At 47.7% G+C, this 68,131-nt stretch overlaps 2 protein-coding genes across 3 annotated transcripts; both read right to left on the bottom strand.

Annotated features, from left to right (window-relative positions):
- Nucleotides 1-17,135: 17,135 nt before the first annotated feature.
- Nucleotides 17,136-27,967, bottom strand: LOC144157890 (uncharacterized). 2 transcript variants are annotated; one of them, XM_077688606.1, is made up of 4 exons: nucleotides 27,574-27,967; nucleotides 25,050-25,243; nucleotides 19,690-20,694; nucleotides 17,136-17,599 (listed from the first exon to the last, which is right to left on the bottom strand). In XM_077688606.1, the coding sequence occupies exons 1-4, from the start codon at nucleotides 27,767-27,769 to the stop codon at nucleotides 17,288-17,290; spliced, it is 1,707 nt and encodes a 568-aa protein (XP_077544732.1). In that variant the 5' UTR covers nucleotides 27,770-27,967; the 3' UTR covers nucleotides 17,136-17,287. The 2 variants fall into 2 exon arrangements, with proteins under 2 accessions (XP_077544732.1, XP_077544733.1); XM_077688607.1 differs by lacking the exon at nucleotides 19,690-20,694.
- Nucleotides 27,968-34,331: 6,364 nt separating this feature from the next.
- On the bottom strand, nucleotides 34,332-60,832 carry LOC144159021 (calcium-activated chloride channel regulator 1-like). Its single transcript, XM_077690255.1, has 14 exons — nucleotides 60,551-60,832; nucleotides 56,819-56,978; nucleotides 55,547-55,844; nucleotides 54,931-55,037; nucleotides 53,499-53,672; nucleotides 50,205-50,326; nucleotides 48,852-48,966; nucleotides 46,104-46,331; nucleotides 43,865-44,164; nucleotides 41,781-42,002; nucleotides 39,798-40,077; nucleotides 39,103-39,267; nucleotides 37,434-37,745; nucleotides 34,332-35,801 (listed from the first exon to the last, which is right to left on the bottom strand). Exons 2-14 carry the CDS (start codon nucleotides 56,972-56,974, stop codon nucleotides 35,347-35,349), a joined length of 2,934 nt encoding a protein of 977 aa, XP_077546381.1. The 5' UTR covers nucleotides 56,975-56,978; nucleotides 60,551-60,832; the 3' UTR covers nucleotides 34,332-35,346.
- Nucleotides 60,833-68,131: the final 7,299 nt, after the last annotated feature.

Genomic DNA, 68,131 nt, shown 5'->3' with positions numbered 1-68,131 from the left:
GGTTCCCGTGATGTCACTTGGGACCACGAAAACGCACGATTGAGCGGGAAAATCAAAATTTTAACCTAAATTGTTTAATTTCTCAGTGAATAAAGCACCGTTTGTATCCGGACAAGCGCTGGGGGCACTATAAAACACGAAATCTTTCGAATAAAACCAACTTGCATTTTCTCTTCATGGCTCCTTTAAAGGAGCCATGAAGGCAAAATACAAGTTGGGTTTACTAGAAAGACTGCTTAGTCCCGATAACAATGAAACCAATATCATTGCAATCTTCGAACAAATAACGGAGATATAAGAAAACGTGTGAAGCAGTCGTGACCCCCTAGCCAATTTCCCGCAACTTTTCTGTAACGTCACGGAACCTTGTTTGTGCGATTGGCGGCCGCCTAACTGACCTGTCGCGACGACACATGACTGGACGTCTGTAATGGGGCCTCTAGTTCCATATGACCGCATCACTTGAATGCTAACGTGCAGTTAACACACTGAAAATTGTATTTTATCGTTGGCCCGTATGACGTCATTCTTGCTCATAACACGTCACTGTGGCGCAAAATTTGAAAGTTTTTAAATACTTCTTGCCTTTTTTCTTTAAAAAAACATCTTTTGTGGCTGTAATGGAGCTGAGTGAGATACTGAATCCTAGTTCTTTCAAATTACATGAAGTTGTATTTTCTCTTCATGGCTTCTTTAAAGCATAAGTGTATGTGTGGTATCCATTATGCATGCCGAACATTAGGAAGCACGGAGAGGCGGAATAATCGAGTTTAACAGATTTATTTGCTGTCGCTAGCGAGAATGACATACACCGATGCTTTAAATGCGCATCTGATTTCCAGCCAGCCGTTGAGTACATGTACTCATAACATGGGCGCACCACCGCTTCCTCGACGTTGTACTTTTCCCATCAACACGCAAACTATCCCTTTTTTCTGCATCGACGCTGCGAAATACAATGGCAGGGAAAGGTAATCTTGCAGCGCGACGCCGCTGTCTCGCTCGTCTTTCATGGAGGCAGGCGCATGCCGTTCAGAGAAAACGCTCTGTGGAACAACGCGGTGAAGTGGCGCTGTACAAATTCAAAAATTGTTTTCTCTGCAATAACAAAAGCTGTTCCGACTAAACCTTCTGAAGTAAACTCGATGATTTGTGCTAGTAAAGGTCTTGTATTTGATATTTTTTATATGAGCCTAACAATGCGGAATTTAGGGGTGAATATGGGATCTTTGATTTTTTTTTTCAAACTTTGAAATGTTTTTCGCGCATTTTTCTTGTTTAAGTGCCCATATATTTTTTACGAATTGCTCGCAAGGGTGAACTTCAGAACAAAATGCTTCATTGGCTGAGAGAGCGTAATTGTATTTGCTAAAATAATTTGAAAATGCGCGACATCTCGTATTGTTTGATTGGCGTAACAAGAGCAAGAAAAGCAAAAATCTCCTTAAAATGAGTCACATAGGGCAGTCCAGGGCCTCAAAATGATATCCACAAAGAAAAAAAATGGTGGAGATTGAAGAAATTATTTTTTATGAATTTTTTGAGAGTCCTAAGTTTGCTTTAAACCATGGAGATGAAAGGGCGGCCACAAAAAGAAATATTTTTTTTTGGAGAAAAATACTTTGAGGGAGCATTGTAAGGCATACAAGGAAGAGCCACAATACTTACTGAAGAAAACCGTGATGGTCTACTTTACGGCTGGGACGTCTGGCATGGGATCACCTAACTCTTTTCTATGACGTAGTCTCAAGTAGGCGTATGCAGTAGGCTCTGTGCAAATTGTCGAGAGGAGAAGAGGCAATGGCCTCATTGAAGAGGTGCGTGGAAAAGGACACTCACTGGACTGTTATCCTCCAATGAATTATAGATTGGCCATGAACAGTGCCGCAATCAAAACGCGATTCAACGGTACTAAATGTTCGGCAGGATAGGAGGAGGTGACTGCTCCTTTCCTCTTCCGTCATCGTCTCGCCAGAACTCGCATAATTTACAGAAAGCCTCTATAGAATGGCGGGAGCGTTCGTGCGGTAAGCCATATTTAAACAGCGGTCATAGAGTTGTTGCTGTTGATATCGCCGATTTAACAGGTGCAAAAGGCACACCGCGAACACGCACGGAGTTGAGAGTCGTAGCAGTAGCGCCTTGTTCCTTCGGTTCGGATTCCTGTCAGCTGTATACGTTTCTCTCCTCAGTTGTGGCGGGAATCCCCTCCGCTTTTGAAAGCTCATGGCGTCTAGCGCGCAGGATGACAAGGTGGTCTCCCTAATGGGCCCTCACGCGTCTCGCCACCCGTCAGCTGGGCATAATGTTTTAAGTGCAGAGCACTGTAGGACCGCGCATTGTCGTCGTAGCTCGCGTGCTGCAGACCCAAGTAGATTCCACTCGGCGTTCCGTTGTCGCGGTGTAACCCAGTGGCTTAGAAAGCCAAGCGCTTTATATAGTTGTAAGCGTTCGAAACTAGTGAACCGCCGGCGATATTAATATATCTCCCCTTTGCTTAGAGCAAAAGAAACTCTAGGTACATTTGAGGCAAAATATAAGTAATTAACCGGCAGCGCCCGCCTTCGTTTCGTTAGGAACGCTCGTTGGGTTGGTTTTTACGATAGTAATCGAAAAAAAGTGGCAGTGCAAGGTCGGTACGTGCGGGAGAAAAAGCAAGCGCAAATAGAAGAGAGCTCCCGCTGGCGCAGTTTCAGGCAGGGGGCGCGCGAGCACCGCGAAGGCGGGAAATTTGAAATGCGTTGGGTGGTAGCAGTGAGCGGATAACGGCGCTACAGCCCATTATAGCGAATCACTGCTGTTCACTTCCGATAGCTTCCACATTGAGTGGAAAGGCTTTAATTTTTTAAAGAGCATATAGCTAGAACAACGTAAGCTTGCTCTGCGCAAGTTGTTTTCGTTATTTTTCTGCTCCTTGCTTCCGGAAACGAAAAAGCGCTAAATTCAGCGTATCTCAACTTTTTTTTGGCTGTTGGCGGAATGTATCACAGCGTCTTTTCTGATAAAGAACGAAAAGATATCGTTACCATTACCATTCAAACAGGGCGTTGCTTTTGGTGTTGAAGCAGAGTATTTTGAAACGAGTATTTTGAGCTTAAGTACTTAGTAATGAGGGGACTAATTATCTTCTCCGCCATTCAAACAACCTCAATGTGGGTTTATATTCCATCTAAGTAATAAAAGTTACTTACTTTCTACATCGAAACCTTTAAAGATTTTATCCAGGTTTTTACATTAATTCTGCTTCACAAAATGTAGAGAACGCTGGTACTCATCTCGCCAGTAACAACATTGCAGTATTTTTAAAGGACGAGTTTAGGCGCAGGAATTTCAAGCTCAGTGACGATATAAATTTTCCGAGGATAGATATAAGGTCAAAATTGGGAGTGTACACCTACCTCACTGGGCAACAAATGTTACATGATGTCAACTCTTGCGGAATTTTTTTATAATTAAGATTGCCTATCGGTACCTCTGCGTGCTCTAGGTGCGAGACGCTCTCCTTCGAGGTCAGTATAAGGACTGCGTCCAATGTCTGACCAGTCAACTACACTTATATGCCAGATCTTGTTATCCCACCGCCATCGCCGTTTTTAACTTATCGTTAGGTGTTTATGCGGCCTTAATGCGCGGAGGTCAATATCGCGGGTCGGTTCTGGTACCTAGAAGAAGGAAGTAATAAACTTACCGCATGGCCCTCGACTCTGGAGCTGTGCCTTATAAAAAGTAAAAGCAGAGGAAAAAGGATTCATTTTAGTTCAGCGCGACTTGAGCACCGGCGATTAATTACGGTATAAATTATATTTCTACTTCAATTTTTCCGAACGTCCTCAGATCGGTGCAGCCAAACAACGCATGTAAAAGCATTTTACAAAGTGCGACCGAACATTTCGACAAGTTTCCTGGTAAGGTTACAGAGATTAATGCCTTCTTATTTTTATTACGGCACGTCTACCCCTTGAAAGTATTATTCCTGGTTTTAAATCTATGTAAATTACTGAAGCTCCCATTAAATGTATTACGTGTAATACTTGGTTTCTGAATAGTTGGTTTCTGAAGGGTAACTTTGCAGCATATTGTGTTCCGACAAAGCCTGCTCCTAATGAACCCTCCACTAATTGCCTGTTTCGCTACATTTTAAATTCGGTAGCAGTGCGCTTACAAGCATCATTAAACTCCGTGTCCGTTATCTCGCTGCGCCGCCTGATTCCGGCAGTCGAATCAACCGTTAGCGAGCTAGGACGACAAGGCGAGCCCATAAAGTGCTCTGCACTTAAAAATGAAGTCTACATCCCGAACTCTCATCAGCTGGATTCAAAAATGTAATATTGGTTCAGCAGACTCACCTTCGAGCAGAACACGCGTCGCGTTCCAGGAATATTCTAAAAAGAAGGAAGGAGGGAAAGGCTTATGTTTGTACAGTGCTTCTTGTTAAGCCACTCTTAATCATATTCTGTCTTAATATCCCAAGCCTGCCTGGAGAGTACACAATGAATAAATCTATTTTGCCCATTTTAATTCTCACTGTATAGACGTACAGCTGCTCCGCAAAGTGTTTCTTGCCCATTTCACACACGGTGGAAATTTTAAGACTAAATAATTTTAGCGCTAAAAAAATTTCTCTTCTACAACAAGGGGTGATTGCTGAAAAGGCTTAGCATGTTTCTGACGGATGCGTTGGTTTATACCCAATTTAGAAAGGCAAGACACGCTCTGATGCAAATGAAACGATTCCACTCGGCAGGCACCAACATGTCTGCTGAGATACCTCGGCGAAACACAGAACCACGGGTTCAACGTGTTCATCTGATTTCTTGGTGAAAAGACCCATATACAGGTGAAGATTCGGAACGGCGATGCTCAGGCACATGTCGACACGAGCGCAGCATGCAATCCACGACGTTTGTTCGCTTGAAGGAAAAGTTAAAACAGAGAAGGCGAACACAGCTATGGTCCACACAATCAAATGCTGCCGTGTCTAAATGTGCTTCCGGGTGTAAAGACATGCGTCTCAATAAAAGCATACAGTTGAATTTAATTCTGATGCAGCTACTGCAAATTATTTGGGCGCTACTTACAGCCACGTGCTTAGCAGAGAGAGAGAGAGAGAGAGAGAGAGAGAGAGAGAGAGAGAGAAAACGTTTATTGAAACAACAGGGACGGGGTAGGGGAGAAAAAGAGTTAGGAGCTGTGGGCGGCCATCCTATTCCAGTAGGCCGCGCGCCGCGGCTGCCATCCTCGCCCGAGAGATCATGGCCTCCTGGTCTTCGAGCTGGCAGCTCTGCAACGAGCACTCCCACTGCTCAAGGGTAGGGGATCTGGGTGGTGGAGGGTTGGTGGGGCACGTCCAGACGAAATGAGCTGTGGTGTTACGCTCATCGCATTGGGGGCTGTGGTGTTAGGCTCATCGCATTAAGTGGGTAGTTAGTAGGGGATATGTGGTGGAGATGGAGGTGATTGTAATAAGTGTTGGTTTGAAGTCGGCTCCAAATGCGGGCGTCAGCGGTAGAAAGGGAAGGGTGGGGAGGGGGATAGGTGTGTCGGGTTGCTCTGTAGTGGTAGAGGATGTCAGTGTAGGTTTGTGAGAGGGGCGTAAGGGAGTTTGTAATACTGGCTGCATTGTTGGCCTCTTCTGGGAATACCCGGTAAAGGAGAGCTCTGGCGGTGGCGTGTGCCACCTCGTTCCCAGGGAGGGAAGTCTGGCTGGGTGTCCACACTATGTGGGCATGAGGGAGGTTGGGGCATTGAGAAAGAATGGCCAGGGGAAGAGCCGAGACTCGCCCGAGTGCAAAACGACGGCAGGCAGCTTATGAGTCAGACAGTATTGTTATGCTGGGACTCATGGCTTGGGTCATTGCGAGGGAAATGGCTGCTTCTTCGGCCGTGGTAGTTGACGTTGTGCAGACAGTTTCCGAGGTGAGTAAGGCATTGTCAAAGCGGGCAACAGTAGCGACGTGAGCTGGTAGTTGAGGATAGGGAGAAGCGTCCGTATAGAGGGTGGTCGGGTCGCTGCCGTATTTTCTGATGAGGATGCGTGTACGATGCTGACGACGGCCATCGTTGTATGTAGGGTGCATATGACGCGGAATGGGGAGGACATGGATGTCGCGTCGCATTGATGGAGGTATGCGTTGTGGCGAGTCCGGAGTTTGTACCACTTTCCGGCCTAACGTTTTGAGCAGATGACGACCGGCGGGTGTGAGTTGTAGGCGCTGTAGTTGGTTTTGGAGATGGGCCTCAATAATTTCCGAGGGGGTGTTATGTAGATCCAGTTTCAATAAGCGGTCGGTAGAAGTGAAGGTAGGCAGGCTGAGGGCTGTCTTATAATATTTGCTTATTAGGACATCAATCTTGGCATGTTCTTGCGGTTTTAAGGTAAGATAGGGTGCCCCGTAGGTGATGCGGCTGATCAGCATTGCTTGAATGATGCGGCAGTTATCTGTTTCCTTGAGTCTGTGTCGGCGAGAGCATATTCGTTGAATTGGGTGTGTAAGTTGGGAGACTGTCTGTATAAGTTTGGGAAGGTACGCGGCCCCGGAGCCGTCGTGGTGGTAGTGGACTTCTAGGATGCGGAGGGTCTTGACGGTGGGGATTGCTTGCCCGTTGAGAGTGAGTGATGGGTCGGGGGTAGGGTTTGGTGGGTGGCCCCGGGTTCGTGCTCGGAGGACGAGTAAGGCGGATTTCGATGGGGCGCAGCAGAGACCACATGTTTGGAGATATTGGAGCGTAGTGTCGACTGCCTGTTGAAGACTGTCTTGCTGTTGTCCGGGAGAGCCTGTGTTGGACCATATGGTAAGGTCGTCTGCATATAAGGCGTGCGACACGTGGGGGATTTGTTCAAGTACTGTCGGGAGTCCCATGAGCGCCATATTGAAAAGCAGGGGTGAGACAACCGAGCCTTGGTGAGTGCCCTTTGCCGGTGTGTGAAAGGTCTCTGTCTGGTGAGGGCCAATGTGGAGAGTGGCAGTTGGATCTGTCAAAAAGGCTCTCACGTAGTTATATGTGGCAGATCCGCAGCCCGTGGTTTAAAGTTGGCGGAGAATGGCTGTGTGAGTGACGTTATCGAAGGCGCCTTGTATAGAGCAAGGACGGAACTGGGATGCACTTTGCTGAGGCAGTCGAGAACCCGTTCTTTGAGTTGGAGGTGGATGTCTTGCGCCGAGAGGTGAGTAGAGAACCCGAACATGGTGTGAGGTAACCGGTTGGTGTCTTCAAGGAAGTCCGTTAGACGGCAAGTCACTAGATGTTCAAAAAGTTTGCCCACACAGGACATGAGGGAGATAGGTCGTAAGTTGTCAAAAGTGGTGGGTTTGTGAGGCTTGGGAAGTAAAGTGATATCTGCGTGGCGCCACTGGGGCGGTGCTGTGCCGTTAGTCCAGTGGTGGTTGTATCAGGCAAGGAGGGATTCTAAGTGATCGTCGTTAAGGTTACGAAGTAGCTAGTACGTTATTAAATCGTGTCCGGGTGCTGTTGTGCGGGTCAGCCAGGTGGGTGCTTGCGTGAGCTCGTCCATGGTAAAAGGGCCATCGAGCTGAGGATTGGGAGTGCCAGCGTAGTCCGGGCGCGAGGGAGTTGTCTGAGATGATGCAGGTCCGAATAGCTTGGGCCGGATTTGAGAGAGTAGTTGATCAGGCGGTTGAGAATCAACAAAAAAAACCGGCGCGATGTTTCACTCTGTTCAGAAACGGCCGCTGAGGTACGAGCGCTATTGTGGGATTGCGGGAGATGGAGTTGTTATTCTTAACAAAGATGCATTTAGCCGGACAGTCCAAGCGCGATGGGGGAAGGTGGGAAGGCTATAGTTACGAGCGAAATGATGACAACAGCAGCGTGTCAGCACATAATACGGGGGACCAAATATACGTGCGCCATAGCACGCAGTTGACCAGACTTCACCAATCATACAAAGTCACCAGAATGTTCCCTGCGTGTGCCTTTTCCTCTCTCATGAAAAATTTAACGTGCAAGTACGCGTCAGCGCACGAAAAAGTAGTCACATGCAGTGCTCCTAAAGAAGGCACTGCGAAACCCTGAATCCTTACCCACGGCCATTTTGCTCTGAAGTTTCCGGCGCGGTTGGCTAAGGAAGTCGCTGGGTGGCAGGCGACGGAGAATCTTCTGAGCGGGCGAGATGCAGGACTGAGAAAACAAATGATGATGATGATGTTCCTTGGTGAAATTGACATTCCTCTTCTTTTTCGTGGTGATGGTGAAGGCTATGCACACGATGTTTAACATCGTGTGCATAGCCTTCACATCTCCGGAAATCGCAATAAGTGAACCACTCGAGGAGAACAGCCGGAAAGACAAGGCGGCAGCTGCTATATCGCTGCCGTGCGAATACTACTGAGAGCACCAGCCACGAACGACATGGCAAGATCGAAGCCGGTCTTTATTCCACGCAGCTCAAATCCTGATGATGATGATCCCTTGATTGTTGGTGATGATGATGATGACGACATATCATCTCTTCCCCCCTTAACAGGTAAAGCGTTCAGGAGAAAAGCGGTAGGGGTGAGGGGGCCGTCGGAGCCTTGTCGATTTTCGCAAAGTTGGCGGGTGGCCAGCTCCCGCCTCGGCTGCTTCCGGGCTGTCCTGCACTGAGGTCGTAGTACCGGGGGATGAAGTCGAGTCCACCTGCGATGAGGACGGGGTACTGCCGGCGGCGGGTTCCTGCTTGTTAACGTCTTCCGAGCGACAGTCTTGTTCTTCAGCCCGACTCCTCAGCTGGTCCAGATTCCGTCACTGGAGTCCCTGTCCCGATTCAACCGTAAGCATCCGGGAGCCCTGGTGACTGCGCACAACTCCGGGAATCCACCGTTGACCCGACCCAGAACTTCGCATCCAGACGGGGTCACCGGCATTAAATTTAGTCTTTATCGCTCTCGGTTGGATGTCTGCCCTATCCTTGTCCGGCGTGATGCAGTCTCCATTTTGGTTCTGATCTGATATCCCAGTAATAGCTCCGCCGGGGACTTGCCATCCTTGATAGGCGTTCGGCGATATCGAAACAGAAACCTAGATATCCATCTTTTCAGGTCTATTCCAGTGTTTTTCTTTAGCCCTTCTTTGAGGGTGCGCACCGCTCTTTCAGCTAATCCGTTGGACTGTGGATGATACGGGGCGGTTGTGAGATGTTGCACGCTGTTTCGGGCCATAAACTCGCGAAAGACAGCGCTCACAAATTGCGGTCCATTATCTGAAACGATAGTTTTTGGATAATTTTGTTTGGATAGTTTTGGACGGCCAAAGCGTGCAAACATTGACCTTAGGGCATCAACCGTTGATTGCGCTGTGGCAACTTTCATAGGAACTGCTTCCATCCATGTTGTTTTGGCGTCCACCACAAGCAATACCATCTGGCCGTGCTATGAGCTTCGAAGTAAGCTTCCAGGCGAACCCGGTACGTAGGCCACGTACCTTCTTCGTCAGTGAATTCCGGTGGCCGCCCGGCACTCATTCTTGCGTGGGACTACTCGCCTAGCGCAAGCGCGATCCTCGTCGCCACTGCTATATCGCTTCCGAGCGAATAATACTTAGAGCACCAGCCACGAACAACATGGCAAGATGGAAGTCGGTTTTATTCCACGCAGCACAAATCCTGATGATGATGATCCCTTGAATGTTGGTGATGATGATGATGATGATATATCAGCAGCGACGAAATGGTATCCTCTGCTAAAAGAGGGGCTTCAATTTTCCCTATGGCCACAACGTAAGTTTGGCACCCGTCAATCTATACATATCACCTACGACTACTTGCTGACTTGAGACATGAGACATCCGCGTGAAACTTCCGATATTCCAGACTGCGACAGACCCCAGACTAGAAAGGATGAGGCAGAGATGAAAGAGAACGGCCAGGATTTATTAGCACTTTCTTGCTAACCATTCTGACATCTGTACTTTGAAGGCGAAGAAGCAAAAGAGAAACACGAATAATGGAAAAAATAAGGAGGACCAGCAGGGAGAACCACAGAGAAAGATGCGGAGGAGCTGGCGATAAATGAAAGGCCTCTTTAAAACACGAGAAAAACGATCTAAACCGAGAGCCTTACGACGCTAGCATTCCGTACTTCCAGAGTGGCTGCAATGCGCGACCGCGGCAGCGCCCAGAACTACCGTCATTATACCACAGCCTAAAAGGCGCCCAGCAACAGAAACTGTCGGGTATGCGCCATATTCTCTTCGGTATACGCCGAAAGTTTCGCTTTGAGGTCTTGCGTCATCAACCAGAACCTGCAGCTTGATGTACAATGAATTATACGTTGCATCGCGCATCGCGCATCGTTAAGCATAACGCTATCAAACGTTCAGCACAAACCTACGTCTATCAATGTAAGGGTCTTAGTTTTAGCAGAGTCTTTCAATGTTTTACTGGTCACGAAACTTCGGCGCTCGTTTCATATAGGGACCGCGCGCGCCGCTACAGGCGCCACCGCCGCACGAAGGTCATCCAGCCGCCGCGCGTGCGGCGTATTGGCCAGCTCTTGGCGTGCAAACGCTCGCTACTTTTGGTGTCTGCGGGATGATTAAGTGTGTTTTTTTTTTCGTAGTAGTTAGCGATGAATTGTAGTCATTGTGGCGTAGTAGTCATTGTGTATATCATCTGCCTTCAATGGGGTTTTATTTTTCGAAGTAAATTACCGTTGACTTCGGCCGCGAATGGCAACGGCTTCTGTGTGCTCTGGTACCGGCGCTGCGCCGTCGTGTTTACGGATTTTTAAATCTATATTGCTTGTTTTCGTAAAGCAAAGCTGTAATTACCACATATACGGTAGCTGTGTAGTCACGGAATGCTGCGGGCCTATCGATAATACAATAAAAAAACTGAAAGAAACCAAGTACGCGTGGTTCAGACTACGCTTAATGAATCCGTTGATTGCTCTGGAATGACCCGCCGCGGTGGCTCAGTGGCTAAGGCGTTGCGCTGCTGAGCACGAGGTTGCGGGTTCGATTCCCGGCCGCGGCGGCCGCTTTTCTGATGGAGGCGAAAAGCAAAAACGCCCGTGTGTACGAGATTTCGGCGCACGATAAAGATCCCCAGGTGGTCAAAATTAATCCGGAGCCCTCCACTACGGCGCGCCTCATCGCCTGCGTTGCGTCGGCGCGTTAAACCCCACAATCAATCAATCGATTGCTCTGGAATGCACGGAACGCTAAAAGAGATATCCCAATAGTATTGTCGTTTCGATGAGTTGTCACATACTTGAGAACATCTAAAAACGCTGCAGAAACGCGAAGAATCAAAACACGAAGAGATATATGTTTCACCATGTGTCTTTCTGCATCCACGCTTTGCAATACTCGAAAAAACAGGAAGCGAAAAAAGAAAAAGACAATTGATTTTATCACAAGCAACAAAAAATTTCAATGTTACGAAGGGAGACAAAAGAGCGTGGTCCAGCGTACAAAAATTTATTTTTTCGCGCTGCGATGTGCAGCACACAGAAAAAACAGAATATTTCCGCGTAGCCAAGAACGAAGCAAAGCTTTTCAGAACGCAGTGAGCTAGCGCTCTCCTGCTAAAAGACTAGAATGAAACACAAATGTCGAAGAAGCAGTCCGCAGTGTGAGCCCTCATTCCCACAGCCGTTTTTCACCCCGTCACGTCACCGTCCCGTCACCGTCTTCCGTCATGGGCTCCGTTTTTCGACCGATTTCTCGCTGAAAACGGTGTGACGGTGACGGGAGGCCGAGCTCTACGTTTCCGTCACGTCAACGTGACGGGACCATGCCCCGCGCTAAACCAGCTAATCAGAAAACAAATTTTTACGGCTAAATTTAGCGAAAAGTGAGCCCAAACCACTTTCTTTACTTTTTAAATTAAAAATGCTCAATTCTAGACCAAACTGATCACTAGGCAGACGACCGTGTAATCTGACGGAAAGCTCCCGTGTAGATCCAGTCCGAACACTTCTCCGTTCTGTCAACGTCGTTTTTTTTTTTGTTTTTTTTTTTTGACGTGACGGTGCCGTGACGGAGAAGGTGACGGCTGTGTGAATGACGGCTGACGTGCACAGATGAACGTCGATAAAGTGAGTTGCGCGGCGTTTGCAATGTATGCATTACTCTCGGAACGTTATTAATTTCAGATCCATGGAAATGGGATCGAGAACATTGTCGAAGAAACAAAAAATCAAGTTAGCGACAAGGTGGCACCCTTTCCATATCAAACAATATTGCCTGACGGGGCGTACGACAAACAGAGCAAATGGGCGCTCCGGTTGAAACGCCAGATAAGAAACCGGAATCGGCCACGCGCGGTTACAAAACAAACAAAACGAACCCTAAGGGATAATTCGCGGAAATATGAAAAGTAAAAGCACAAGGACGTCCCAAAGCTTTTTTACACGTGAGCCTGAGCGCAAGGTAATACAAGTTTGCAAACAGGTAATGGTGCACCGCTACAACCTGACTGATATGACAAAAATCCGGCTTTAAGTTAGCCTTGTACAATTCTAGGTCCACGATGCACTCAAAATGGTACATTGCTTTTTCCATTCTCACACACAGTGCATTTCCACACACTGCCGCACACTTATACGCCTCGAGCGCGGCCTGTAGGGGCGCCACTGAAATCCCCCTAGCGGCTCGTTTTGAAAGCAGCCGCGGGAGTCGCCGGCCCGCTCCCCACTGTCACCGTTGCTTTCGGGGCCCGTTCACGACGGAGATTTGCCGTTTGTAGGCGCTGGAAATACATATTTATGTGGAGCAGTCACTCTGCTCGCAAAGATTGTGTATTTACGAGAGTGTAAATGTGTGTGACGCGATCTTAGTCTGGTACATTCGGTCTGTACAAGCGCCAGGTGTGCGTCACAGGTCGGCGTCGCGAAACAGGGATATGCATATGGAGATGATTGTGATTCCAGTGCTCTCAAATTTACTAACAGTGTCTCCGTAAGCATAATTTCCCCAGATGGTCATGACATGGCTATACATTACGATGTAAATCAGTTTTGTGCGCTTATGTAACCTAGTGGAGCGCTCATACCTGACAGCACGCCAGTTATGCTTGCCAATATCATACCTCAGATATTGATCACTACCCTGGACATAAATTTCCCGAACATTCTACGAATTAAGTACGATGGATAATCCAAAATTATACCCGGGATCAGCGCACCACAAAAAAGAAAAATAATGCTGGGGCGCCTTGTCGTGAGCTGAGCGCCCGCAAACATTCATATATGTTACATATATCCTCCGCGAGCAGGCCAGAGAAGGGCTTCTACAGTAATGCCCATTCGCGACTAAACGTTTATTCGAAGCATAGTCATATGACGCAGGGAGCCTGCAGAATCTAGCACAAACGGAAATCAGGCCTTATCGGATATCCCACTCCTCTAACGACACCTTTTATCAGTTTTGAACTTGTATACCTCAAAAAATGCGTTCGCCGAGGGATCAGCTGTTAGTTGAAGTCTAAAAACTAGAGTGACGTGAACGAGTAGCTTGTGTGTGTGATTACTAAAACGTTCTTACCTTGATTTCGCTCCGCAATCGTACATAACAATACGTAAGCATCCCCTTCCCCCTCCCCATGTCTCGCGAAATAGAAGTGCATTTCGCACACTAGTTGGTCTCGTAAGTCCTACCCGGGTTACGTTTATACGAATGTCTTTAGCATTTCAGAAGCTCCACTGAGTTTTTTTTTTTTTTTCATTTCTGTACGAGCTATTTTGCTTCTTCCGGGCTTGCAGACAATTCATTTTTCAGTGGTTAATTCACTTTTCTTGGTTCTTGCTATAAGGCATGAGTGCACATCTTTCACGACGCAGAGCCTTGGAATATACTTAACATTTTCGCGTGGCTTATATTCTTATAAAAGGCACAAGTTTTAGGTATGGGTAATAGCGTCCCCGATATATATATATTTTTCTACGACGCATATATTAGTAATGAGGCCGCATTCGTTGTCCGCGCAACAAAACAAAACACACCTCTCATTGTGCCAGTATCAGGTTTAAACGAGGCGACAATAAAATTCACTTGTGCCGGACGCATTCGGAGGTGACAGCGGTGGTATGCTGCTGCCGTCGCCGACAGCCTGTGCCGGACGCATTCGGAGGTGACAGCGGTGGTATGCTGCTGCCGTCGCCGACAGCCGTAACAGAGGCCGAGAAGGACGCAGAGCCGCGTTCCCGGATAGCTACTGTTGGTGTTTGAGCACACTACCAAGACGCAGCGGCTTTTGAAGTGACCTAAGCGTACTGTTTACTTGTAGACGTCACCATAACAAGTTTTTTAGCACTTGGAAGGGCAAAAAGAAGCGAAAGAGAACCAAAAGACTGCATGAACCCCTATGGGCCGCGCAGCGCTAATCCCGTTAACTCCGCGGAGAAGCGGCGGCAGGCGGCGCAGCGATCGCAAAGCTCGAGGCGTATAATCGAAGCTGAAATCTCCCTTTGCTTGCCTTGGAATGGGCCGCCTCCAATTCTTACGCAGCTGCCCGTCGCTCGGTCAACAGGACAAGAAAACATTTTCTGTGGTATCGTTGTACAAGGAACGACATCCCGGGACGCAACACGTGTTCGGCATCATCGTTGCACTACTTAAGTCGCATCACAAGAGCGCGATATGCACGTTACATTTTTTTTCCCGCACAAAACAAACGCAACTCGCCGCGGCTCCGCCGTTTGAGCCAGCGCAACGCCGCCCGAGGAGTGACCTCAGTGAGAGGGTGGCGCCACCGCGCGGCGGCCAAACGCAGCATATGAAGCTCTCCCATTGAGTTACGGAGCAGTTTCGTGACCAGTAAAGCATTGAAGGACTCTGGTTTTAGTAAGAGAGAAGGTAGGTAAAAGACAAATAGAAAGTTACAGCCGTTCCACTCTACGTGAAAACTGTCGGAAATGCAGAGCACTGATTCGCCATAATGGGCTGTAGCGCCGTTATCCGCTCACTGCTACCACCCGACGCATTTCAAATTTCCCGCCTTCGCAGTGCTGGCGCGCCCCCTGCCTGAAACTGCGCCAGCAGGAGTGTTCTTTTTGGGCTTGTTTTCCCTCCCGCATCGCCGCCCGACGTTCACGAATGGCTGGGGCTTCTCGCTGGCGAAATTCGGCGTCGGCGGCTCACTTGCGGCGCTTGCGCTCAGCATCCGCAGCACGCCGCCGCGCCGGCTTCTCTTCCAGCGCAGACATTGCCGATGAAGTCGATGGTGAAACGTGAAACGTGCCGTGAACCCCCTGCCGCGGCTATGACGCAACGTGGAGCGGCTATGACGCAACACAATCCACTTTAATCCAATCCAATCCAATCCAATCCAATGCCAGACCGACGGGGAGCGATGCGGACTACGACTACGGACGTCAACGCGGGTGACATCGTGAGTTACTGAAATGCTCTGCATTTAAAAGGGATGATGAGGACGATTACGCAAATGACATAGCCGGCCAGCTCGCTCGAGTTCGTACAACGGACCAGCAGCTGGTGGATGCCGGGAGCTACAACCTCCGACGCCGAGACGTCGAGTAGCACCCAGGGGAGCGTGTTTCGGTTTGGGCTTCCATCCTACGACGCGGACTCAGTGAGAAGCTTCTGCGACGGTATTTCGGACCCTACCAGATTCTACGACGTGTCGGCCAACTTACCTACGATACCTACGAGGCGATCCCCGATGGTGATTCCGGAACATCACGACGACGCACGCGGCCCGAAGTCGTCCATGTGGTTCGCTTGGAACCTTACTATGCAAGATGACGGTCTTTTTTTGTTGTTTGATCGGACTGTCTCTTATTTTAGCATCGGATCGATGCACTCTTAGAGGGGGGGGGGGGGGGGGGGTAATGCCGCGGACTATGTATGGGTTTGCTTATTTATTGTTTGTTTTTAATGCCGGGCCACGCCCGGCTGTGTTATCTCCGTTCCAAGGAAAGAGCGTCTTCCATTCTTTATTTTTATGCCGCACGGGCTACCACATTCAGATAAGCAGACTGTTTCGCCCTAACGTCGCTAGCCCAGAATTATCTTCTGTGATCTCCAATGTTCTGGATGTGAATCGACGGTTCCAGAAACACTCAGCAGACGCTGCGGCATTCGATTCGACGACACTCGCCTCGGCAAGTCATTTTGTTGACCTGTGCTTCGCCGCCTCGGTAGAAAGTTTTGCGGCACGATCAGCGCAACCGGAGCCAATGCCACCATACCAATGCCGTTCGCGGCCAAGCGCGCCACGCATGCGCAATGGCGCTCCCGCTTGCTATCGGAGCGTAGCGGACCGTGAAATACGGTCAGCTAAAACTCTCCTGTATTCTTTTCAGTTGTTAGGGAGCACAAGTTCGCTCCAATAAACTTGTTTCTCCTTCAAGACAACTGCGTCGTCCTTGGCTTCGTGGCAATATTAACAGCGCTAAAAAATAGTTCGAAATCACATTGCGTTGAAATCCTGTATAAACCGCCGGTATAGTTCCAATGTCCAAGCCTCTGCAGAGTAACGGTGTTTGTGAAATGGTCCATGTTGAAACTGGGTTTTACATTAGGAAGCAACTCTTTGTCCACGAGACTGGCTGTAGTGGAGGGCTGCGGTTACTTTAGACACACTGGTGGTCTTTAAAGTGTGCAGAAATCTCTACGAACGATTGTTTTTGTTTCCCGACGGCATAAGAAAAACGGCCGCTTCTACTGGGAGATGCACTAACAGTATGTGAACCGCCTTTCCCACACACTTATGTGGAATAAAGTTTACGTTTCGGATACACACTTTTCTCTTTTACTATAATTTACAGGATTTCTGTGGGCATGGAGCTAAAGCGTGGCCTCCGAGTAGGGTCGCCTTACACTGGATTAAGGTATGCAGCACACCTAGCTGTTCATCGCATTTGACGTATCAGCGGTTCTGTGCTATACAGATTGTTGTGATTATGTTTCGCATTTGTGGCCAATTAGCAACCGGAAAACGAAGTCTTCCATAAGTCTGCTTTTCTACTCACAGTTTTTGCGTTCTGTAAGCACTTCCCCAATGAGGACGCCCCCCAGTCAGATAGAGCGCTCATGTTTTGTTGCAGATAAGTAGTCTGCCATCAATCCGTGGAAGCGAAGGAGTCGCACTGTGGGTGGAAAGTCAAGGTATTTTTATGGTCTCCACATTCAATTGAAAGAGCTGAAGAAGCTTTGACGGGCTGGCCAATTAGCGCCGTGCGTGACACGCCATCGGGGATAGCAAGCTCAGTTTGTCAAAACGCTCACACGCGCCGCGGTCGTAACGTCAGAGTAAAGGTGTCTGCCAAAGTCACGACCGTAGTTCCTACGGCACAGTAGAGCTTCTGCTGGCGGCCGAAGCCAGTCAGGGCGCTGGTCCACCCGGCGACGAAGGAGGCTCGAAGTTGTGCTTGATGTCGAACATCGCTTCTTGCATGCGCACTTTTGCGACACCCTGGTCGTAATCGCTCATCCCGGCCAGTTGTAACATCAGCAGCTGGTAGAACAGAACCTCGCCCTCATCTGCCAGAGGCACGGGACACGGCGCTATGGCGCCCGGGCTCAGCTCAGGTTCAAGTCCGCTGTCGGGTGAGTGATGTCCCGGTCCTGGGGAGACAGCAGGCCCTCCGTTCCCTTCAGACGACTCGGCTGGGCTCGCGGCACCTGGTGGCATTGGCTGGAACAAGAACCACAAGTTAGGCAGAACTTAACGTGCAGGTTTGAGCTCGTTGGTGCTCCATGATCAAAAAACAACTTTAAGCTTTAATCTGCAAAAACCTTTCACAAAAACGTGAAAAATAAATACAGGGGTTAGCGCTTGTACCTGTCTTTTACTTCTACATGCTTACTTTTTCACACGTGAAGCTGTTGAATTAAGCCTCTAATTAGTGGTGGCGCACGTTCCTAGGAAGACCCTAAAGTCATCATGGCATGTCTTTCGATGAGCATTATGAAAAACAGCTTTGCAAAAGATATTTGTGCGCTACATCCTGTTAAAAATGTAGACAACAGCCAAATACTTGGAATATTTTGCTTTCGAGATTTGGTAACGTCACATTTTCTATTCCAGCATCAACCCTCGTTCTGCCCATGTAGTACACAATGCTTGTTTATTCCCCCGCAAGGCTGCGTCCTGCAACTTGCCAGCAATATTTCACGGTCAGGGAAGTGGAACGAAGGAACTGGGTTCCCTTGGGTCAATGCTAGCTGCATAACATTCTGAACGGGATTAAGAGATAATCATTCATGAAAAGCAACGTAAAAGCTAAACGACAGAAGCATCAGTGTACGAGCGTTTGCCCAGAGAGACTGCTCAGGCGCGTACAATGAAAGGGCGTTTTGAGTTTGCACCAAAAAGACGACTTCGTGCTTTTTAGCAGATGGTCCTGCTCAGAAAACTTTAAAATGGACAAAGAACAAAGCGTTGCGCACGGTTTGACATTTTGTTGCAAGAAGCTTTCCTGATCAATTAGTATGGTCTCTAAACAATTTTAATGTTGCTTTCGGCAGAAAAAATATATTCTGTGTAACAAGGACCATCAGGTAACGTCGCATGTCGGAAAAACTCGGTTAGCAGATATGCTAAGTACGGACAGACAGAGAGTGCACATTTCTGGAAGATTCGCAATTTGTAACTAGGACCGCGATAATTTGATGAGCAGGTAAGAACTGTATAAGTGGGTTGGGTACTCTACTGACGGGTGAATAAACATTCATTATGCGTGGGTGACTGGAAATTATTGTGCTTCCTGGACTTTACGGTATTCCCTCTTTATTCCCTTGCTTGCACACTGCCCATGTAATTATACACTTGGCAGTCGGCCCAAGACTGTCACACTTTCTGAATTACAGTTTGTCTCAACAAAGTTTTTTTTTTCACCGTTGATGTCGACTAGCGGTAGGTACACGGGTAACTTTTCTTATCCGGAGAGAGCTTCTTCCTACTTGACAGGGAATGTGGCAGTCGGAGGAGAGCATTTTACAACCTCGATTCAGTGCTTTCCACTACGGTCGAAAACAGCAAAGAATGCATTTTGGTTCCTCCCCCAATAAAACTGACAGTCTTCCAATCCGTCACCCTGAAATGAAACCTCTCCGTGGACAACAAAACTGAACGCTTGCTCTACCTTTTGTCACAAAAAATTGACTTGCTGTCAGGTTACGCGATTACTACAAACTGACTTTGTACATGATGACGGAGGTTTTCAGACGGTGTGCCAACGTTATTTCACTCAGCGTTATATTGCTGAAAAGATTGATGACAGCTCCATCCGCCTACCTAAAAAGGAGCACCCGAATACGTCACCCTTAACGGAAAAATCAATGTTTGCGAATACGATGACCCCAATGAAAACTTTCTGTGGGATCAATAACAGTGCCATAATGTGGTGATCCGGCCTCGTACACAACTAGCTCCACGAACGGGGATAAGCGGGGATAAGTGAGGCTGGATTGCTCAAGAGCCCATCAGCAGCGTTGTAAATGTCGGGGATTGGTTCCCCGTGAAGACAAAGCAATAGCGCAACATATAGGGAGTATTCACTGGTTCGTCAGGGCTATTTATCTCTCGGCGTCATTGCCGCGTATTAAATCGAAACTCCATATTTTCAAACTCCACACACCGAAAACCGCTTCTGCAACTGAAACGGGGACATTAATTCAGTGCCTGAAATTCATGTTCTTGAATGAAGCTTTGGTGGGGTTCCCGCCACGTTTAAAACGGTGGTCGCAGAAGGACATACCGCACACGCGTCGTGCAGTCGTTACCTGTGCGCTCGTTGTTGGCCCGTTGCCCGCTGATGGGCCAGCATAGGCTGTAGGCATCAGCGGAGCACCAGGTTGCAACAAGTCTTGATTGGGCTGTTGCTCCCCAAGGCCCCTTGGCATCCCGGAAAGGCCAGGTTGCAGCAGGCCTGGATTGGGACCATGCTCTGCATAGTCAGTCGGCATACCGGAAGGCCGAGGTTGCAACACGCCTGGATTGGGCCGTTGCTCCGCATGCGCCGTTGGCATTCCGGAAGGCCCATGTTGCAGCAGTCCGGGATTCGGCCGCTGCTCCTCACGGGCCGTTGACATTCCGGCACGCGCACGTTGCAACAAGCCTGGATTGGGCCTTGCGGACATATCGGAAGGCTCAGGTTGCAGCAGGGCTGTATTGGGACCACGGTTGGCATGGGCCGTTGACATCCCGTAAGGCCCAGGATGGAGCAGGCCTGGATCAGGCCTTTGCTCCGCAAGGCTTCTTGATATACCGGAAATGCCAGATTGAAGCAGGCCTGGATTTTGCCCCCGCTCTGCATGGCCTGTTGGCATTTCGCCAGGGCCAGGTTGCAACAAGCCTTGATTGGGCCCTTGATCTGAATGGACCATTGGCATTCCGTACGGCCACGGTTGCACCACGCCTGGATTTGGCCCACGCTCTGCATGGACCGTGGACATTCCTGCGGGCTCATGTTCCAACAACTCAATTTTAGGCCGCTGCTCCGCAAGGGACATTGTCATTCCGGAAGGCCCAGGTTGCAGAAGGCCTAGAGTTGGTCCATGATCCGCAATAGCCGTTGTGCCAGACGGCCCAGGTTGCAGCAAGCCCGTACTGGGCCGTTCCTGTGGTGGGATATCCTGTGCTGCCATTTTGGTACTCTGGTGGGCATGACTGGCCGGCTCCCCGTCGTCATCCGAGCTGTCATCCACCAAAGGAGGCAGGATCACGCTGCCCGGGCCTTCGCCGTCTGGAAACGCTGGGTACACTTCCGGTGGCTCGCACTTGATTGCCTGCGCAAATTAAACGGGTACGTACAGTGAGGTCTGCTGTTAAAAAGAAGCCGCCGCGAGGAGAACTGGCGAAAATCATAAATTGCTAGCACTTGCACGCTAATTAGCGAGGCGAGAGCAGCCGCGCGTCGTCTGCTAGGGGGCGCCGCTGTGCCGTTAAGCTTGTTAGAGCTAGGAGATTGCGCACTTGAAGGCTTGTAGCGCCCTTTTGTCAGCGCTCTTATCCGGCGCCAAGGTGCTGGCTATTAAAGACGACGACAATAAAGAGACGAGCTGCGCGTGCTGGGTGCATGAGCACGCACTGGCAGTTCGATTCCAAAAGCCTGCAACGCTGGTACTCTCTCTCTTGCGCTGCACTGCTACCCCGCGGTTTCCGACAGTGGTGACCCGGACGTGATTGCCGCTACATTCTGACAATGGTTGAACGCTTCAACCGTGTGCCCGAAGCCGTACCGATTCCGGACATCACGGCAGAAACGGTCGCAAAAGCCTTCGTTTCGGCATGGGTTTGCCGTTTCGGATGCCCCGGCATTGTTACCACGGATCGAGGCAGGCAGTTTGAATGTACTCTGTTTACTTCCCTCAGCCGCTTGCTTGGCACAAAACACTGCCATACCACGGCGTACCATCCATGTGCCAACGGCATCGTTGAGCGGCTCCATCGCCAGCTAAAAAGTGCTCTCACTGCGCGTCTGGATCGACAACACTGGGTCGATCACCTTCCCGTAGTGCTTATTGGCCTGCGTGCCGTCCTTCGTCGCGACCTCGGCTGTTCAACTGCTGAACTTGTCTACGGCGCACCCCTGCGGCTTCCTGGGGACTTGTTCGTCCCTTCGGCCTCCTCGCCCCAGCCGCTTGAGTACCTTCAACGCCTACAGGACTGCATGCAGCACCTGCGACCGGTCCCGCCTCGGTCTTCTGACCACCGCATCTTTGTGCATCCCGACTTGGCGTCTTCGACACACGTTTTCCTCAGGCGAGACGCTGTAAAGGCGCCTCTTACTCCCTCCTACGACGGGCCGTACCGTGTCCTTAACAAGACCCAGAAGCCCGCCACCATACTGTTGAATGGCCGAGAAGAAGTCGTATCGTTGGACCGCCTCAAACCGGCCTACCTCGAGACGCCACCCAACGAACTCCGCTCAGACATCACAGGCATAAACACTCAACTCCTCGCCCCCAAATCCAACGCTCATCTGCCTCGCCGTTACGTGAGGTTCGACATTCCGTCTGGGCAGGGGGCCCTGTAGCGCCCTTTTGTCAGCGCCCTTATCCGGCGCCAAGGTGCTGGCTATTAAAGACGACGACAATAAAGAGACGAAGACGAGCTGCGCGTGCTGGGTGCATGAGCACGCACGGGCAGTTCGATTCCAAAAGCCTGCCACGCTGGTACTCCCTCTCTTGCGCTGCACTGCTACCCCGCGGTTCCCGACAGGCTCATTCCATCCTTTTTAGTACGATATTTCCCAGCTCTCAGAAGCTGAACGGCATGGCGGTGCGGCGTAGCAGACGACCTGCGCGTTGCTACATTCGCACCGTGTGGCCAGTGCGCCCATTTGCTTACTATTATTGCCTCTCGGCGCCGGCGCTGCACAGAGCGCCGCGACCACCCGCTCAGCGTCTCCGTTTAACATTAGACCACAGTGTACATCATGTATGTGCACTCTATGAAAATGCCCAACAGCTTTTCTGAGCACGACAAGCTGGACCCACTGTTACAATTTACATTTGCAGGAACCATCCCGCTGAAGTTGCTCTTGGTGCCGCAAGGAGAGCAGTTGTAAAGGACTTCGGTTAATTAACCACAGCAGGGGCATTTAAGCATGGCAGCTGCCGTAATTCACGAACCCATGTTACTCGGACACTTGTTTGAATTGTGGCAGCCGATAGCAACTATTTTATGGAGAGATAATGGTCACAGCTTGCGTTTTATGCAGAACTCTCTCATCATCTAGGACTCGAGTACCATGCCTCAAGTGATCTCTGTTTTATTGGCTGTTGCTACTTTTTGTCACAGTTTCTGTGCAAGGGTGCCAGATGAAAAGCGACATTCCCTTCCCAGATAGACAAGCCCGACACTTGTACCCACACAGCGCCATCTAGTGGGTCGTTCGGAACACTCCTCGCATTCTTTTGGGTTACGGCTGAAACAATTCTCCTCCCCGGCCTCAGTCGCCTAGCGCTAAAATCACGGGTTTAACGCTAATGGCCTGGAGTCGATGTGTTCGTCGTGTTTTCGAAACTCATATTTTTTGCACTGCAAAATGTTCTCTAAGCTCAATTCTACGCATTTTCATCATTAATAAAGGTGGTTCAATAAATTTTAGCTTGGTTTAAACGTGGTGAACGGCATATCAACGCGTTTAATTACCCTTTTGCAAAGGCTATACTTGTGGAACTGGGATTAATATCAAGGACTAAACGCGCAGGCTGAGGCCTACACAGTGCCACTTGGCGAAACATCACACGAACGACAGTGATGGCGACAGGGACGAACCAGAGATTATTCCGGCAAGTGGGACGATTCAGTTCGTTATAATAAAAGGGGCGAGGGCTGGATACAGAAGAAATGCCGCTACCAAGAATCGCAATTTACAGCCTCCACAATACCGCCCGGGGCACGGCCACACTGCGTCACGGTATATGAAAGTCCTCTTGCAAGCAATGTAACTAGTCTCTCTGATTGGAAAGAACGTTTGACCTTCAAACAGAACGAACATACTCTACTGTGTGTAAGAGTATTCAGAGACATGTACTGATGCCTGCATTAGTAATTTAAACAATACTAATTGAACAAGTACAATTAGAGCGAGTAGCAAGTAAAGTTAAATGTCTCCTTTGCTTGGCGATGCGGTTGAGGTGGTGAGTCATAGTAGCCTAAAAACAAAAAAAAAACCTTACGAAAGTAAAGGATGATTTTTTGCGTAAAACAAGTTTTTAAGAAAGTTGGTTAAACCCAACGACACGGAGAAAACGCGGCAGTACAAGCGACGGGATAGTACTCGTCCTTTTGTTCCTCTGCGTCGTTGTGCTTGCTTGATTGCTTGATTGATTGATTGATTGATTAATTGATTGATTGATTGATTGATTGATTGATTGATTGATTGATTGATTGATTGATTGATTGATTGATTGATTGTGGGGTTCAAGGCTTTGGCGCTACACAGACGATGAGGCGAGCTGTAGTGGAGCGCTCCGGATTAATTTTTGCGACCTGGGGATCTTTAACGTGCGCCGAAATCTCGAAGACACGTGCGTTGTCGCTCTTCGCCTCCATCAGAAAATGATAGAGCTCTTATCGCACTCCATTTTTTTAGAACGATGATGAACATTGTTGAGATGACACTTGCGGATCCCACAATTGGATATTCCTGCTTTCGCAATCACTACCTCATAAGCAGTGCCTAGGAATCACCGTAAAGTTCAAGAATTATTGCCGTTTGCTGAAGGAGATTCGTGGGGCAACAAACCTCACGGCAATATCAATTAGAATTATCGGCAATGCGTGCTGCAGGGTCCCTAAGGTCTCCCCCAGTCACTTCAAAGGATACGATTCGGTCGTCGCTGGACTGAGACGAATGGCCACCAACATCGCCCAGTGAAGGGAAGCTCAATTTAATAAGGTTATTTGAGGGGCGAAGCCCCTTAGGGTTTCGGGCTATTGGCGTCTCATGTCGTCGTCGTAACTGTCGTCTCATGTAGTCCCGGTACTAAAACCCCGGGACACTCGTTTACGCTTCGCGCTAGAACGCTTCGCGCTTCAAAGACACGAGACTTTTACAGTAAAGCTGTATACCTCGACCTCCCAATGGTTTCATCTCCGTTGGCAGAAACGCGAAGGCGCCAAGAATACACTCATACACTGCATGGTAAAACTTGGAGCGCGAATCAAGAAGGACGACAGAAGGATGTCAAACAAGAGCGCTTGTGTTTGCCGTCTTTCTGTCGTGCTTGTTGATTCACGCTCTAAGATTTACCAAATACGCTCCAACTTGCCCAACAATGTGTTCTACTGAACCCCCCGCAGGTTTCACGTCAGTGGAGAAGGCCCAGGATTTTTTTGTCTCTGCCTCGTGTTTTGGGCAAGAGCAGCTGCCACGACTCGCGGCTATCCGGACTAGGAAAACCACCCACAACAGCACTCTCCGCTCCAATAAACGTTTCTGTCCTCCTCCTCCTCCTCCTTCTCTACCACTGTCCCTCCTCCTCTCCCTCCACCCGTCTCTCTCTCTCTCTCTCCCTCCACCCGTCTCTCTCTCTCTCTCTCTCTCTCTCTCTCTCTCTCTCTTTCTCTCTCTCTCTCTCTCTTAGGGGACGGACGAGGGTAGGCAAAGCTGAGCCGTCCTGACACACACCAGATTGGGCACGTTGGGCCGGAGGTCGCGGGGGTCGCTGGATGCTGTGCAGTGGCGAAGGAACTCCAAGGAGGCAAAGTGTTCCCAGCGGGGCACGTAGCCCCGGAAGTTGTGCTTCCGTTTGGATTCTTCCCTCTTCTTCTCCTTCACGTAGTAATCACGCAGCGTCTTGATCTTGTCCCTCACGTTCCCCACTGGATCACAAAGGAAATTCCGCAGAACGATATACTTTACACCGAAACAAACATTCTTAATATTTGCCTATTGCAGTTTTTATCTGGCTATAATAAATGTTGATTCCATTTTGTCAGTTTTATAAACCAGCCCACACATGTTATTCCCCTAAAAATGAATGAGGCATTGTATCGATTTAGTTTGCCTGTTCCTACTGCAGTGACCTTCGCATGATTTAATTCTGATTTTGGATAGAGCCGTGCTCACGGCTCTATCCAGGGGAAACCAATAGCAATCATGAATCATCATCAGGGAGAGGAAGCTAAAGGCTGACGAAGGCTTCGCATTTAAAAAAAGTGTGGGGGGGGGGGGGGGGGGAACAGAGCCGATGATTTGTCGGCGCCGAACCTATTTTTAAGCAAAACTCCGCGAATGGTTCATTTGGATCCCCGTACTGCGTATAAGGCCGTCCGTTATTCTAAAACTACTGAATCCTTATTTCAACAGCCAGTCAATTTTATTCACTGCATTAATACGACTAAACTAAACAATAATTGATAAATTCACCTAATGTGAAGCTCGGGTCATTCCTTGTGTAGGTAGATATTGCTTACAATTTCATTCGCACGCAAGAATGTAAATTGCACAAAATCTGCAGTGCGCGACTTTTATCCTGCGAACGATAATGCGTGAGCTTGTTGACAAGGCATCCTCAGGAGGGTTTACGAAGGCTACGCCGCTGTCCCAAAAGACAGGAACACGACCAATCACCGTAGTAGACATAGCCAAGTGATAATGCTCGGCCGAAACCGGCCTCAAAAGGACAAATCCAGGAGAAGTGCATATGTAACGGCCAAAACTAACTTAAAACGCGCGACAACAACTTTACGAAGAAAGAACATTTTGTTACCCCCGCATCTCAGCCAGCCGTTCGCTGAGTTAGGTATTCGACAGCCAAAACTCACGTAGACGTGACAACAGAAACTCATAATAGAAACTGTGAACTGAACTGAACTGAACTGTGAACTGAACCAAATACTAGCTATTACGCACGAAACTACGGCAACGTCGAAGAGTATTCAACAACAGTAGCCGAGACTGACATAAATCAGGCAAAGCCAATAATTAACGCTAACAAAAACTCTATAAAGTGACTTAAACAAAAAAAAAAAACACCGAAAATTTATTTAGAAAGCACTAAACGGTCATAAATATATCACACAGGTTATAAGAACTGTATTTGAAAAATAAGAAAAAGGAACGGTGACTCGAAGAATTCGAACGCGGCTCCGCAGCATTGAAGCACAGCCTCTATAGAGGCTGAACTCCACGAGACTAGCCAGCCCAGTGGGCAGAAGCACGTGGATACGTGTTCCAACGTGGGACTAAATGGCGCAATGTGTCACTTGGCTGGGAACTCCAAATAGTGAATCGGCGAACAATTCATGCGACTCGAGCACGTAAGGACCCGTTATGCCAAAAGCCCTGCCAAAAGAACAGGACCACCGAACGAGAGGCGTCTAGAGTATAGGGAGTCCCCATTGCTTTGCCGTATTCAAGAACAAAATACACAAAAATGAATTAGTGCCCCTAGGAATTTTTAGGTACCCTCATCGCATCAACACCCATTATCCGGGACATCGCTGACGGGAAAGGCCCTCGGTCCTCAACATTTGTACTTAAGCTTAAGCTTAAGCGCATTCTTTATAAACAGCGCTTCCTTCATCTACGAACAATTCTAAAAAATTCAAGCATCTCCACGAAGTGAATCATGACGAGTGGGCGAAGCACTGGGGATCGTTCACCGTAAATTCAACGTGAGATTGCTTACTGCTGTTAAAACGATTTCCAATCCAATCCAATCCCATCCACCACAATTCAATTTAATCCAATCTGATCCGATCCATTTCAATCCAATCCAATCCAAACCCAACCCAATGCTCCTCGCACATGCGCAGCACGGCTCTCCAGGAACACGCACACACACACCCACACACACACACACACCCACACACCCACACACACTCTCTCTCTCTCTCTCTCTCTCTCTCTCTCTCTAACCTTTTGTGAACCTTTTTTTTTTTGTTCTTGTTAAACTTTTGTGAACCTTTTGTACCAGACGCTTCGATTTACACGGTGCTGTGCGTCTCTCTCTCCCTCTCCCCCCTCTCTCTCTCTAACCTTTCGTGAACCTTTTGTTTTTTTCTTGTTAACCTTTCGTGAACTTTTTGCCCAGAGTTTTCAATTTACACGGTGCTGTGCCGTGAGCACGGACGCCGGACGCGGGACAAGCCTCGGCCTAAATAAAAAACAGATGGAAAAAAACAGATGGCGGAGTGCATGCACGTACCGGTGAACCTGTCTCCCATTTGGCTGGCGATTGCGCGGAGGGCGCACTGGCGCTGGTCCTTCTTGTAGTAGTCCGGGAGGCGGTTGTCCCACAGAAGGCTGAACTGCCTGTACAGCTCGATGAGTCGGCTCTCTTCCGCGCTGCTCCAGGCGAGCTTGCGCTTCTTGGAGCCCGGCGGGTCGCTGCTGCCGTCCATGGAGCCGAGGATGGTCGACGGTCGGAGGAGAAACGCTGAGGTGCGTTGGGCGAAATGAGAGCTTCGGTGGGCGACGCGGCGACCACGAGAAGAACAGCGTTTCAAGGCTTGTGGAGAATGGAACGCTGCGTTCCTCAGCTGTCTGGGGCCGGCAGACTGCGTTGGCACGCGACACCAGGCGCAGCCAACCGATCACAAGCCCTGCAGGCCCACGTGCGCGCGCGTTGGACAAGATGCTGACCGACCGTTATTTTTTGCTTTTTTAACACGAAAGTGTTTTATACCGGGGTCCACCAAGATGTGACTGACGTCATATCCGTAACGAAAATGAAATCGCCAGGAAAACTTTCATTCGCACGGCTGCGCCGGGATTTGAACCACGAACTCTTTCGCCGCAACGAGAGGTACGAAACGCGCTCCCGACTGCGCTATGATCAGACGCGTAAACGAGACGACAAACGCGCCTTATATCATTCCCTTCAAATGGTGCTGCCGTCCAGGAGAAACGAAGCGAAGCAGTGCATCATGACGCTAATGAGCGTCGACAGTTGGCGCCTCGATGCCACCGCCTATGTGCACGGGGGACGCGCAGCGTAACCTGCGGAGAAGCCTGTAAGGCAACGACCACGGAGTAAGATAGACGCTACTTGCGCATTTCGCGCTTGTGGCGCGGTCCGCTGCTCTATCCGCAGCTGACGATTCGCTGACAACCCGTTTGGTTTCGTTCGCGGGGACGCTTTGCGAGCGCCTGTGATTTTAGTCGGATTTACGCAAAGCTCCGGCTCGTGCAATCCAGTGTTTATCGCTGATGCGTCTAACGGCGCCACACCGACGAAATATAAATAACGATGTGCAAGTTCACATCGACGCACAAGCAACATTATACTGCTCCTGTGACGGAACATTTCACTTTCGTGTTTTACCGGTTCGTTTGAAAGAGGGATCAACCAATTTTTTCTTGATGTTGCTGAATTCGCTCTTGGGAGAGAGAGAGAGAGAGAGAGAGAGAGAGAGAGAGATCACTTTATTTTCCAAGGAATTTGGCTAGGAACGCGTGGTGGCTGCCGGCCGAAGGCTAGCGGCGACGGTGGCAGCTCGGTCAACCAGAAGTAGCTGCACCCCAGGTTGCGAGCTGCCCAGCGCGTCCTCCCACTGCTCGACGCTGAAGGTGGGAGGGAGTGGGTTAATTGTACAGGCCCACATGGCGTGGGTTAGTGTGTCCAGGTACTCAGGGAGTCACAGAGGGGACAGTTGCGTGAAGGGAACTCAGAGGGATTGATCCTGTGGATTAGGGAACGACTGGCGAGGGAGTTTGTCTGAAGGAGTCACCACAGGCGCTCCTGATCGTTGGTAAGGAATGTGTGGGCAGGGGGATAGCGGCAGCGGGAGAGGCGGTAATGCTCCGTGACCGCTGGGTACGAGAGCAGTCGATCGCGGGCCGACCGAGCACCGTGGTAGAGAGCAGGAGCGAGCCCAGCGCGGCTGGTTTGTTCTGGTGCTGCTTTGTGGGCCGCCTCGTTTCTTCCCACCCCAGTGCGGGCGGGGGTCTAGACGAAAAAGCACCAACTCGGAGTTGCAACGATGAAGGAAAAGAGAGAGAGGGAGACGGCAAAAATAAGTTCAGCTGGACATGGTAGCTGGTGCCGTTGGGCCATAATAGTTGCGCGGAGTATAGAGCGCGAGACGTCATCAGCACGCCCGAAACAACGGGATATTTTTGCTTTGTTCTTCTTTGGTATTGCCTAGATATTTTTGTTGTTGACCAACGCTGCGAGCGCTGCGTCTGCTACGGAGGGAATGGACGCGCTTGGTTCGCGCTCAATTTTTGACAATCAAACAATACCGCAATAAAAACGATTAAAGAGACTTACCCCTCCAGCGGAAGGAGCATGTCTACTCTGCCTGGCCGTTCTGCAAATTTTGCAAAGCACGCGTATACGGTTGATGTGGGCAATGCCTCACAGCCCCTTGACCGAAGAACGATTACGACGACGACGACGTTCCCGCGCATCTTGCGCGAGGTCTGGGTCATGGCCGCTATGCCCATTCTGTAAATAGATCGCTTCACCCCATCCCATCGTTCTTCTCATCTGTGTCCTGCCGCAACATAACAATATTGTCACGTGGATATTTGTAAAGCCGCGATCCCCTGCTTGCGGTGTGTGCGATCTCCCCTGCTTGCGGTGTGGGTAATCGCCGTGCAGAGTTCAATCCCCAGTGAGTCCTACGTGCCATGCTACGTTCCTGTCAGGTGTTCGAAGACGACGACGTAAATGCGTGGGTCCACCGCTCGCGGCCCAGACTGATTCAGCAGTATCTGTTTTTACTTCAGTATGTTATAGTTTTTTTCCCCCTCAAAATTGTCAACATCACTTCCCTCACACTCCACAGCTCTATTTTACGCTTAGTTTGAATTCTTGACCAGTTTCCCCAATCTGACTTGGCCAATCCCCCAGAGTGGGTACGCGCCACTGATTTTTGGTTCCAACCAACCAACCAGCCATCTTCGCTGAGCTTCGCCGTGCTGTCTGTACTCTACGGTGTAGCGTTACGCCTAATAGTACGTACATTGCCATCGTGCTGTCTACACCTCCGTCTACTAAGACACAACAATATTGTGTCAAATTATGCTTCCTACCGCTGATCTGCTGTCCCCAAATGTAATATTATCTGCATTCCTCTTCTTCAATTCCTAGGTTGCCGTTTCTAATCGGCAATGCGTATTTCGCGCACGCTTCCCTTCAACTTCCATGCGCTGTTGCATTGTGTAAAGCGCAGTGACGGTTGTGGAGGAGTAGAACTGGATAGCGCCATGTGTCTTGTGGTATTATCACAGACACACCTGTGAATCGAAAAATTGGTACGAAATAAAAACCCATTATGTTGCAGTGCGGGCCATGTGACTGCAAGTAACGGCCAGTTTCTGTCTGCTCTACATTCTAAGAAAAAAGTGTGTGGTAGTTTCTCCCTTAAGGGTGAAACTGGAATGTATCATATATTTCTGCCTTAGAGGTAGAAACATTCACCCTGTAAGAGGGAGGAACGCGTTTTTCTCCCTAGTAGTGGATGAAGATTGATTGACGCAGCTGCACCGAGATTTGAACCACGAACTGTTTCTCCGCAACGGGAGGTACGAAACTCGCTCCCGACTGCGCTATGATCAGACGCGCGAATAGGACGACGAACGCCCCTTATAAACCTTGAGCGCTGCCTGTAGGGGCGCCCCTGAAATCCGCATAGCGTCCCGTTTCGAAAACAGCCGTGGGTGTCTCCGGCCCGCTACCCACTGTCGCCACTGCTTTTGCGGCACGTTCACAGCACGTTCACAGTTTGTATGCGTTGGAAATACATATTTATGTGGAGAAGTCACTCTATCCGCAAATGCGGTGTATTGACGAGAGTAAATGTTTCTGACGCGATCTTAGTGGGGTACATTCGGTCTGTATGAGGGCAAGGTGTGTGGCAGGCGGGCGTCGCGAAACCGGCATATGTATGGAGCTGGTTGTTTTCCCACTGCCCTAAAATATACTGACAGTGATCTTCGTAAGCAGCGTTTCCTCAGATGGTCATGTTACAGCTGTACACTACGATGTAAATCGCTTACATAAGCGAAGCGCACCTTCGACAAGCGAGTGTGGCATGAATTTATCAAACATTCTACGAAAGTAGTACGGTGGCTAATGCAAAATAATACTCGGGGATCAGAACAGGACACAAATTTAATGCGGGGTAGTCTTTTCATGAGGAGAAAACATGCGCCAGCAAACATTCGCCAGCAAACATTCATCTTCTACATATATCCTCCGCAAGCAGAGCGTAGATGGGCTTATAGAGTAATCCACGTCCGCGACTAAACGGTTCTTCAGAACACCGTCATATGATGCAGGAAGCCTGCAGAATCTAGCACAAACCTAAATCAGAATGCCTTATCAGGTACTACACTCTTCCAACGACGCCTTTCATTGCTTGTGAACTGCTATACTTCAAATAATGCGTCCGCTGAGTGATGAGCGGTTCGTTGACGTAGAAAAACAAAAGAAAAGTTAACGCGAAGCTTGTGTGTGGGATTACGAAAATGTTAATTCCTTGATTTCGCTCCGCTGCTCCTTTCACTGCAGCGGACCACGTGTTCACCAAACGATTCGCTGACAACACGTTTAGTTTCGTACGCACAGACGGTTTGCGAGCGCCTGTGGTTTCAGTCGGATTTACGTAATGCTCTGGCGCCTGCAATCCAGTGTCTAATGTTGATGCGTATAACGTGTCCATACCGACAAAATATAAATAGCGATGTGTAAGTTCATATCGACGCAGAATACACATTCAACTGCTCATGGGAAGGCACATTTCGATTTCTTGTTTTTTCGGTGGTCTGTGGAACAGGGACCAACCAAATTTTTTTAACTACTTGAGCAGCTCTAAATCCAAGTAACGAAGTACGTTCGTTCGTCAATACCGTGTTTTTGCGCGTACAACCCTCACCAAAAATTCGAAAATTTCAGTTGCAAAATAGGGGTGCGGATATTACGCGGGGTTTTTCCTTTAGTGCAGCTTCATGGCAATGCCGTTGTGCCGTTAAGCTCCTACGCAGTAGCACTGACTAGCTTTTCATGGCAGCGATTGCGCAACAACATACAAGGACACGGAAGAAAAAACAAAGATCAGCGCAGTTGAACAACTGAATTTTATTAGTGACTTGTCACTTTAGCCATGCAGTCAGTGTATTCTACGTGCTAAATATACGCTCTTTCTGTCTATATAGTATGTGATGTGTTGCTTGAGCAGTAGCTTTTGCGCTTACTTTCCAGTATCAAATTTGCGGGCAATACGCGTGGATTATTTTTCTTTTCCAGCGGGCTAAAAGTGGGGGTGTGGATTATGTGCAGGGGCGGGGCATACGCGCGAAAATACGATATTGCACGGTTCTCTGCGGCGATGCACAATGCAGTCTTCGCTTTACCGAGTATGGAGCACAAGCACAGGGCTGACAGCGTTGTCGCGGCGATTAAGTACTGCATACCTACAGAAAATTCACCGCTTTATCAGTCCCCAGCACCTCATGTGGTACTAGGCGTAATGAACAATGCACTAGAGTCTTCATACGTCGAAAATACCCCTGTAAACAGCTTGTGGACTGAGCCCAGCTAACTGGGCCAATTTACGATTTCACCGCGCCACTTACAAGCGCACTGTATTGCACGCCACAAAAAATCCTACGTACTGGCCGCATTTCATTATTGTTTCAGCATGGTTTATTCAGGTTAATGGTGTTTAGAGAACCAGATACCGAGCCCCGGATTTCATCGAGTGGCCGTGCACTGATCGCCTCCAACGAGCCCCAATCATGACTGACTGATCACCATCTCCCCCTCCCCTTCCCCTGTTCCCCTACCCCAACTGAAACTATGTGGCCTATCCCATCTCAATAAATGTTATTCAATTGAATTCAATTGCTTGTGATCTACACGTCGCAGTTTCCTACGCCATCGGAATTCATGCACGGAAGACTTTGAAGAGGTCGCACTAAGCGAGTTAGGTCTTCCAGATCCTGCGCCTGGCTGAGACAGCATTCAACTGTGATGATGAGACTTATTCTGTAATTTACTTCTGGTGATTAGCTGCATATAACTGTTTTTTTAAGAACGTTTATTTTGCCACAGGGCATATATATGGGGGTATGAGTTGATGGTGATGAGATGAAAATGTTCGCTTCGCGGATGAAGTGAGGGAGTGAACGATGATGGCGCCCATGTATCCATGCGGCGTATGCGGAGGCGTCGTCTGCGCGGAGGCCCGTCGCCGCAAGGTGCCGCAGTCTCGTCGGCCTCAAGGCGAGGCAGGACCACAGCAAGGGGTGAAGGTGGGCGATTGAAACGGGTGGATTCTTACCGAATGGCTGTTCGCCAAGATTCTACTCTTCCCAAACAATCGGGTAATGCCTTTCTCTGTAATCCCCTTGCTAGCTTCATGTTTTGGGCTTAATACTATCGACGATAAGCCTGCGTAGGTTAAAAATTCTGCCATAAAGAGGACCCGTGACACACCTTAGCCAATCTTCGAACCCGGCCATGGGTGTGAAAGAACGCCATTCGGAAAATCCCCTATTGGGAAAATCAAAGAATTCCCTTTTGCCACTCCCCTCTCCCTCACTGCAAATCTGTCCCCGTTTCCTCTGAACTCTTCACTCACGGGGAGCTCTACTTCCCTCTTTTTTCTCGGTGGCTATCTTGTCTTCCGTACACAATTTACTTTTGTTTCAGCGAACCCCAGCTTCAGAGAGATAGTGCGGCACTATTGAGAGGATAGGCAGAAACTTCCTGCCCCGCACCCAGAACTCACGCGGGAGCAGCAAGTACTGTATCGACAGATTCCGTCAGGATCTTTCCCTCACCCTCGCTCACCGAATAACGTTTCCAAATCAGTACGACAAGACCTGCCCGTTATGCAAGCAGCTCGGTACTCTTCGCCACATGATAGGGGAGTGCGACGTCAGCCCAAGACACCCACCCCCCATCCGCAACTCCTCCACTAAGAACCCCACCCTCACCCCTAGCGAGCGATGGGAAATCTTGCTGTCCAGCCCCGCCTTGGAGGATCAGCTACGGCTGGTTACCAGGGGCCAGGTGGCGAAGGCAGCATATGGAATCCTGTGAAGAGGGATCCACTCTCATCCAGCGCGTTTAGCGCTGACATGCTCTGCAATTAAAGTTGTTCCTCCTCCTCCTTCACAACACGTGACGTCAGTTTCGACCAACCCAGCATGGCTATTTCAAATAGGTCGAAGAGAGGGACTGGCCTGTGCGTTGATTGTAAGTGCTCGATCAGACCTCACTGATCCTACGGTCTCAATACTGCGCCGCTATACTCGAAACTTTCACCAAATATTTCCGGGCCCATTTGAAGAAACATAGAAAATAGGGGTAAGCGGTGATGAGTATATATTTCGTCTCTAAATGTTTCACAGAAAACTTGGTGTAGATTATCAGCTAGTGCATGGATGGATTTACAGAAGAGCAATGAACGCTATCAATGCTTACGTTTCGCATTTAAAAGTCAGCGTTCCAGTCAATTAGTGACTTGTAGGCTAGGACGTCGTATAGAAACAATCTGACAATAACACCGAATCTATGACGGCCGTTTTATTATTACAAGTCAGTAATTTGCTGTTCCGAAGGCACCTAAAACAAGGTGGGCAGGCATGATGTCATCATGATTAAGATGCCACATCCTACGTGGTGCATTTATATTTCACTGTACCAGTGACCCGGCGAATAAGGGGTCCGTTTTTACAACGCATGGAATTACCGACTGGCGTCATGACGTTTCCACGGCAATGCAGCTGGGCTGCGCAAGCTTGAGAGGTGCACTAGTCGTTGAATGCAGTCAGTAGAACAACCCTCCGAGCTGGTACTGCTTTGGCAAAGTGGCCACTTCTGTAGCCATTTGATGCGTGTCAACGGCACATGTTAACCCCGTATTCTTTCGTAGTATTACCACTTGAATCGTCATGTCAAGATCAACATCCCGAGTGCGACAGTCAAGCGCTTAATGCCATGTAAATGAGCATTTCTCACAGACTAGAAGGCACCGGCTTTTGTGGGATGTGGCAAGTTTTCACTCTGCTTTCGACGACGCCTGGTGGCCCAAACACCGGCGGCGACGAGAATGGCCAGAACGGCTAAAGCAGCCAAGACACTCCCGACCACAACCCACACGGGCGTTTCCTCGGTCGTCGACAAAGGGGAAAACTCTGGAGGGCGTCTGAACGTTGCACGTGCTACGTTAAAAGCCGACGACTCGAGGCCTTCCTCGTTCACAACCTTAGCGGCAAAGTAGAAATCGAGGTGCGAATTGTTTTGGGCGTACGACAGGAGGTCATGGGGAAGGGCTATCCGCACTTGCTGCCTCGAGCCGACTGGTCCGGCCTGGATGCTTGTGTCATTGTGGCCGTCGGCGGAAATTTCCAAGCCTGATGTAAAATTCTTGACGAGATTCACCAGGCTTGTGGAGGCCCTCAGAGAGATTCGTGAGGCTGCATGCACAAAGAAACAAGCTGCATTTTAGTCCGAGTCTTAAAGGAGCCATGAAGACAAAATACAAGTTGGGTTTATTAGAAAGACTGCTTAGTCCCGATAACAATGATACCAATATCATCGCAATCTTCGAACAAATAACGGAGATATTAAAGAAAACGTGTGAAGCAGTCGCGACCCCTTAGCCAATTTCCCTCAACTTTTCTATGACGTCACGGAACCTTGTTTGTGCGATTGGCGGCCGCCTAACTGACCTGTCGCGACGACACATGACTGGACGTCCGTAATGGGGGCTCTAGTTCCATTTGACCGCATCACTTGAATGCTAACGTGCAGTTAACGCACTGAAAATTATGGTTTATTGTTGGCCCGTATGACGTCATTCTTGCTCATAACACGTCACTGTGGCGCAAAATTTGAAAATTTTTAAATACTTCTTGCTTTTTTTTTGTTAAAAAACATCTTTTGTGGCTCTAATGGAGCTGAATGAGTTACTGAATCCTAGTTCTTTCAAATTAAACGAAGTTGTATTTTCTCTTCATGGCTCCTTTAAGCGAGCAGTACTGAGCGAGGATCTTCAGCCAGTCTACTTGTGCACGGCAGGTAGAAGAGAAAAGGCTGATTTAAAGAAGCGAAACGAGAGCATACTACCATTGCTTTCAGGCTGCTAGTAAAAAGCGACCATTAGGTGCCGACTTGACCTCAGTGGGGTGTCATAGTTCCCTATTGCTACACGCAACATATTCATGACCAAACGAATTTCAGAACAACAAAACCAATCTCAGTGTGGGATGAACGCGATGCGCAAGTAGGCTGATGTATTGCTTTTCTAGTTTGGGCAGGCATGTCTGAACGGAGTAACCGAACTCTATACTTATTATAGCTAGCGTAGTGGCTCCGGGGGTTATCTGTTGCATCCAGCTCCCGCACGTTAACGAGAAAATGCTAAAGTGAAAATAATTTTTGTGTGTTTCGAGCTCAATCGTGTCGTGACTAGTTTGTTTCTCGAACACGACGTCGCCGTGGCCGTTTGAATTATCGGCTACAGCCCCGTTGGTACCGCTGTCATAGTTTTCTTGAAAATATCTCTAAAAATAATTTGCTTTTGGCGTTTTTTTAAACATCCTTAAGCTTTGTCGTTTTAAAAGTTTCGAACACAATATTGTAATGTGCACAAATCAGTTGCCGTGGATACATTAGCTGTAAGTGGTGAAGCGGACATTATGCGAACATACGATTCCCAACGTTGTCTCGCTGCTCTAGCGTTTAAGGTTTTACGGGGCGGCCACCCAAGAGTATCCAGGAACACGAAGGTCCCTGAATACTTGACAAGTTCGCATGCGCCAGTGAGAGATTCTATCCAGGTTCGTCAGGCCGTTGCCAATAGCTTGCTTCCTAGCTGCCCCATTTGCGGACGTGCTCTCTCCTCCTCGCTCGCTCGTGGATAATGATGCTAAACTTATACTATGTAATATAAGTTTAACTTGTTAAACCATGCTAAAGATCACTAATGGCAAGTGTCTTTAGGTGATTAGTTATAGGTTTTTGCCTCCTCAGAGGAAATGTACACGGGATCTCTCCTAATTTGAATTGCCGGGAATTCCTAAAAAGCTTTACTGTCCTGAACGTACCATTGCCCGAGTTCATGTGAGCTCCCGGGCAGCTCCAAGTCAGCAGCACGGTGTGCTTTCCGCCCTCGTCGACGAAGGCATCCTCCACTTCGAGGTCCTGGATTGAGCCCGGAGGAATGCTGGACTCGGTGATCTCGTTGACCAATCGGAACGAGCCCCCTTCGGCAATCCGGCTAAACTGGGGCGCCTTCTCAGATTCAAGGACGATCGGCTCGGCGACGCTTATGTCCTCGTCGACGTAGAGGAACTGGTTCAAAGGTATGCCATTAATGTGTTCTGTTGGTGGTGCAAGTGTAGTGCTTCCGGTGCCATCTAGTAAGAGAAAGGATGGGGAGGCAACAAAGAATTAATTGTTAACTACGACACAGGAAAGTAAAGCGAAAACAGGCCGTTAACTGGAACAACTAATTTCTTTAAAATATTCTTCCACCAGCCATTGAACAAAATAACAATTTGGTGTCAGCACTTTTTGGTCCATTTCTTGGAGGACAACTCGGCAGCAAGTGTCTTAATGGAGGTCGTATTACGTTAAAATCTTGTATTGTAGAATATAAAGCATTCCTTATAAAATAAACTCTGTTTCAGAAACCTGTATATCCTTGATTGATTATAGGGTTTAACGCGCCGACGCAACCCAGGCGATGAGGCGCGCCGTAGTGGAGGGCTCCGGATTAATTTTGACCACCTGGGGATCTTTAACGTGCGCCGAAATCTCGTACACACGGGCGTTTTTGCTTTTCGCCTCCATCAGAGAAGCGGCTGCCGCGGCCGGGAATCTAACCCGCGACCTCGTGCTCAGCAGTGCAACGCCTTAGCCACTGAGCCACCGCGGCGGGTACTACCATTGAATCCTCTGAACTGCCATCAGAAATCTCATGTTGGCTCCATTCAAGTGATAGGCGAGACTGTCGAGACCAAAAAAAAAAAAAAAACACGTAAAACCAGTGCCAATTCAGGGGACCATATTGACAAAGTATTATGAAAATTACCAAGCCTACCAATTTCTTTCTGCGGGATTACATGCATATTTCGGTATCATCGCTATCATCAGGGAACGATCACCCAATGATCTTGTCAATCTCAGCGTCAGCTGTCCAGTGTTTATAAAGGCGAGAGCCTTACGTCAAACCAAATGTGGAAAATGAACGCCAAAAGGGGCCATGTCCGGCGTCAACACGAATGGTACAAAAGTCACGTGACCCAAGTGGTGGGAACTGCGCAGTGGAGGAACGCGGTGCTTCCCTGGAACCGATTGTCGGCTTTCGTATTCTTACACGTAAGGTGTGTTACGATTTTTGAGTGATGTGAGTGGATTTTGAGTGGAGTTTGCGTTACTGTAATATTGTTATTGGAACATATACCACTTAGGAGTTTCTGTTTTATCAGCCTATCTTTGATCCCCCTCTGTGCGTAAGTGCGGCTGTAGGCATGTATATAAACGGGAGTCTATCCAACAGGTCTATTGATGAACTCCACTTCCAGCGCACCACAAATGCTGCAATCCTGGCGCAGACCGCACTGGTTCCGTAGCCGAATCGGGACATCAAGAGCTGAAAATCGCACGGATAATGTCCCAGAAACTTTGATCTTGAGTATAATCTCTGTTTAACCAAGCGTTCAGCTTAAGCGTATATGCAGACCGTCCAATTATTAAAGATTTCACACGCACCGACACCTGGCGGCATGGCTGGAAGACCTCCCGATGCCTTCCTTCCCTTTATTATGACCGACCGGTTGCTGCTGACCACGTGAACTGTGACCGAATAGCGGCCAGCGCCTTGGAATTGTGTGAAGTAGGAGCTGTAGATACCGTCGTTGGCCGTCACGTCAGCGCCTGCGGTCGCAACAAAGAAGGGGAGGACCATATGAGGAGACATACCGCTCAGCATTAAGAGCCTCGCACAATAGTTCTCACTGCATAAAAGCAAAGTGAGCTTTATGAATAGAACAATTCTTGCAAGTTCTGAAGTTTCAAAAGTTGATACAAAATCAAACACATCTTCGCAAAATCCAGAAAAATTTCTTTACCGACGGCGGTCGACTCCACGAGATTAATGCTTTCCAGTTCTCCCAACATGCCAATTCTGCCTGTTTCACTGCACCCTACACCCTACTATGCCAATGCTCCCACACCCCAAATTTGCCTCCTGTCCCAACCCTTTCCAATTAACAGTGGGAGGGGCAGCAGGTGAGCTCCCGCCTGGACGATTAGTTTCAGCTGAACTCACAGACGCAGACGCAGGCTTCCGCCCACGCGAGCGAACGATCTTCCGTTTTACTCTACATAGACGCTTATTCGTACTCGTGATGTATCAAACGTACGGTGGCTTCTTAACAGTGACTATAGCGAACCCTGTGACGTACCGATGCCGTCGTCGAAGAGTCCAACTTCCACCTCGTGGGGCCGCCGGGGCCCGATGACAGTAGCCGTGACTCGGGCGTGAATCACTGCGTTTGGACCTTTGCTGACCTCGGCGTAGAAGGCGGCTTCTTTGGCGTGAACCACTTCAGTACGCTTCAGGAATGCCCGCAGCAGCACTGGTTCCTTTGACGGGTCGCTGGCCAGAGATGTGGCCCTCACGTGCACGTCGACGTTGACACCGCCGATGATGTTGTGAGACAGGACGAGCTTCCATGTGCCGGGCTGGAGGATATTCAGGACAAAGCGGCCGATTTAAAGTAGGAGGAGGAGACAGCCTTTATTACATTAGGAAGACGCTAGGTCAAGTGGGGGAAGTGGGAGTAGAGGGTGGGATATTCGAGGCTTGGGACATCTTGAAAATAAACCGTTCAAGTTGAAGCTGGTTGGCTCCTTACGAAGGCGGAAGAGGCCACGTGGGGTGAGGAGAGCAGGCTCACGGCTCTAAACTGCTCGCGCTAGACCGCTTTCTAGAGAGTAGTGCGCAATTAAAGTCAGCGTGGAGGGTTCCAGTGTTCGAGGGTCGATGTATGAGAAGGAGGCATTTGGAGGAGGCTTGAAGTTTCTGTAACGCGTAAATTTTGGACAGTGCCAAATTAGGTGCTGGAGATGTCCCTTCTGCGCCTCCCTCACACCCGATTTAAAGTGGCAGAAAAAGTTATAACAAGGTAACGACAAACGGGGATGAAGAGGCCACCTTGCACCACTTACAAACTATTTCCCGGCGGAATACGTGCCTGCATCTCGTGTTCCCAATTCAGTAATGCGGAACATGCATCTACTGCCTCGAACCACCCATCTTGCTCTACACAAGATGGGAATGCACAACACACAAACGTCCCATTGCTCCACTCCAATTGTTCCCCCACCATTGAGCAGTGGAAGGGCACGCTAACTCATGTATGGAGGACCAAACGACTCTGGTCTGTGAGACCGGGACAGCGACAAGAGATATCTGGACTGGGGTGTCCCAGTCACGAAAAGAAAAGCTTAGACCATCACCTCAATTGCTCAATACAGTTTGTTGCTCCTCCCACAACATGAATGCCGGCACTGTGCCGTCTTATAATACTCTATGCTGCCTAAATTTGTATTCAACCATCTTGCCTCTGAAACCCCTTACGTTTCGCTCCTACCATTGCATATCATGCCAAGGGAACAAATTTACGGGCGATCATTCCGATCTATGCCGTCGACCAGCGCTAGCAATGCGATTCCAGTTCTTTGACAATTTAGTATTGACAGACAGTACTTTCATGCGTTGCTTGCGAATTTTAAAAATTCCATAGCTCAGCATTACCTCTTCACGGCTTGTCGCAGCGTTTAATACGGTCACCCTCCGTGGAAAGAAGCTCTACCGACTAGGAGGTTCAGTTGATGAATATTCGCAATTTTACAGCGAATCATTATACTTCTAACCAGCCAAAGAAATTTTCGTGTCCACGTCAGCAGAAAACTCCCCGGCTACTTTTGGCTACACAAAAAAGCACTCGAGGCAGAGCCTCTGGTTTCACTCTTTTTAGAGCCACGTGTGTGAATTCAAGTGATCGTTGCGGGCATTGTTTACAGCTTCGCCGTCCAACTACCTTCCCAGCATGGATTAGAGCCAATTTTTGTAGCACCGGATGATAGATAGATCAACACATTCGCGCATAGCACATGCATGCAAAGATGTTGCCCACTTGCCGATTCAAGCTGTTCAAATTATGTTCCACCAAACGTTAGGGTTTTTCCTGTATTTTGGATGTCTGTGATTCCAAGCTTAGGAAACAATTTGTTGCGGGCTGCCGATTGGTTTCTGACTAAGGACGTTTCCCTGTCCTGCACTGAAGATAAGTCCCCCGTACAACCGAAGCTCTGCGGTGCCCAGTGTCCAGACCTCAGACACTGCTCTTTTCTTTACATTTCGTGTAGTAGTATGTTCATACCATGGCGATGCCCGGGACTTTAAGTGTGATGTAACTATCCGTGGCGCTGGGGCCCGCTTGCAGGCACTGCTGGCAGGCCTTGCCGCCGGGGTAAAACAGTTCCACTTGCAGTTTGGATGCCTCGCGGCCCAATACCATGATCGTGGTGCCTTTACCCAAGTCTCCGTCAATGAGAATCTCAAAATCTTGCTTGGCCACAATCTTTGCAGTTTTTTCGAAGATCTGAAACCAAGAAGTTGCATCAATTAACACGCAAGCTGCGAACTCCTGCAAATTCATTTCAGCAGCACTACCGCCAGATGCACTGCGAAGTAACCCAAGTGAACCTGACGTGGCACAGGTATGGCACCAACTGAAACCTGAAGCTCACCCGTGCAGTAGTTTCTGCCTTATATTGTTCACATGAACTGTGAGCAGTGGAAGTTAGTGAGTAGAGTAGAATTGTGAGCACTGTGAGAAGTGCAAAATTGCTTGAAGGTGGGGTACGGAGTTTTTAGAGAAAATCCCTGACAAGGAACAGAAAATAGGCACGTACTAATAGTTTTTAAGTATAAGGTTTTAATGACACACAGGAAAATAACACTGGCCGGAGTGAAAGAGATGAGAGAGTGAGAAATCCAATAATAAAAATGACGGAGTTCAACATCGAATGTGTCCGTACGAGGTCACTTGATATCCGGAACCATTTATTTCCGGGATATTTTCGGTTACCTTAAGATCCTTCACCTCCCTATGGTTTCGTAACCCGAAAAAACCTTGTCAGCACATGTATATATAAATAAACGCAGCCTAGATTATTCAGCAGTCCTCTTTTATGGCGTTTTTGATGGCTAAGATGATGCTCCGACGATCCTTAAGTATTAAGACTTTTTTGGTGTGTCATCAGGGTGACGGGGAGGGGAGGTTCAGTCGAAGCGTAATAGATTCTTCAGGCAGGCTTCAAAGTGTGCTAAAACTTCAATTCCTGTACAGCGTACTTATAGCTCATTGACATTGTACACATAAACAGTGATTGCGACACGTTTTGCGGACTTTTTTTCTGTCTTCGTCACGCCTCTGCTAGCTGCAGAGCCTTGTTCCCGTATGCTTTCATGTCACTGGTGGGGCAAGCCTTAAAAGGCAGCACTGCATTCACAACTCTAAACAGGGTTACAAGAATCTTCTGGCGCCAAATGATGTGGTTCTTTGCCAGCTTCCAGAGTACGAAGGACAGTGTCGACGGATGTGTGGGAGGTTCTCCGTAGGCCTTTTTTCTGCCTCTACGTGAACACACAAACTTCGTGCCGCAATCTTTTATGTTGCATTTTGTTGCAGTAAGGAGCAATCAACTATACGGGCAGAAAGTGAAGTGTACCGTTCATCAACTCAGGAGTCGAAAACCGTCCCTAATGTGGCCTACACCGACTTCGACAAGCGGTAGCCGCTGGTCGATAGGAAACCGGAAGGAGGGTGGCGAAAATTTTACTGTGCGCTATAGTTGAATAGAAAATAAACTCCATCAAGAAAAAGAGTCAGCCACATCGTGTCCGATTGGAATTTCTCACGCAAAATAAATTGTAGAAATTGATACATTTCAGTTTAACTAGGAGATCTCGTAAACCTCCGGAATAGTATCCGTAGATGAAGACTTGTGCACCGCGTTGAGTAAAAAAAACTGTGGTTGATTCCTCTGCCATAGGAATCGGTAAAACACGAAAGTGAAATGTGCAGCGAAATCAGCAGCTGAGCACGATTTGCTCGTCGGCGGCTGTCTTGTGGGTGTGCTTGGCGAGCGACATTCTGCTGGCGGGTCACTTCGGCAAAGCTGTACTGGCGTCATTCCCGTGACGGATATGACGTCAGTGAAATCTTGGTGTATCCCGAAATAAAACACTTTCATGTTAAAAACAGCTACAGAGAGCCGTTGTGAGCATATATCATCACGGAAACCTCTAATCGTAATATTGACCATTGTCGTGTCGGCTTGCTGTGGGACCTCTAGACTGAACACAGGAACCGACAGTGTAAGCAGCATTTTCTTTGCCCGCAATGTAGGCCGGAAACGCTCCTGTTTAGCCAAGAGTAGTAATCACGAGGCGGCTTACCACGACAGGTTTGTTAGCGACATCGAGCGAGGAGACGGTGGAGTCCAGGAAGGCCGACTCTAGGGCTGCCGCGACGTTGCGCTGATCGTCCCTTAGCGAGAAGGGCTTGCCACCGGTACTGAAGGCAAGCTGTTCCAATTTATCCTCGGCCTCGGTGCCGAAGGCAATCGTGTTCACCACGATACCAGCGGCGACCAGTTTGTCCTTGACATCGGCGATGTAGGGTCTCTGATTTTCCTCACCGTCGGTCATGAGAATGATGACAGAGCCCTCGGCGCGTTGCCCACCTTCCAGGAACATCTGCGAAATTCGGTGTACAGCAAGGAGAGAGTGGTGTTTCTTTTTTCCTTTTTCTGAGTAAGGCCTGGCTTAGTCGCAGTAGGCACTGCTACCGCATGGGAGTACATTTTGTTCCCGTAAATACATTTTGCTAATAATGTATAATTTATAACATTTTTCAGCATTGCACTAAAGAGCCAAATGTAAAGATGGCTATCAATTACACTTTCTAAACTTTTAGAAAAGGACGGGACTGGAGATGCCAGTTGAAAAAAAAAAAAAACAAGAAACCACTTGGAAAAAAAAAGTTTCTTTTCGTTCTTTTTCTCGGCCATTATAGCTTTAAAAAATAACAGAGCGTCTCCGGAGAAATCCGTTGTGGTACGACCAACCTGAAGAGACGGAAACTCCTTCTGAAATCAGTGCCTTGGCGTGAAATCGTGCGCAGATTTTGAGAGCGGAAGCTCTGCTGGGACTTTTGTGATGCAGCACCTAACAATTATATTCTTTTGCGAGTTAACGGAAACGTTCATCGGGCACTTAAGTCTCATAAGTGATTTGAAGGCGAAAACCACCACTGATTATCGAAGACTTCTTCACTGCTGCATCGTGTCTGCGGTGCCGTCACGTTCACCTGCCATGCGTCACACATCCGGGTAACTCTTGTTGCATGCTGGTACGGTACAAAATTGTTTCTGCAGTTACCGCACTTGGCCGCGGGTCTTGGCAACCCGGGTTCAAATCCCATTCGAACCCAGATAGGTTTCTATGTATATTTGATTTCCTCTTTTTTTTTTCTTTTTACAGCGAACGTAATTTGGTTTCATTCGTGTAGTCACCAGCCACACGGCAACTTTTCGAGCTTGATGACACATTTTTATAGATCTGCGCGGAATCGTCTTCTTTCAATTTTTCGTACTTTTCTATAAAAAAAAGAAGCATGAAGAAGAAACTCTCTTTTTTTCACGCCCCTCAAAATTTCATGACAACTGACATCTCCACACGAGACTCTACGCAGCAGCTTTCTTCCCTTATGGCAAACCCATTTTTTGTTCCATAGCCCTACCTTGTGCCTCTTTCCGCTCACTTCAACAAACCATTTATGCCTCGTTTCTAGTGATAAGAACTTCACCTTCTGCGATGCCAATGCTGAATAACAATTTCTTTGGACTAATACTCAACAAAAAAGTCGCCATACTGCGCAATATTAATTTTCTTCATTTGCGTTCATGCAACTGCTGAGTACGCGCTAAGCCCGTTATTTGTTCGGTTTAGAAATTAGAGAAAATAGCCGGGGATTCATAGTTGTCCTAAGTAGCTTGTAATTGTCTGATCTGACTGTGGGCATTTTTATGCGGCGTTCAAGAAGAATCGTACGCAGTACAGCACTCGACTCCATGGATAAATAGGTATCTCTCAGAAGAGTTAATTTGCTTCTGCCCATCTGACATGACGCGCAAGTGAAGCTTGGCTTAGAATTCAGATGCGTGTTGTGATAGTACTTTTCCCATGAGTATGGGATTTACTTTTTACTGATTTACATGTTACTTGTATCCCGGCTAGGCATTTTAACAGCTGTGATACAGTGCAAAACAACGCATGATTGCCAAACAACCTTACCGTTCTTTGTACACTCATGCGTTATACATACTTTACAAAACAATATTATGCGTCGTCAAACAGCATTTAGCCCGAACAAGTTTTTTTTTCTCGTGAAGTTGGCGTAAAGTTGGCTTCATCATCGTGAAGTTGGCTTTGCTTCATTGCGACCCTGCTTGCAGTGAAACCCTCTCAACGTGGAGTATCCGGAGAGTCAGATGGGATGCCCACCATAGCCGTAGCCTCTCATATACAGCTATCCGAGTAAGAAACTACCTAGGTATGGCAAACCACAGTCTCCTCTGTGGTATAATCCTCCAAGTTTTCTCGTGTAGCAAAAAGCGCCGCCCTGCTTCCTCACCTGAAGGGCCATTTCCAGGGCGCATCCGATGCACGTATTACCACCGGCGCTCAGTGCACCAATGGTCCTAACCAGGGAATCCCGCGTTGACTTGTCCACGGATTTCAGCTCAGACAGCTTTTTGGCGTTGTAGCTGAACGAGACTAGACCAACTTCAAGCCCGTCCGGTATGAACACCTGGACGAAATGGGTTGCTGCCACTCTAAGCTGGGTGATGCGATCATTGCTCTGCGGCCGGAAAAAAGAAAATCATCAGGAGGACGAATGATACGCCCAAGACATTTTCTTAAACATAATCCTCTCACTGAAACTGCATAAATGCAGTTACAGTCGCTCTCGCATACTTAATGTCCGCATTCCGCGGTAACGATTATGCTCATGCATGCCACGTTGTCAAAAGATTTGCTCTTGCAGTTAACAGTCACCGAAACACTTGTATGCCGCATTTGGTGTATCTGGCGTTTTCGCATTGTTGGCGTGTGTCTGGCTTTTTCGCATTGTTGGCATGTCGGTCAAGTACCTACATTAAAAGAAGTGCAGGGCGGAGGAAAATAAACGTACGTGTCATTCAGCAAACCCACATTCCTTGCATAGGCAGGATCAGTCTAAAATTGCGAAAGGAATACCGGAAGAACCTAACAGGAGTTCCTGTCCTAACAACAGAGGTCCTGTTGTTACGACAAAGCCATCTGTTGTTACGACACACATATCTGTCATAACGACGAAGTCAACTTTCCGAAGGACAAACATCCCGGTAGTCACAACAGAACTTCCATTTACGCTACTCTTCACAATGGGCAATAACACTCAAACCATGTGAAACTACTGGTGGAACATCTGAATCACGACAAGACAGGAATTCGGCACGTCGGAACATCAAAACGAGGACAGGACTACGACACACGACAGAACATCAGAATCCCGACACGACAAGAATATACGACACGCGAAAATACGACAAAACTGCAGAAACGTTCCTTGTCGTCATTTCCGGCTGTGTTCAAGGCTTGGAAAAAGGGTTAATCTATGAGTAGGGGCGTGAGAGTTTTGTAGCGTACGCTACACTGGCCGAGGTTGAGCAGTTTCGCGTGGACCTTGAAGGGCCGTGCTGCGCAAGCATGATGAAATTGGATAGGATGAGATTTAATTTGATTGGATCGGATTGGATTTGATCGGACTGGATCAGATTTGGATTGGATTGGATTAAATTGGATTGGATTATGGAGTATGGATTGGATTGAAATTATGGAGTGTGGATTGGATTGAAATTGGAGTATGGGTGTGTAAAGAATTGGGTCTGCACATTCGCCGGTTTGCGCATTGGCACCGACTGGCGCCGGCGCCTGCCCAGCTGGGCGCCTCCGTTGCTCAGTAGCCAAGTCTGACGGTGCGCCGGAGCCGCTTGATAGCCGTTTCGCGTGGGCTGCGCATGCGCGAGGAGCAGTGACTGGACTGCACTGGACCGGGCTGGACTGGACTGGACTGGACTGGACTAGACTGAATCGGACCGGACCGGACTGAACTGGACTGGACTGGATTGATTGCATTAGATTGGAAATCGTTTCAGCAGCAGTAAACATGTTAATCAGCTAATACTAGACAACCAGAAAAATAAGAATAACCAGCTGAACCATAGCTCGCACAACGTATATCCTGGCATAGTCGAGCTAAGCCACTGGTAATTTTTAAGGTAGGCGTAGCACACTCCTGAATGGACCTCGTGTACTCCCTGGTGTCTGTAGACCCCCATTTGAGAACCCCAGCCATGCTCCATATAAAGGACTAATGTATTGTGGTCAATCGAGCTGGCCCTGCGGTGCAAAAGACACTGACCGTAGTGTTTTTCTACTGAAGATGTTCCTCTCAACGTCAGCAATTTAAAACGGTTCTTGTTTCCAGTTTCAAAGTACTACTCGAATCTTCGCTTTTTTTGCTGTTTGGGATATTGGCTTTACACTAAAAATTTATCGTAACACATCATCTTCTCACAGTTCAACGGTAAAGCAGGCTACACAGCGCTCGAAGCATTATCAAAAATTCAGATACCAACAATGACAGTGAAATGGTAACAAGTTACTGGAAATAACAACAAAATGCATGCACAAACACTCCGCCGTGTCGAGCGGGAAATTTCGAACCGAAAAAAAAACACGATGAACGAAACGAGGCGACCAAGAAAGTTGATCTACACACGTGCCGGCGTATGTCTATTTTACATAAGCCAATCATTCTGGGTACTGAGTGATGCAGCCATGGATTTCGCTGATTATTCAATTTTTTATCCTTTCGCGCAGCGGTGCCTGCAGTTTTCCAAGGATTTGCTGAAAATAAGCAGCAAACACCTAGTATTTGCCGTTAACCGATAGGTATTGAAAGCGTTAAAAACCTATTAAAATAAATCGTCGCTCTATCTGTTCCTTCAGCGGGTAGCACCGCCTGTAATTAGACCACGGAATCTCCCAATCTTAATACACAAATATGCTACGAAGGTATATTTTCGGTGTGTATTAAAGAAGGTTTATTCCCACAATAAGAAGTGTGGTGAAACTACAGAACGGTTTCTGGAAATAGCAGGGACCTGATGTTTTTTTTTTCATGTGATTTGAGCGGGAATTTCTGAACTGGTATGGGTGCATTTGTAGAAATTGTGATGAAATTGCGGATGTTTGGGGATATTTTCTGCCTGGTAAAATTAAACGTTGGCTTTGGGTTTTCTCGCTGCTTTATTTTAAGCATTGTCATACTCACCCTCATGCTGCCTGAGACGTCCAAGGCAAGAATCACCCGGCCAAGAGTGCCTTCTCGTTTTTGAACTTCCCTGAAGTTCACCGTGATTGAGTTTTTCGTGTAACTTGGTGGCAGGCTGCAAAAAAAAAAAAAAAAACACAAATAGGGAGAGACATGTACCAATTACCTAAATGCTGGGAAAATCATCCAAGGGTAACTAGACGTAACATCTTTAAGCACACAAAGATACAAAGCATTTCTGGTTTTATGTGCTGGTAAGGACATGAAGAACTGGACATATAATCTTGTGCGCATGTGATTGTGTTGAAACACTGCTCTGCCCCTTCGCACTACGTGGTACTATTCACCGACGCTGTTAACAGTCGTGGCAATAGTTCCTGTTTTTCCTGTTAGCATAAAGGCATTCGCATTTACGGCGCACGCACTTATCCGACACAAAAATTAAACACTTGCTTTCGAACTCTGAAAGTGTTGCAGTTTCAAGATATAAAAATGAGTCACATTTCTGGGCAGCTCAAAGTAATACCAAAAAATTCCTATAATACCAGAATGGAGTGTAGCATCAATAATGTAACCTAACTTAAAAACGGCCTTTTCTGCATGGAAAGTGCCACATAAAGTTGCACTGTATGAAATTTTGAAACGTTCCAGCGCGTCGAATCTACCAACGAGCACAAACTTTCTTTTTTGAGTACCGATCGCCTGTGGATGGTAATATAGCACCAAAAACCGAGCTGCAAATTGCGTTGAGGGTGACTTTCGGCAACAAAAAAACTGGGTATGCAATGCCCATTACACAAAAAGGGCAGAGATTGAGAAATCTAAAACTCTTTGTTTTCTTCTCACCTGTCCTCTGCCATGCGTAGGAAATATACGTGTATGGCACGGTTAGGATACACCTGGAGCTAAGATAAAACATATTGCAGACATAAAATACTGAAAGAGCTATTACGTTAGGAACCAGAGCTTGAACAGTATTGATTGGAGCAGTGTAGTAGTAGTAGTAGTAGTAGTTAGTAGAGGTACCAGCAGTGGTGTTAGGGATAGTAATGGTACCAGTAGTGGTGGCAGCAGGACTAGTATTGATAGTAGTGGTTGTAGTATTACTAGTCGTACCTGCAGTAGTAATACTAATAGTGCAGTAAGTAGCAGTTGTAGCAGTACTAGTATCTCTGGCACTAATATTCTAGCATTTCTTACGGTTCACGAAACTTGTGTTGCTAAATTTGCGTTACAGCTCTCCCACGTGTATGCTCTGTGGTGTGTTTCGCGCTTGTTAGGCATTTAGCTTATATAGAAACATTCATTTTACTCTTTCGTTGCTTGAATAAGAAAGCGAGAGCTCGAACACACTTCTTAAAGTCTTCGTTGGCGCTGATCACTTCCCAGGTAGGCCTGCGGTTGCAGAGGTGGTTGTGCTTGTTCGGGGCGAAGGCATTGTGCTTTTTTTCCGCGTCGTCGCAGAACTCCGACACCTGCCGGTGTAAACGAGCGAATAAGTTTCTGAAACCAGCGCACGCCCGCGTAAGCCATTTTGTACCGCCAACGTAAGAGTACTAGGCCGACCGTTGCCGGCACGCCGGCTTCGTTGCCGGCACGCCGACCGTTGCCTGCACGCCGACCGTTGCCGGCACGCCGACCGTTGCCGGCATGCCGACCGTTGCCGGCATGCCGGCTTCGCGCGGGGAAGTCAAACCTGAGCATTGAGGGGGCTCCGCAATAACTTCGCCAAGCTGGGGTTACTCAGTGCACGCCTAAATTTCCAGTCAAGTTTGAGTCTGTCTGAATCAGTCGGTTTGCGTTTGCACTCGTTGCTAATTGGACTAACAGACCACCTCAAAAATCTCCCGTATTTCAATCATTGCGTTCGCACATTTCACGGAGCCCGAAGCAAATTGCTGCCTTCTACAATTGCGACCATACCCCGCTGCTGATATAAAGACTCAGCCAGATTTACGTTGTTCGCAGTAAACCAGAACAAATGCGAATTGTTCGACGTCGTTTGCAAAGAATTTCAGTCTGGGGATCACCAAACCCGGCACAATTCAAGCTAAACAAGCGTGTCGTTGTTGTAAAAATATTTATTTCAGACGACAAAACTCAAATAAAATGAAGGTGGGTTGCTTCTTCTTAGTTGAGAAAGCCGCGAGCGCACGTGAGAATTTTTTTGAAGTTAACAGAAGTAAGCATAAAGCTCCAACGATGTTGAAAATAAACGACATTTGAATACAACGAATACGGCAATTCAAGCTAAAAAAGCGGGTCTTTATCTGTTCATGCTTATAACTGGGATCTCTGCGCTGACAAACCAGAGCTTTGTACGCACTAGGAGCTTGAAGAGAAAAAGCATACTACGTGGCTACTCCGCTACTACGGCTATACGCTAGTAGTGTGAAGAATTTTTCGCCCTTATGGTTAAGAGCGCCAAAGGCGAGGCGCCAAACTCTAGACGAGCGCAACGATCGAAGAAGACGGGGTAAGATCTCGTCCTGTTCTGTTCCAGAGGTGTTCGCTAGGGTGGCCCTCCAAATTTGGCTGTTAAACCACGAACCGCCAACATGAATACAACTAGTTGTTCTAGTCTTTGGTATCATTGGCAACGTCGCTTTTCAGCTGGCCGCACTTCGCACTTTTAGCAGCACTTCCAGTTTTCGTAGGCACATTTAAACGTTGACGGTGCTTGTACTGTGGTGAAGATTATTCAAAAAGCTAATTTCCGACAAAACACGGTGAAAAAGAAAATAGTTTGGTGCACTAAATTTTTGCGCGTTTTTAAAGCCAAAGCTTACTTAGTGGAACCTATGGCGCCTTGTGAAAACAACTAATTCATTTTAGGAGGGTTGCAAGCAGGGCTGGTTGGAAAGACATTCTTGGATAAAACCAGCGCGAACTCAGACGAACACGAAGGAAGTATACCACAAGGACAGCCGCTGGTCTAACAACCAAATTTTAATATCAGAAAGGTTGAATATAAGTACTGAACACAAACAATAAAGCATTACAAATACAGTGCGCAAGGGCGAAACAAGTTTGCAAAGGTTACGTTGATACCACAAGTAGTATTGTAACATGCGTGCATCTACTTGTGGTATCAACGTGACCTTTGCAAACTTGTTTCGCCCATGCGCACTGTCTTTTTATTGCTGTATTGTTTGTGTTCAGTACTTATATTCACCCTTTCTGATATTAAAATTTATTTGTTAGACCAGCGGCTGTCCTTGTGGTACACTTCCTTCGTCTTCGTCTGAGTTCGCGCTGGTTTTATCCAATAATTCATTTCCCCGCAGACCAGCTGTGCACCTAAAAGCTGTAATGAGATCACTGGACGCATGGCGCGTGCGTGAAACCGGACTTCCATTGTGTCAGTATACGGTTACTTGCAAATCGCGAAAGAGGGGTGGTTCTATATAAGCCAATTCACGTATCGACCATGAAGAAGGGGTACAATAGTATACCTATACATCTCATCAACCACTATAACTTTGTTGAGCGCAGCAAAAAGAACAGAGGACGAGGGATACAAGGACGAGCGCTACTTACAACTGAATTTTAATGACAACCACGGAACATATAAATAGAAAAATCACAACACGCTCAAATGACTGTGAAGTTTATGACAACACTGCACAACCCCTCACGCATTCGTCAGGCACGCACGTGGGATAAATGTTTATCTTAGAAGGCCAGCTCTTTGGCACTCAAAGATATGGACGTCGAACTGACGCAGTCACCTATCCGCTGCATTTCCGCAGCCTCAACAATTTCTCGCGTGCGCTGATCCGCGTGTCGAAAAATGACGGAGCACGCATCGTACATAGGCTCGCACTTGTCGCACTTTTGGCAATGAATACCCAAATTGCTATCTTTGCCTTTCCGTACCTTGTTGCAGTGCTCCCGTAGGCGAGTGTTGAGGCACCGTCCAGTCTGCCCAACGTATGCTTTTTTGCAAGTCAGCGGCAACTTGTAGACCACCCCTTCCGTGCAGCTTACGTACTGGTTTTGGTGATTGACGAGGCACCTGCTTTTTTCCTTCCTGACAGGGCACGTTTGACTGCAGAGCCTGGACAGTTTATCAAGCTGGCCTTCTAAGATAAACATTTATCCCACGTGCGTGCCTGACGAATGCGTGAGGGGTTGTGCAGTGTTGTCATAAACTTCATAGTCATTTGAGCGTGTTGTGATTTTTCTATTTATATGACCCGTGGTTGTCATTAAAATTCAGTTGTAAGTAGCGCTCATCCTTGTATCCCTCGTCCTCTGTTCTCTTTGCTACGCTCAACAAAGTTATAATGGATTACCAACTCGCTCGTACCCACACGTTGCTAAACTATAGTTCATAAACCACGTATCGGTATACATTTAGATGGTTCGTATAGATGCGTTTACATAGTGCGCGAAAGATCGTCGCATGGGTTCGTTTTTCGTTTGCGATTCGGGTCTTCGAAGGTGGGACGACGGATTGGGCGCACTTTCAGCGACGATTGGGCGAAGATTGGACGAACACTTTGCGAAGCCTTTGGCCTGCTTTGGACGCAGTTTTGAAGCGAGAAAACTTTCGCGTTTCCTTCAACTTTCTTCGGGAAGGGGTGGTAAAGTCTTGCTTCAGCACTTCGTAAGTGTTGACCACTGCGGAATGGCTCCACTCACCCCTTCGAGGTAGGGCATAAACATGATGGACGATGTGACTGGATCCCTGGTGTCCGCGATGAATCTCGCCTTGCACTTGTAGGAGACGCGGCAGCCCCTGTAGATGCGGCACGGTTCGCCTGAGCCGGTGTATGCCATGAACTTGATTCGATCCGAACACGTGGTCGCCCGCACCTGTTGGGGAAGTGTAGGCCGAAAATTGAACCTCCATAGGACCGAGAGGACCTCTGTGTGCTTCAAGAACACCAAGCAAGGCGACTGAACACCGTGTGGCATTCGCAGCAAGCGGAGAAGTTGGCTCATCAACAACCGCTCCATTTTTAATTTTTCGCAGCGCAAATAAAATGCAGCACCCCTTGCGAATAAAACACATTTCTTAGAAAGTAAATTTTGAGCTCCGGTTGTAGCCCCTATGCAGACCCCGTACGCAAGAGTGTGGGTCAACTCATTGAACATTTTTGCGTGCTGCTGTCTCTTTTTCAAAATTGTCCCTTCCCCACGTGTAAGAGAGAGAGAGAGAGAGAGAGAGAGAGAGAGAGGTTAAGAGAACTTGGTTAACATTAGTGTAGTTCATCTACCTTCTTTTTTTCGCAAAAAAGTCCGTTCCGTCTTTCAGAACACAGCCTATTCATTTAAGCACCCTGGAGTTCAATCTGTTAATTTGGCTGCCGAAATACGTTCGGGGATCCGAGGCCAGATGACTCCCTCTCCAAAATCTGCCAAAAAATACTGGATAGGATAAAAACCAAGCGGGTTCTTTAGCTCTCTGAATTTGGGTTAAGCTAACAAAATTATGAGCAACGCGAAGCTCCTTGAAAGCAAAAAAAACGCTGCCGCCTTTCACAGGACACAATGCCCTTTCAAAACGCACGTAGCAGTTTCTGCCGGAGGGCATAGCGCTAAATCGATGGAGAAAATTATCATGACCTCGCTTCCGCCACCCAAAATATCGTAGGAGATGGCTGGCTTGTTTTGTTCCTTGCCTTTTAAAAAAAATATTGACTAATTTCTGAGTAATAGCCTTACGGCTCATTTTCTTTATTTCTGTTCATTTTTTTAGAATGCCAGCAGTTTACGTGCTAAAACGCACTTGTAGGGAATTGTGTTGGGAAGTTTGGCTTAGATCCTTTCTTTTCCTACTTTTCTTTCTTGTGTAATTATTCGCTTTTCTTTCTACCCCACTTTAATTTTTCGCGGTTGTTTCTTTCCTTTGTCCTCTCTTTTTACACTATTTGTTTATCTTGTATCTTCTTGTTTGCAATCCTCTAACTTAAATTTTTATACCTTCCTTTCTTTCGTTCTCTCTTGGAACCATTCTTCAAGCTCTAATCGTGCACCCATTGAAAACTGAATGATAGCGACGCAAGCGCAAACTCAACTCCACCAAGTTGCTCACTAATCAACGACGACAAGTGCCAGTTTCATATCTCACCATGCCAAACTCGCAGTACATAACCGGGTACCGGAAGCTCTCCGGGTCACCGTACTCGTCGAACACGCCGTACCGGTAGTGAGCCCACTCGTGTACGAGTTGGTAAGCTGAAAAGATTATGTAAATTAGTTCAGGATGGGGTGTCACCGCTAAGCACACTTCGAAAAGTTTTTGCCTGACTGCTTTAGAGTTAAATCTTCGGTAACAAGAAATCCAGACAGCACCCTCATTACGGTGTATTTACGTTTTAGGGAATCAGTGAAACAAAAATAGCGGTAAATGTTCAGGTTAATTAGCGAACGTTCCTAAATAATAACGCACATAAAATTATAACAATTCCTAATTGATACTTCACCGCAAGTAGGTCATTAGGGATGTTAGAAATTTTAGCTGTGACTTGGAAAGCTCAGTTAGGCTTGGTTATGAAGTTTAACGGTTTGGTTCAAATTGGTTATGAAGTTTAACGCACCGACGCTGCACCGGCGATAAGGTCCGCCGTAGTGGAGGGCTTCGGATTAATTTTGACCACCTCGGGATCTTTAGCGTGCGCCGAAATCTCAAACACGCGGATCATTTTCGCTTTTTCCTCTTATTTGTAGTCCATTGCTTTCGTTACCTGGGTTAACGTAGATCTCGGACATGGATCCGTTCATGTCGGCCAGGAACCGCGGCGTCAAGTGGATGTACTCTCCGCGCTCCCCACATCCTCGAGGTTGCAGCGTGTACGGCGTGTCCCCGTACTGCGGGTTCTCGGCGGACACACGGACGTCGGCGCCCGGGAACATGTTGTCCGCTGTAAACGCCGCCCGTGGCCTCACTGGCCATGTGTCTGGCACTGCAATGGTCACGCTGCCGAAGTGCACCCGGCCGCCGGTGGCTCGATGCAGAAACGACGAGGCAGAGGAGAACAGGGCCTTCAAGGAAACAAGGTATGTTCAATGAAGTTAGTCAAATTTATTCCACATAATCAAACACGATGCGCTTAGCAGGGACAAAAGATAGGCAATTCCGATCACGCAAACGTAATTCGACATACTTTATCAACAGAAACCCTTATGGCGCAATTGGTCTATATAGCGTCCAAGGACTACGTCAGTGACGAGCGGTTGTGCATACGTCAGATGTCCTATTACCCTACCTCATTCATTCCCAAAATCCTACAACCTGCCATCATGATAACGTGCTCATAAACCACGAGGATTGTTCGTGCAAAGCCTCCCTTTCTATAGTGTGAGGACAATACGCGGATACTCGTTAGCGATGACTTTGCGACGCCATTGCGCCACAATTAATTGTTTTTTTCCACTTGCTTGCTAAGCCAAAAGGGCCACAACACACAAAGCCACAACAACACACCAGGTGTTGTTGTGAATCACAGCTTGGGTAGCGCGGTAGACCTGCGACATGAGGCCAAGCTTACCCGGCTGATGGTGGCGTTGTTTCAAATCCTGGGCGCTAAGCGAAATGGCAACTTGAAAGGGGATCTTGAACAATCAAAATGTAGAAAAAAAAATTGGACGATTCTTCCTGGTGCAAAATTTTAGCGCAGCGCGAACTGCAGTCTTTTCGGCGACGGCGCATAGCTGTTGCGTCTCAGGAAGGGATTGCGTCACCAGTGAACGCACGACGGCGCACGATACTTTGGCGTCCCCTCGCAGCGCGTCGCCGCCACCGAGCATGTTTGGCGCGGCCTCGGAATACCGCCCTACCCCACATACTTTCGCCATACCTTTCTGCCCCGCCTTCCTACGCGCTCTATCTTCGGTGTCCTCTTCGCTCTCTCGGTTACAACGAGGCCGACGGCGACGGAAGACGCGAAGCCATAGGAGCGGGCGCTAATTAAGAGGTGCGCCCTAAAAGGCTACTCAGGCAATGCAATGCACAGCACCTTGATATTGTCGATGATTCGCTCGTCGGGCTTCACAGAAGGGTGAATGGCCACCACGATGTCTTCGTAGCCACCGGAAGTCTTGTTCAGCCGAAGAGCCTGACTTGACCACGTGCAGCCCGTTAGCACAGCCATAAGCACCGGAACCGACCGCATATTCCTGGGAAACCGCAAGGCAACAAAGATTTCGAGGTCTTTGACTACTCAGGAGATAGAAGGCCACCGAAGCTGTGTTTATGGATAACTATGTTGAGTTACGTATGGTAGCTTATTATATTGATCGAATAAAGGCACGTACACATACTTTCCTTTAAAAATAATTCTAACTTAATTCTCACATAATTTTTAACGTGAAAACTTGGACGATTTGGTGATGCATGTTGAACCACAGCGCAAACGACACGACAAAGGACGATAGCATCGTCGCTTGTCTTGTGGTTTGCTCTGTGGTTCAACATCACATAATTTGTTTTGGGATAGTGTGGGTAAAACAAGAGTTACAGCCATTTTCGGGAAACGTACTGCCTCCGTAGATGGCATCGTTGCCAGATGGTGAAACTCGACACCAGGTTGCGAAAATATGGCGAAATTACGGAGTTGCTGGTGTTTAGGTGACGGTACGGCTTTACAGCAGACAATATCTCGTGGAGAGTGGTTACAAAATTGTCTCGCTGCTTTGAGCCATGGTTTACGTTCCCCAAATTGAAGCTTTTACGCCCCCAAGTACCAAGAGCCACTCACGTTGTTAGACTGCATGCGTATTCTGATGTGCTCGGTATGTATTTCTGGTTCGCACCACTCCTTGATAGACATTAAAACTGAAATTTCACATTTTGTATCTCAAGCGAACCGCATTGAATAACATTCTTCTAAATATTTTATGCAGGACGTTTCACCAGCATTCGTAGTTTTCTCAGAAATTCTCACTATCTTGTGACAGCTACAGATGCTTTTTATGACATGTTTATTGTACAATAACCAGCAAAGGGCAAAATGCCCAGGTACTTGATGGAAATATACGTTGCACCATATTTCGCGTTCGAATAACGACATAGACAGAATGCACAGCAAGTGCAGCAATGTCTTTTAAATCTTCAAACAGTCGCTGTGATGGATGTAAGAAATTTTATTTTGCTTCTCGCCAACCTACTTTGCTAGTATATTTATAGAGTTCATCGAGTCAGCCCTTCCGTAATAGGATGGACTGCAGTTCATGAGCAGGGAATGAGTTGTTAGCGGCCATATTTTAGTGCTAGTGAAATCTGGGGAAATTTCGACCAAACGCTGGTGTTAAAGCCTCTTTCCACTCTGGCGACTCTGGAAGACGGTAATGTATTGACAGCAGACGGCAATTCTGTAACGCTTACTCTGAACGAATTAAATATGACAAGCAAAAGAAGATAGGCGTAACGATGGAGTCGTCTTATCCGTCGATTTCAATAGATTTTTTTTAGATACCATATAAGATATAGAGTAGAGAGCATTTTACACTATCTTTGGAGTGAGCGCGTGCGATTCTTTGTTGACGCTGCCAGATAAACGCACACAATAAGGGTCAGAACCTAGCGCCAGACAACTTCGCTGTAAGACAAAATCACGGATTGGCGTCCATTGCCTTTCTTTGTGAAAATAAGAGCTATTGCGACGTTTAAAAACCCTGGCAGTTCAATCCCGCTTGGCTACGAAGAGAGGTAGGCGAAATGCCTGTTCTGGAGTAGAGACAAGTTTTCATGAAACTTTGAGTGGCGTGAAAAAAAAAAAAAAACAGGCTCTTTTCATGTTTTTTTAGAAAAATACGAAAAATTGAAAAAAAGACGATTACGCACAGATCTATAAAAATTCGCCATACTTCTTAAGTCGGAAGACTTAAGCCCGTATTACATGGAGCAATTTCGCCTGCGAATTCGCTGATGCGGCGCCGCTCCTGCGGCAAAACCACCTTTTTTTGTTGCTGCGGCAAAGTGCCAAACATTTGAAGCGGTCGAGCAAACGCCGCTCGTGCGGCGTGTGCGGCGTAGAGGGGCCGGACCTGCGGCCAATAGGAGCACAGCTCGGCACCACTTGCCCGCTTGGAAACCAGATGGCGTTGCTTGTATGAGCGCGACAAAAGCGCGGGCACACCAAAACATTTGTCTTCTCTGCTGTGTGTGCGTATATTGATAAAGAATTGGCGATTCTTATATAAAACCACAAATAAACTTATATTTACCGCAAGCCAGGCAGAAACAACTTGCCAAGAAAGTAAAATAAAACCACCCTTGTTAAAATCACAACAACCTTTGCTGGTGGCAAACTTAATTCAGTCTGCAAACAAGGCGCATCTGAAATGTGAAAATCGCGGCGTTCGCAGGCCCCGTGTAGACGACAATTCCAGGCATTGCGAACTTCGCAAGTGCGAATGTTCGTTCCAGCGGATTCGCAAGCGAAATTCGCTCCATGTAGAACGGGCTTTAGATGGTTCATGAAACGCGAAAAGTAACCGTAGTTGCTGGAGATTATACGAATGGGTCCAGATTTCAGGCGCTGTAAAAAGAAAATAAGTAAATAAAATATACATATAGCCCGAATGGGATTTGAACCCGGGTCCCCAAGAGCCTCAGCCCAGGGTGGTAACTACACCACTAAACCTGTGCCCTGACGGGGTGGACAAAGAACTATCCGGATGCGTGCCGCGTGACAGGTGAACGTGACGGCCCCGAAAACAATGGCAGCATCTCCACTCCGTGGATGATGGCGAGGGTGGGGAGTACGGGGACTCGAAATGACACCCGACGTGCACCCCGACCGTCACTTAGGACATTGGGAGGTCCTAAGGTACTCCGCACCATTACAGGCGAGGGAGTAAGCCGTTCGACTGTCAGGTAGTAACTTACGCCGTAGCCCAATGGGTAAGACGACTGGCACTAACTCTGTCTGGTCTACCAGACATAGGCTCGAATGCTGCCGGTGCCTGTGTGATTTTTGCGATTGTAAATGCTATGCGCACGGACGCGGACGGACATTGTGCGGTCCTAAGGTGCTCCGCACCTAATACGATGCAGCAGTGAAGAAGTCTTCGATAAACGCTGGCTTTCTCATTCAAATCACATAAAAGTCTGAAGTGGCCGATGAATTTTTTTGCTTTTACACTGTAAAGGAAATAATTCTTTCATAATGCATCAGAAAACGCCCAGCAGGGCTTCCACTCTGAAAAGCTGCGCATGATTTTACGTCAAATCATTGATTTCAGAAAGCATTTCTCTAACTGCAGATTGGTCGCATCACAACGAATTTCTCCAGAGAAGCTGTGTCTGGTTTTTTTTAACGTTACCCTGGTTTAAAAAAAAACCAGTTTTTTCCTAATAATTTTTTGTCCTGTTTTTTTTTAGCCGCTTACATCTCTACTCTGGAGGCCATCGATAAGGGCAGTCATTGCCGGATGTAGGGCGAAACGCTTGCGTATCTTGTTCGTGCGCCACACGGGACGGCCGATGAGAGCTTTTGCCCCTCCGCGGTTACAATTTCTGCACCCCGTCATTTTGCAGTTTTAAAACTAGAAGAGGAATTGACCATGCCCAAGTACTAACTTGCGAATGTAAGCCGGCACTTGAATGACACTTTTCGATTCGCTGTAAGGTGCAAACTCGCTGAATAAATTGATTCATTTGAATTCAAGTGTTTGTGCGGACAATTTTGCAAAATTAAGTGTGACCACATAACGAACCAGCCACATTCACGTGGCAGTTGCCTTACCTTGAGTGTTCCTATGGAATGAGAACGACCAAGGGCCGGCCCACTTCACGGCCCTGAGGAGTACCCGAAGCTGGCCGGCGATCGATGTATGGTTACTAGCGCTTGAAATCAATCGAGAATAGAGCAGAACATGTGGGAACGTCGGCGCCACTGACTTGTGCGAGGTAATTCGGCCAGAAGATATATACCATGCTACCGTTGCTGCCTGTGTTACTAAATCCAATGCAATGGCTCGAAAAAGGCAACTCCAACGTCAGCGATAAGATATGTGACCCACAGCGCAGGGACGTCTGGTTGCTCGGATAGGTGATCCGAACGAGAGAGAATGCGCCAGGATAGAAAAAAACAGGCAAATGTGTCGTGATCGTGTTTCCGGCAATGCACGTCAACGTGGGTGAACAGGACGGTTACACTGGAGGGATATTGGCCGCGGTTCGCCAACCTGTGGACTCGCTTCTCTGTCTTCTGTCACGCTTCACATATGGATCAACAGCTCGGGCCCACTGCCCAAGAAATGAACAGCTTGTGGGGAAACAGCAGAGCGCCTCTTTAATTAGAGCACAGATAACGCTCCGCTTTCGAGAAATACAACAAATTTGTGGCCTCAGAGCATTTCTAGTCGATCGTTCCCGTACACAGAAAAAATAACAAATACCATTAGCGTGTAGCTGAAACAATGAATACGTGTTCTATCCTTATCGCTAAATCGCCGCTGAGGGAAAATGCAGCTGCCATCAAAAATTCAAAAATAAGGTGCATGAGTGAACCGGATATGCCATGGCCAACTACCGAAGGGGCATTTACCAGTATTAGACCCGTAGAAGCGCTAAAAATGGCATTTTATTTTCTAGTAATCTATCCCGCATTCAAAGGGCCCTGTAGCCGTCTGACTGTCGTGCGTGCGCATACGTGACGGCTAGCCGACGTGACTTGAGGATTTCTAGATGGTGGCGTATGAAGGACGTCTGCAATTGCCTCAAGTGTGCCACTTAGTGTATTTAACGACTACACCGTTCATATCAGTTTATGTCCCAGGGAAAAAGTGGAAAGACGAAGAAAAATATCCTCCCAAGCCCGTTTCCCATTTCCTAAGAAAAAAATTGGGCCCATCTCCCCGCGAGGGGGACTCGAGTAAATGCGTCGCATAGGGGGTGGGTGTATTGCGTTAACGTTTAGTGTTTGGGGAGTTGGTGGTAGTGAATGCGTTGTATCAGCAGCTTCTTGACGTAGTTTGAATGAGTCAAGGATATAAGGCGCGTTCGTAGCCTCCCATTCTGTGTCGGCTTTGTGGCGCAGTGGGTAGAGCACCATGTACATTGCGTTCCGCCCGCAGGGTCGAGGGATCGAAACCAGGCGCCGGATAGTATTTTTTATATAGTGTGGGGGGAGGGGTGCGGACTACGACTACGGACGTCAACGCGGGTGACATCGTGAGTTACTGAAATGCTCTGCATTTAAAAACATGGTTGAACTCCGAAGCTCATTGAAGCGGCCCCAAATGAAAATAACGCCCAATGAAAGTCGTGTCGGAATTGCGCAATGGGATAGACATTGACTTAATAACGCGGGGGTCGCGGGTTCCACGGGAAGCGTTTTGATCTTTTAGCGCTGGATATGCTTTCGCTTATCATAATCATCGTTTTGTTAAACCCGTTGTGTAAAGTTGGCTTCCCTGCAGTGCGTTTTGGCTCGACATCGAACGCCATCAGTGAGGCATTGAAAGCTTCGCATTAAAAAACAGATATTTACTACTCCATACACCCTCCCTGAACAAGAACTACGACAATAGCTCCAATAACGGCCAATCACGGCAAATAAAATGCAATTTACATTCCTTAATTGGTTTGGTCTTTCACAAACGGGCGGCCGAAGTTATTACTGGGCTGCTTCCAGTGGCCACCACACGCCCCTTAATTGTGGACTGCAAATAAAATATATTCCCCCTCCTCCGGGGTGCTGTGGAATGTTTTCCGGATTCGTTGTACCCCAAGCGCCATTTCAAAAAAATTCCTTCCATGGTGGCAACAAATCAGACCTACTATCTGTATTAGCTTTAGCTAGTGTTCTGGGTGATACTCGCAACTTTTTTTTACTTCAATTGCCATTTAAAACAACAAACTGCTTCCTGAGATGGCAAAGAATCAGACGTCCTGCGTTATTTCCTCGGAATATCAGTTCAGGAGGGAACGTCGACGTCACTGATTGTAACGCAACAGCGGCGGTCGCTGCTATCGTTCACGTTTCAAGGGTTGCAACTGTTGGCGTCCTCGACAAAAATGAATAAAGGGTTACGACACGCATTCCTGGACGGCCGACGAACGACGCACGTCCCTCGGCTCGTTGCAACCACTCCTACGTTGCAGCGGACAGCAGTTGAAGTCGCGACGCTATAGAAAAACGTTCTGCAAGCCTATGTTTGCTTTTCCTGGGTGAATCACGGGCAGTTGAGCTGCTTTGGAGGAGGGCTCTGAGAAAAGACAATAAAGTGCCCACTGGTAAAGGGAAACAGCCGTGCCAAAAAAGGTTACGCCACCGCCACAAGGTACCTATGTACTGTGGGCGAATGGACGTTATTTCACGCATTCATGGCTGTACGCATTATCACCATCATCACATACACTGTGAACACCAGGAGGCGCCTTCCCCTTTTATTCATATCCGTCAACCCATCGCCACTACCATCTGTAAAGGATCATCATCATCATCTCGCCCAGCTGCTGACTAAGTCTGAGCTTGGCGACCGAAACCCCGTCTGTATACCGATATGAACACGTGGCTCCTGACGATGGCGAGCGCTCGGAACGAGCTTCGGAGGCTGCTGTTCCGGGTGCCGGTCGAGTGGTGACGGGTGTGGCCGCCAAGTTCAACGGAAAGTTAAACAGCAGATCAGCAGAAGGTGCTTTCGCCTTCACATTCTTGGAAAGTTCAAAGCCTCCCCCGAAATTCTGTGCGCGCGTGCCAATATCTAGCTCAAGTCTGGGGAATAACTCGTTCTTGTCATTGCTGCACATTTAACCCCGCGGCCACTAGTTCCCAAGTGGAAATTATAACCAATCGGCTATAGCTCCTTCCTTGTCACAGAAGTAACGATGCGTACCTCGAGACACGAATGTTCAGATTTTGAACAGCAGAAGGACAGGGAATATTTCGCCGCGGCTTGCAGAATTTTTGAAGATAAATCCTACAATGGCGCAGTTACAACAGACTACTCCGAAATAGCAATCGTGTGCCTTGGTATCCAAAAAGAAATCCGCCGCATTCTGTATCTGCACACAGTTCATAACAATGCGAGGTATTCCCTAAGAACGCAAGACAGTTGCTAGATGGGAACGATGAATCATCTGGCATCAAAGAAAAAAAAAACTAGGCTTCACGAGCTGCTTACCTTCGAATGAAGATATCGCACACAAGCACGTGAGGTATTCCAGTATTCAAGGATTTTATTAAACATTTTTTGGTACATACACATAGCACGTAGGTAATAGTACTGAGGGAGGTAGCAAAGTAAAACTGTCTTCTCGCTGAACGTCTGAAAGGCCCAAGGGCCTTTCAGACGTTCAGCGAGAAGACATCATAGTAAGACTATTAGGCAGCCAATCAGCTGAATTACTATTCGAAAGTTCTCTTTGTTTCCTCGTGCAATTTCTTACTGGAATAAGTTAACTGAACGAACAGTTAACTCGGTATCGTTAGAAGAATTTTCCCCACGTATTATAAATATGTGTTCTGGTTGAATGGTCGTATTTTAAAATTGGGATACATTACGAATGCATATCCTTGTTCGGAACCCTTTGCGTCTATTACATATTTATGTCTTTTACTTATCTGTGTGGGACGTTTTTAAACTACGCCAACCAATACTGATGTGTTTTTATGTTCCCTCCTGCATGAGCCCGACCAGGCCGTAAAGTATCAGTAAATAAATAAAAATATCTGCCCATTACTCACGTAGGAAAGGCATTTGTAGCCAATTCTCAGATTTCTACACGTTTTTGCCTTTTTTAAAGTCTCTCCTACGGACATCTTTGATCTACAGATCTCTCCAACCAAAAGACAAAGCTCCGCTCCAAACAATGAGCATAAGAGCGGCTGATAAATAAATTTCAGCCTCACGTACCAACACCAACTGCGGAAAAATCCAATGCGTGCATTCCTCAAGATATTGGGTATCGTTCTAGTACACTTTCGCCGCTACAAATTTTGTGTCAAGAGGGCAGTATCGGCCTAAGGCATTCGGAAACTTTTATCGGCCGTAAATATCGGTCGATTCCAGAAAATTTGGTGCATACAAGTTTTTAGTGCATGACCCGTTGCTTGTAAGCACATTTTGGGGAACAGTTTCGAAGACGGTAACGCATATTTTCAGAAATTTAAATGGGTTGCAACGATGCGGGTTCAAATGAGAAGGGCCTTTTGGGAACGGGCTGAAACAGGAAGCGCCCAAACGGGAAGGTCGTTTCGGGAACGGGCGCACACGGGACGGGTCAAGCGGGAAGGGCGTTTCGGGAATGGGTTCAAACGGGAAGGGGTCAAACGGGAATGGGTTCTTTCGGGCTACTGTTTTATCTCACAGTTTTATTGCTTTTGATTTGTTTTTGTACAATGGCAAAAAGAACTCTACAGTCATTCCTGTCAATTCCAGGCAATGAAGTAGGCTTGGAAAGCTTGCTCACTTGCAAAGGTGGAACTTTATAGCTGGTACATTAAATACAGAAGGATGGACAGTTGGTATTCCCGCATGCTGGAAAACCATGCCGCTTTAAACACAAACACAGGAGGAGGAATAAACTTTTATTAAGCACAAGAGCATGTGTTCAGCTTCCTATGTCCAGGAGGCCGCGAACCCGAGCCGAGTCTAGAGCTCATTCACTGCACTGGCGCTTGCTGTCGCTCTGGTGCTGAAATGGTCAGCTCGGCCTCCTATTAGGGGATGGAACGGGGTTAGCGTGGTGAAGAAAAACAACAGGTTGGGCACTGAAAACAAAATACCACCACTCTTATTGCTAGCATGAAATTGCCACAAAACCAAGAATATGGCTGTTCTTGCAAATTCATCACAACAGGGTTTGGCTGTTACAACCAGATGTTAGACACTTTGGGAAGTATTTGCATGGCGTTGTGCGTGGTAACTAATGCACTGATTCTGTATACATTGGAGATACCCTGAACAGTTCACAAGAAAGCTAAGCACTGAATCGTATTTAAGGGACGTATTGCCAGCAGCTTTAAAAGCAGAAGTGGGAGAAAAATTCAGCAGCAGGAAAAGTTTTCTAGCTGTTTCTGTAAGCAGATGTTATATGTAGGGTTCTCCATGGCTTGCGCATATGAGCGCAGAAAATGTACAAGGTCTGTGAAAGGACGTGAGACAAGTGTGCTACTACAACTGAAGTTTGTTTCAGACACACTGTTTTTAACACACTAAGAACAGATAAAACTGTACAAAAGGAAATAACAAAAAGGAGTAGTCACATGACATGAATTCCGCACGCTTAGACACACCCGCTGTCAACACCGTGCACCAGCAAACCCAAGTAATTGAATTTCTCTGGCCGATTGATGTAACGATGGCACATTAATACAGCTTTCTTGCGCACTCTGAATATTTGCTGCTTCTACTATCTCCCTCGAGCACCTGTCCCTCCATTTGAAGAGTACCTCACATTTGTCGAATAACGGACTGGAAGCACAATCTTTGCAATGCGCAGCTAACTGTCCCTCACTGCCTCGGCGTACATTATTTGCATGTTCATGCAAACAAGCATTCAAGAAACTGTCACGTTTGGTCTACGTAAGACTTTCCACATTTCAGAGGTATTTTAGATGTGTTGACGTTTATCGCCTTCCTCTGAAATGTGGAAAGTGTTAGGTAGGCGAAACTGGACGGTAGCTTAACGTTTGTTTGCATGAACATGCAAATAATGTACGCCGCAACATTGAGGGATACTCAGCTTCCTACTGCAAAGATGGTGCTGGCAGTCCGTTATTTGACACGCTAGATGCTCTTCAAAGTGAGAGGCAGGTGCACGAGGGAGATAGTAGAAGCAGCAAATATTCAGAGTGAGCAATACAGCTGTATCGGCGTGAAATCCTCGCACGTATAAGTGAGAGAAATTGAATTTCTTGGGTTTGCTGGTACATGGGTTGACGGGTGTGTCTAAGCGTGCGGAATTCATCCCACGTGATTACGCCTTTTTTGTTATTTTCCTTTCTGTAGTTTCATTTGTTCTTAGCCTCTTTTAAAAGACAGTGTTTGTGTAATAAACTTACGTTGTACTAGCGCACATGTGTTGTGTCCTTTTACAGTCCCTGTCCATTTTTTTGCGCTCAACTGTGCGAGCCATGGAATACCAACTAGGCCAGTTGATCACGTAACAAAATCATGCAAGGTTTTCAATTCTGGTGAGAGTGCCAATAACACCTTTGAAGACTTGTACTTTCAAAAAGTGTTCCAGGGTACCTTCAAGTCGCTTGTAAAAAATGATACCAAACTTGAAGAGTTTTCCTTTCTGTCTTTGTCACTCATTTGTGCCGTCTGTAGACTTTCTTGCTCCTTAACTTTCGAACTACAGTACCACAGGTCATCTAGTATGTACAGTCCCAAGCTTTATGACAGTTAACATGGGAGCGCATGCCGCTCTGTACGAGACTGACGCTTTCGAAGTTTGCGCGTTCAGTGGACACACTCCCTGAAAACACTTTATTGCACAGAAGCCTGTGTCAAAAGTTACGTTACAGAATCTATAAATATGACGGCTGAGGATAAAGCATTGTTTATCACCCAATCGGACATCGAAAAACAAACCCTTGAATGGATTCGCTGTCTTTCGCCGCTTGATAATATGGCCCTCAACTGCAGGTGTCTTCCCTGGAATAGATTCCAGCTATCGTGACACAGCTGCCGCAGCAGACGACGTTGCAATAAACCGTAGTCAGGGAGTGGATCCGCAAATGCACAAACTGTGAATGTGCGCCATGCCATCGATAGACAGCTCTGCATGTACTTAGCGGCACGTATTCGCGTGTCTACTGTCATAAAGCTACTGACAGAACAGAGGGGAACGCACTTATCTATAACACAGCTGCCATACTTCTAGCCTTATCCTCCCTCGCCCGAAAAGAATATAAAGAAAACTACTATGGAATGGCGTTCCTAAGTCTTACCCACACCTTTTGCCCTGACAGTTTTGTAAAAAGTTTGTGTCCGCAGTTTTCAGAGGGCTAGTTGAAGATGAATTCGCTGTTATAGACAAGTGTGTTGTGCACTGTACTCCGATTTATCCTGTACTATCAATCCGGATGTAGCAACCCACTAATTGATACGATTATTTTCGTGTAAGAGCCAAAGGGGTTGCAAAGTCTTCGATGACGAGACAATCCCCTAGATGGACTTTAGCCGTACGAGTGCATACCCACCTGATGTTACGACCATATGCCGCGCTAGAGACAAGAAACCCGCCAGGCCACAGCCACAACAAGTCCCCATGGATTCCAGCTCTGCGGTACGAAGCTGCGAGAGAAAGCAACCTTAAATCGCGTCGAGAACAAGGTACAAAGGAACGTTAGTACATTCTTCTATTAAGT

Source organism: Haemaphysalis longicornis, unplaced genomic scaffold (genome assembly GCF_048455015.1).
Source record: "Haemaphysalis longicornis isolate Haplotype H1 unplaced genomic scaffold, Haemaphysalis longicornis Haplotype H1 scaffold_10, whole genome shotgun sequence".
Taxonomy (NCBI): domain Eukaryota; kingdom Metazoa; phylum Arthropoda; class Arachnida; order Ixodida; family Ixodidae; genus Haemaphysalis; species Haemaphysalis longicornis.
This window is presented reverse-complemented; position numbering and strand designations above follow the sequence as displayed.

Bases quoted from the DNA above. Each gene is read 5' to 3' on its own strand.
- LOC144159021 (XM_077690255.1), bottom strand. From the start codon at position 56,974: ATGCGGTCGGTTCCGGTGCTTATGGCTGTGCTAACGGGCTGCACGTGG. The intron at 53,673-54,930 runs GTGAGATATGAA...CTTCCCCAACAG, and splicing joins TGTACTGCGAGTTTGGCATG to GTGCGGGCGACCACGTGTTC. The intron at 35,802-37,433 runs GTACGTTCAGGA...TTGTGCATGCAG, and splicing joins TCACATGAACTCGGGCAATG to CCTCACGAATCTCTCTGAGG.
- LOC144157890 (XM_077688606.1), bottom strand. From the start codon at position 27,769: ATGGACGGCAGCAGCGACCCGCCGGGCTCCAAGAAGCGCAAGCTCGCC. The intron at 25,244-27,573 runs GTACGTGCATGC...TTTGTGATCCAG, and splicing joins AATGGGAGACAGGTTCACCG to TGGGGAACGTGAGGGACAAG. The intron at 20,695-25,049 runs GTGTGTGTCAGG...TAATTTGCGCAG, and splicing joins GGCCCAACGTGCCCAATCTG to GCAATCAAGTGCGAGCCACC.